The sequence below is a fragment of the Vanacampus margaritifer genome, chromosome 19, assembly GCF_051991255.1.
Source record: "Vanacampus margaritifer isolate UIUO_Vmar chromosome 19, RoL_Vmar_1.0, whole genome shotgun sequence".
NCBI lineage: Eukaryota > Metazoa > Chordata > Actinopteri > Syngnathiformes > Syngnathidae > Vanacampus > Vanacampus margaritifer.
Window position 1 is genome coordinate 16,839,414 of NC_135450.1, and position 69,928 is coordinate 16,909,341.

A 69,928-nucleotide genomic window follows, 5' to 3' on the forward strand; every position below is an offset into this window, starting at 1 on the left:
CCCTCATTTTTAAATGAGACGTTGAGATTATTTTGTGATTAAAAATTAAATAAAAATTTTATCCTAATGAATCGTTCTGTATTCAAAATGGCTCAGATCCCAAACACGCAGGGAATGTAGACTAACTAGGTCAGGTGCACCTCCATAGCAGTCAGGTAGCAGAATTGAACCTTGCGGTTCTGCACGACAAACAGCACCACATCACAGTGTGTCAATTTAAATAGCGCTGACAGTTTATTTCCATCAATATCTTACAAATATTCACATTGACTTGTTTGCTTGCATTGTAAAAAAATAGTCAAATCTCATAAATTAATTTAAAAATAAAAATAAAGACTTGTGTTGTTTTCACAGAAAACTTTCATATGTATTATAAAGTTGAGGACAGGATTTTTTTCACATTCACACAACCGGAAAACTATTGCTCCTAAAAGTGGACAGGAACACTACGACGACGATGACGCTCAGTTATGTAGCACCATTAAGAACAAACCGTATAAGAACTTGTAGATTACTTGGTGGTATTAGTTGAAACGTGCTACAATGTCAAAAGGCAGGTCAATGGATTCCTAACTGTCCATAGCCCTGTCATCTCCCACATGGAGATGTGGATGCTGTGCTCTGTTGGAAGTCTTTTTCGTTGTCCTCCTCCGAGGGGGTCTTCACGTGTCTTAAAGGGCCAGCAGCGTGGGCGAGTTGAGCGAGTCGGACGACTGCTCGTTTCCGCTGCTCCCCCGCCTGTGGGCCACGCCGCAGCCGGGGAAAGCGTCGGCCTCGGGGAAGGTGAACACGAAGGAGGACGTGAAGGTGGTGCCCGCCGGCGTGCACGTGACCACCGGCGTGCACAGCGGCGTCTCAAAGTCGCCGCTGGTCACCGACGGGTGCAGCTGCTCCCAGTCCTGAGCGCCGCCCAGCGAGGCCGACAGGTCCACCTCTGGGACCGAGCGCTCCATCTCCGTCTTGCTCAGCAGGTCGAGGGACTCCTCCAGCGCCGAGGCGTCCAGGTCGCTCAGTTTGACGTTGCCGGCCGACATGCCGGAGAAGAGAGAGTTGGATGCGGAGACGGCGGGCTCGGCCGAGACGCACGAGCGGGCCGGCGAGATGGAAGCCGGTGGGAAGTCCGAGACCAGCTCGGCGGGGACTTTGCAGACGGGCTGGTGGGCGGCGAGGATGAACTCCAAGCGTTCTTTCTCCTTCAGGAGGTTGGCGATGTCGTTCTGAAGGTTGGACTTCTCGTCCTCCAGCTGATCTGTTTCCTGACAAGACAAGAAGAGGCGAGGAATAAGCAACTTTGTTGGGAAATTGGCACTCTAGGATCCATGTCCAGAAAGTAAAAACCCTGCCACAGTTTGGCTTTAGCCCCTGATGCTAGCTAGCTAGCATCACCTCTGCCTGGGAAGTCCGAGTGATCGCAAGTGAGCGAGATACTTACAGCTTGGAGCGTGTCGGTCAGCTCCCGCCTCCTGTTGCGGCATTTAGCGGCCGCCTGCTTGTTTCTCTCCCGGCGGACTGTCCTCTTTGCTTCCTCCGCAGGCGAAATCTGAAAAAAAAAACCCATCAAAACACAAAGTTAACTCACGAGTCCAACGACGAGGAGTCGTACAACTGATTTTCGAGGAGAAAAACAAAACAAAAATAATCACCTGTTCCGTCCTGCCTCTCTTGGTGGTGCTGTGAGGTCGGGACGCCGACACCTTGACGGCCCCCCTGGGGTAGGCGGGGCTGGGCCTGAAGGCAAAGGGGTGCGCCCGGTGCGAGGGGGCCACCGAGGAGACGAGCGGCTGCACCAGCCACTGCAGGTCGGGACTGCTGGAGATGGCCGTCACCGTGGGGACGAACGAGGCACTCGAGGCGGTCAGCTCAGTGAAATCCTGCAAGAAAAAATAAATAAAAAAATCATCAGCACAATTCTATGAGGATGAATGATGACAAATTTGGGATTCAATGTAATTTTTGCATGGTGGAGTTGCATTGACCCTCATCCTGTTCCAATCCTATTATAGTGGTTGTCAAACTTATTGCACCAAAACCACATAAATAAATGATTAGCGCTCAAAGTACTACCATGATGATGATATAAAAATAAAACAGTGTTTGTCACTATTATGCACAAGTTTATCACTGCAGTTACATCAAGATTCAAAATACAATGTGTTGTGCATAAGATGATAATACTTTTAAAGACAAGATACTTAGGCAGTGGTTATTTCTAATAGAGACAGTACGTAATGCCTGATAATTACCAAACTATACATTTAAACATTTTTAACATGCTCCACGTTGTGATTATTCTTGACCAATTTATTGACTTGGCTGGCAAAGCGTACCTGAGATTGAGGCGATCCCATGCTAGAGTAGGACCCGGCCGGGGACGCTTGGTAGTAGCCGGCGTTGCTGTTGCTGTCGGCGGCCGGTGACGCGCTGCTGCACCGGGAGGAGTCGCCGCACTCCGAGTTGAACACGTTGAACATCATCGGAAAATCCCGGTTCGCAAAATCAAACGTGAGCAAATCCAAATCGCTGCCGTCAAAGGCTTGTGAGTCAAAATCGATTTTTTTTTTTAAATTATTTGAAAGACTGCAGCTCCAAAAGATCGTTTCGTTTCCCGCTGAAGCAACTGAGAGTGAACTGGCAGCCGAGTCTGCTGGCGGCCATTTTATAGTCTTGGACTGGGCCGCTCGTATGACGTCGACGAGGGCGGGGGGGGAAGACACCGTGGGGGAAAAGACACAAACCCGGAAAAATACGTCAGCTATCGTGTTATACGACGTCCTAAAATGCGTTTAACACCCAAAATAGTCGCTATTTATCGAAATTGAAAGCATAACTGCACCAAAAGTGGATATTTTAGCTTGAAGGTGCCTCCCGCTTTCGAGGAATGGAAGATTCCGCTCCGGGATCCCCAGTACGTCATTTTCCAAATATGGTGTATCCTGTAAAAAGGGGCGGGCTCTGCTGGGAAATCCGAGAGGCGGCCGGCGTGACGTTGCGTAAGACAACAAACGTTCAGATTGTTGTGAAAACTCCTCAACTACCAAAGATAATGCTCAGCACACAAAAACTCCAGTACATGATGCCACGCTCGCACAACACAGGACATTCCACACAACAAGCTACACTTTTTTTTAATTGCGTGTTCATCTATTGACCTATTTTAAGAGTCATTCAAATTGTATTATATAGTTAGACAAGCATATACAAGGAGCTCAAACAGTGAATATTTTATGATCAAATCTTTTAACGTGAATATTTGTTTCGATTTGCACTCTTTAAATATAATGAACATGTTTTCTCTTTTGTTCAACGTATGCCTGCACTTTTGAAGGGGCTCAAAAGGACTGTTTCATGGAATAGTGGTTAGCATGTTTTCCTAAATGTCAGTAGCTCCAAGGACCACTAGTGATGGAAATGAATATATTAATGTAAGGCATGAAATAACATCAATAAAGAAACAAAGAGACCATATTTGAAAATCTCATTAAATAAAAACAAAAAACAACATTTGTTTATTGTTATACTGGTCTGCAATAAAGTTTAACAAATATTAAAAAGATTCTGGTGAATGTATTTGACAAGAAATGTAAATATGTAAATAGAGAACATATTTAATTTGTTCCGTGACTTACATCATAAATAAAAAAATATATATTTCAAATCATATTTAGTTACTCATTAAAATGAAGGGAAGTGAAATCTGAATAACAATGAAATAAAATGTCAAAAATTGATCTTGCGGAGCAGCATTAATTCAATTCATTGCACTGCTCCTTCTGCTGTACCTGCTTTGACCACTGGGGAGCAGTATAACAGAGTTCTACAGACAAATACGAAGAGTAGTCATCACTAATAGTGGTCATTTTCTGCAGAGGATAAAGAATTTATGCGTGGGAGTATTGCTACATTATCTGTCATGCTAATCTTTAGCCTGCCCATGGCACTTTTGATGATGTGTTAGCATTAAGCTAGCAGAGAACAGCCAAGGCAAATTTGTTTGGCGTCGCAAATCAATCGTGTCTGTTGAATTGTACATGCTGGGATTTAAGAGCAAAGGTCGGCATGCAAATCACGCCATCCGTTTACGTACGTGGTGTGTTCTAGGGCCCCAGGCGGTGCTCGTACCTTTCTCTTCAACAGGCGTGTCACGCTTGCAGAACAAGGCGGTCATTGCGTGCGAGAGTACTTTTCCAGTCCGGCCTGCTTTCACAAAATGTGTTTCTCCGAGAGAGGGCGGGAGGGAATCCTCTGACCTCTTGCCTTCTAACCTGCTTCCAGGGCAGGTAGGAACAAGGACATTGTGCTCTTGACAACCAACCGCAATTGTTTGAAGGAATTGACGTTGCGTCATCGCGCCGTTCATTCTCAGGAACTCCCTCAGTTAGTCGAGTCTTGCGCAATCATTAAGTTATACAACGCTTCCAGCGTGAATGCGGAGATCTGTGCAGACACAGTTTGACAAGTGACAGCATAAAAATATGAATTTATTTATTCTCTATTTGCTAAGTTTATATTATTGAATTCACAGATAGTGATCACTATAAATTAAAACAAAATATACTTATTTTAGTTGTAGCATTGGTATACTTTTAGTCCTTCTATTACTGCAAAATTTATAAATTGATAATAAATTATTAAATTACATTATTTTTGATACATTTGAATTTTATTAGTAGTAAACAAATACATCATATGAGAACTGATTATTTTTTCTTCAATTATCATTATCAGTGTTGGTATAGTATTGCTACTAGCTTAAAAAATAAGACATACTAAAAAAATTTTTTTTACTAGTCATATAGTAGTACTGTATTAGTATTATACATTTACAAGAATTGAAAAATCACATTAAATAATTTACATTTTATTTATTTATATGTACTGCTATACTGTAACAATATTACTAATATAATAAACACAAATGTTAGATTAGAAATATTTGTTTAAACTCATTAATATTATTAATATTAGTGTTACTATTATTAGAAGGCTATAGTAGTAGCAGTATTAAAAAAAATGTTTTTTTTAATGATTGTAACATCTTCATTAGCAGTATATCTATAGCCATACATAAGATAATCACATTACAATTACTTTATGTAGTTTTAATATATAATCCTAACATTATTAACATTACTATAATTAGAAAGAAAGAATACAACTCTAGAATATAATACAACAACAAAAAAAACATGAAAATCGATTGTGATTGTTTTGTAATCTGCCTCCATTTTGTCGTGTATAAACATTGAGAAAGATTCAAATCTGCCACGAGGCAAACCCCGAACAAGTCAACATCTGCTGTGCGTGTGAATTGTTGACGATTTCACGTTAAAACTTGAAGGCTTTTTCTGTTGTTTGTTTTCTAACCTGTTTTCTTTCCCGCGCTGGTTGTTGTTGTCGAATGTTGCCGGTCGCCGTGGCAACACCCCGCCCCTTTCGCGGCAGTGACGTGCTGCGTTTCGTGGGGCGACTGAGATTGTTTATATCAATAGCGACGGCTCACTCGACGGGAGAAAAAAAAAAAAACACCGAGCCAGCCTCCTTGTGGCTCCGGCGGGGTTTCGGGCTTGGTGACGTCATCTCGAAGCTTCGAGAAAGGCGACGGAGTGAGACATCGCGCGCGGAAGGCTGTGTTTGCTTGTTGCGGGCGAACTGAAATGGGACACCTCAGCAGACCGGCAGAGCGTACCATCCTCTATTTTGTTTTGGGGAGCTTGGTTGGCAAGAATGCATGCATAATTGTAGCCACATTACACACGCGACGTCACCTTATCGTCTTATGGCATTTATTTGTTTGGATTTTCAACTTGTACGTACATCAAAGAAACGTTCTGACGTTCAAAACGGCCTTCTTTCTCGTGCTAAGGCTCATTGTCACACTACTTTAGGAGACGCTGAACTTTGACCCCCAAGCTGATGATGTGCCAGTAAACAGGCACCACCACCGCTACCCCTCCCTTCCCCTCCTTTCCCCTTCCCGCCCAATCCCTCCCTGGCAGAGAGGCAGCGGCTGCCGGGAAGCCTGAGAGGCCCCCTTTCTATTCTTTTCCATTCACACAACAGCCATCCGAACCCTGTCCGCTTCACTTCAATGTCTCTGTGACGTCACCAGTGGCCTAAAAATAGCCCGTAGAAATCACATTAGTGAAGTCAGGGGAACACTTTCACATGCAGGCCGGGGCGGGACACAAGCGGGAAGACACTTTTCACTTTTTCACCTTCGCTTTTTTAGAGGAAGGGCAGGAAGAAAAGGAAGACAGAACATCTAAGGAAGGAAATGGATTGTATGAAAGGAGGAAAGAGGCAGGCAGGCACGCGAGATGAGAGTTGATGGAAGGAAACAAGGATGGACAGAAGGGGAAAAAGAATGAAAGGAAAGGAAAGGAAGAAGGATGGATGACAGACGGGAAAAGGGCAACAAGGAAGGAAGTAGGAAGGACAGAAAAACAGATGATGGAAGGAAGAAAATGGATTGTATGAAATGAAGTAAAAAGGAAGGAAGGAAAACAGAAGACATAAGGAAGGAGACAGATTGTACGGAAGGAGGGACGGAAGAAAATTAGTAGGAAGGAAGGATGAGAGAAGAGAGAAAAGTAGCAAAGATGAAAGGATGGTTGATGGAAGGAGGGAAACAAGGACCATTTAAGTCACGTGGGGGCAGTTGGACGTCAGTTTGAGTTGACAGCAGAGGGCAGTATTGTCCAAAATGGCCGCCTCCTGAGATTGATCAAAACAGATGAATTCTGGCGCCATTTTATCGTTTTTACACGCCAAGTGGCGTTGGGGGCGTGGTTTTGGCGCATAGAGTGGACACGCCCACAGCATTTGAGAACTGAAAGCCTCATTTTATACATCGGGCTTTTCATTTATTTTTTTTTATGATTCAAATTGAACAGGGTTGTTTTGTCAAACTTCGATGCATTTACTTTCATGTTTCATAAATAATTCTAACGCCTAATTTTGGGACACCCAGTTTTTATCTTGAAATATTTTTGTATTACATTTTCAACATTCTGTGTATTTTGCCTAAATTATTTGTATTCTGCCTTTTGATAATGTGGGTCACGTGGCGAGGTTTAGATCAGCAGTGCCAATAATAATAATAATAGTAAATAATAATGAGGTCAATTAAAGACGCCAATTGTTCTATTATTAAACCCCGGAGGTCTTTTGTTGCGTCTGAAAGCGTCTCAAGCGCCCCCTGCCTGCGCGCCCCTATTTACCGGAAGTGCCATATATGGTGCGAAGGGTCCATTCTCTCTTTTGTTGCTTTTTTTTTTTTTTTTTTTTTGGTGGAGCTCATTTCCCCTCACATGTGTAAGACGTAAATAACACGAATTGTGTTTAATTTAGCACCTTGCATTTGAAATGAAGTAAAAAAAATAATAAACCAATCATGAGCACGTGACATTGCTGTGCGTCGTTGCATAAGCATAAAACGATTGCGCAAACTGACAAGAGCAAAAATTAAGAGTTACTTCAAAGAAAGGGCTCGTTGCTATATATATATATATATATTGATCATATGTATTTATTTATGCTGCTGCATTTTGGAGACTGGTCACGTTGCAAGTGCGATGCCGAAGCCGCATGCATTAAGTGACGTCGTTCGTTCGGACGGGAGGGGGCACCGTTTTCACGTGCTGGTGCGGGGGTGCCACCTCAAAACAAACCTACTCTAGTGCCATTATGCGCATTTGAAAAAGACATTTTAATTGCAAGGATTGCGAATGGATGCTCGTTCCATTCATGTGCCAGCTTGACAAAAAAAACAAAAGCCCCGCATCGCTACGTTTGTCCCCACCGACGAATGGTTCGCTCTCGTACGTTTCATTCATAAAAATCCAGCTCACTATAAAAGGCGGGTCCTCCTCGCCACTCGCTGCACTTCATTCATCCAGGCTGGCAAATGGAAGATAAGTGAGCCCTTTTCTGCAGGATTCTCGCTTCCTTTCTCTTTCAAACGCCAGCTAAATTTGTATTTGTATTTGCTTACCTTTCTGTTGATAGATTCTGTAAAAAAAAAAGAAAAGAAAAAAAAAGTGAAAATAAATCATGCACCCGGATTATTCCTCGGACTCGTCGTCATCCAGCTGCAGATCAGCATCGCCTGGCGGGGACAGTCTTGGCTGCAGCCTGCATCCTCCAACACCGGCAGCTGACAACGAACAGGTGAACAGAACCCAAACCAGGCATTGTCATATGATCGGTACGATGACACGTTGTACACGTTGACACATAATGCGTCCGTCCCCCCTTTTGTTGTTGTTCAGGATGTGGACAGCGGCGCGTCGGACTGCCTGGTCCCCATCTCGCCGGATCGCCGGCGCGCGCCGCATCCGAGCCTGGTGGCCCTCGTCGTCTCGCCCTCCAAAGGCAGGGGCCAGACGCCTTCCAACAAGAAGGCCAAGACCCCCGGCTGCAGGAAAGGCCACAAAGACAAGGTATATCATGTGGACGTTGCAATCTGTCGTGCGTGAGTTTTATATATATATATATATATATATTTAAATATATTTTTTTATAGGACAGCGTGTGCACGCAAATGCACGTCCTGCATGCATGCATGATCCTCGTCTGGGTCTGCAGCGTCTCCACATTAGCATTCACAGCATGGATTTAAATGTAGCCGCTCTTATTCTCATCGCCAAAACAATTTCCCCACCACTGGAAATCATGAAAATGATAATAATCTGCTCCCGGGTTACATAGTATTGCAATAAAAAAAAAAACGGGTTTGAACATTTTCAAGTGTACAAAAAAAAAAGGTTAAATAAAGTACAAGTTATCGCTCTTAATGTGATAATAATTGTAATACTACTAATAATAAGATATGAGCCGAGCTGACTTTCTGTGTTGAGATACAAGCCTGATTTGAATTGAGTGCACTTCAGAGCCTTATCGCTAGATGGCGACAAGTCACATTAGTTTCCATTCGTGGAAGAACAACATCAGTTGGTGGCGCTAATGCGCAATTAAGCTGATTTGCCGACGGCCAAATATTGACACGGAAGAAGGGAGGACACAACATTAGGTACGGTGCGTTTTGTGCTCTCGTTTGCTGGTTACCTTGAGAGCAAACGTGACGGTTTTGTTTTGGTTATATTGTTAAAAATCTATGATAGAGTCAGGGGGAACTATTTTTTTTTAAGTCTTACAAACCTGTGGAGTTTTAACTTTGAAAGCATATTTTTTCTTCATCAAATTTGAGCTGAAATGTGATTACTTTCCACATGGCAATACAGATGCACATTTTTCTTCGAATGTAAGCATTTGTTCATTTGTTGTTGTTGTTGTTGTTGTTGTGTGCAGCCTTCCAAAGAAGAGGACGAGAGGAGGAAGATTCGCCGGGAGAGGAACAAAATTGCTGCGGCAAAGTGCCGGAACCGGCGGCGGGAGCTGATCGACACCCTGCAAGCCGTACGTGAGAGGACGCAGCCAAAATCATCTGCTTTATCTCCAAAGAGCACACGAGCATGGCTGGTTTTTCTCCCCCTCTATTAGGAAACGGACCAACTGGAAGACGAGAAGTCGAACCTCCAGTCAGAGATCGACGAGCTCCTGAAGGAGAAGGAGCGACTGGAGCAGGTTTTGTCTTCCCACGAGTCCTCCTGTAATCTGGACAAGGAGGACGGCGGGGATGACGTCACGATGCTGTCACCCGAAAGCGCCGCCATGGCCGAAGTCCCCAGCATCCCCGCCGCCGCCGCCGCCATCTTCGGCAACTCCAACATCCTCCTGTGCGCCAGCGTGGAAGAAGACGAAAACGAGAGCTTGGGGGACGACCTGGACGATTTGGTCCCCAGCCTGGAGATGGAGGCGGCGCCGTCCGAGGATGGGGAGGCAGCGGGCGGGGCCTTCGTACCCGACATCGCAGACCTGAGCGGGCCGCTGTGTCTGCCCGACTGGGAAACCTTGTACAAGTCGGTGGCCGACGACCTGGAATGTCTGACCGGGCCGCTCGCCGCGTCTTCCGGCCATTCGTGTGGCGCCAACTACCGCACCGCCGTCTTCTCCTTCAACATGGCCGACATGGATGCCTTGGCGGAGGGCGGCCTGGAAGACAGTCTCAACTCGCCGACGCTCCTGGCGTTGTGAATGCAAAAAACAACAACAAAAGGTTATGCAATGATCCCTCCAGCGTGATACTCTCCAATACAGTCAACCTCCGTTTATCACGGGGAATATAATAATAATAATAATAATAATAAAATTATCCAACCCACCCAAATATATATCATAGAAAAAAATGGTTAAAAAAAAACAAACCCTAAAAATCCGTTTGACAAACTCATTCAAACATACTTAAGCTTAAAACTGACCCATGAAACAAAAGAAAATTCAACCAAACGATATCAGCTAGCTTGCGCATGTGAAACGGCAATCGGAAATTAGCATTAGCTTCTTTGGCACACACACAGGGCAGCAACACAAATACGAACAGAGTACACAAGCATCTCTGGCCGCCATATTGTCGTTGGCGGTAGCTCACAAAATAAACGACCGCGGTTTCCAAAATCTCTCAAAAGGGTCTTTCATCTTTGAGTGATACGATAAATAAAACTATAACCAGCTAATGAGGTGTAAGAGAATCGGCGTGCACTTTCATGGCTTTTGCACCGAAGCATTCATGAGGCATTTTGGACTTACCCAAATGTAGCGAACCTATTTCCACTTGTTGCCATCTACAAAACGACTTTCCAATCTTGAGGTGACATAATGCCGCACGGCTCCCGCCGAGCAGGGAAGAGGCGGAGCTTGACGTTTTGTTCTCAAGCCTTCCAACTGGTTAGTAATGCTTGAAACAGAACAGAAGACGTGAGGACAGATCAATAGTATTGATTTGTGAAAAAATATATTGTAGTTAACATATATTATACAATACGTACTATATAATAGACAGTATATATAAAAAAAAAAAAGATCTACTGTGATATAGCGGGGGTTCACTGTCCTTTTGTTCCTTTTGTAGCGTGTTTGTGTTGATGATGACAATGTTGAATATCTATCAATATGTACTCGATATGGCAAAGCTGAATTCTTCCATTCCGGTGGTGCTGTTCTCCGAAATGATATGCATGCAAATATATCACTTTTAACGAGCGTGTTTGATCCCCGTCACTGTAACGTCAAGCTGGGTCGATCCGTGTCCTCGCCGTAGACAAACTTGTGTTGTAACAAAAAAAACGTGAACAGGGTTACTTATGTGTAGCATTTGACGTGAAACGTGTTTTATCTTGCCGTGCAAATGTCGCATTTCCATGTGAATGTCGCGCCATCTCTATTTTATCGGGACATATTTTATGACATAGTTTATTTTTGTACGTATGAAAAATATCCAACACAAAGGGCAAGAAATAAAAAAAAAAAAAGTGACATGTTATTGAAGCGTTTCATTCTTGTGCCTGTCACGATACGTCGCTGGCATGGATAGATGAAAATACATTATTTGGAATACACGTCGTCATTTTTAGACCAATTTCTAGCTTATGTTATCTTAAATAGCAAATTATATGTTAGTTTATATTTTTCTATCTTTATTAGATATATATTTTTATTGACTATATAAAAAATGGATAATTTGTGGCCAAAGTTAGACAAAAAAAAAAGAAGCCTATGTAAAATAGTTCATTTTAGTAATAAAATAATTATTTAGATTTTTTTTATTGCATCATTCAGAACTAATTAACCAATCATTTAACAAAAAATATCAATGTAAGGTAATATTAACTCATAAATGCTATGCAAGTTTTTGTATATTTAGATATATATTTTATTGCATATGTTAAAATAGGTCATTTTTGGATTAAATAAAACCAAACAAACACAGTTAAAATGTGGTGATTAACTATTTCAAATAGTTTCATAAAATAACTCACTCATTTTTTATTGTATGATTTAATGAAGGTTAAAATTACTGGAACCAAATAAAAAAAAATACCATAAGGTTAAATGTTTAGGTAACTGTAAAATTGGTTATTTGTTCATAACTAACCAATTATTTAATGGAATAAACTAATACATAACACAGTACCATCGATTTTCACCCTAACTTGAAGCTCCACAAATAAAACCTTTGTCGTCATATTCATATTTAGAAACTGGATTATATAAAATTTATTTCTGAGTAGGAGCAAGATGTAATGACTTATTCATCGCTTTTTCGGCGCTTCACAAACGCAACCTCAGCAATGTGCTGACGTCACGGAGCGAACGTCGTAACGCGTCACTTCCGTTGACTAAATTTGGAACGGGGAGGGGAAGGGAGGGCTGGGGCTGTTTTGTTCCCATGGCGACGGCTGTGTCGTTGCCGCATGGGAAAAAAAACAGGGAGAGTTTCACTCTCTCTCTCTCTCTCTCTCTCTTTTTTTTAACCGAACGATAACAACAAACAACCGCGAGTTTCGACGATCATTTCAAGTGTCATTTTCCGTAACAACTTGACGCACGTTACGGTATATCGGGTTTTGATGCTAGCAAAGACAGGGGAACAAAATGGGGTCACGACGCCGCGTGAATGGTGCGTTCAAGGTTACTGTGTGATCAAGAGCTTTCAATTCCTGCGCCAACCGAGAGTTGAGCTGAGTAACGCAGTAGGTCGTACACACGTTAGGGGGCGCTACAACCTTCACGGGTAGCCACATACTAACCACACTGTCTGTACTGTATCAAAATCTTGCTACCAAATATTACAAATGAGTACAAAAACAGAGCGCTTTTTAAACGTAATTACATTTTTTAAGCATTAGTACTTCTGCTTGAGCACAGAATGTGGGTGCTTTGTCACCAAGGATTGAATACATCCGTGGCATTGTACAGGTGTCCCTAATGTTATGGCTGGTGGGTGCACATTTATACAATTGACAGTTTCCCATTTTTAGCAAAGATGGACAGAGCTTGTCAGCGTGTATGTTGCCTGACTCACTTGCTATCTTCGCTCCATATAGCTTCTTTTTTCTTTTTTTTCTCTCCATTCCAAGCCCCCACCCTCTCCCCCCCCCCAGTCCTGGAGCAAGAAGCTTCTCACCTCCGCTTGGCATCAGCAGCAAAACATCACACAGCTGTTGAGGCCGCAAACATCACAACATGACAGTACAAGACAGAGACCAAGACAGAGACACACAGTGGGTTTGTTTCACTAAATCGGCAGGCAGGCATGTACATACAGCAGATATAAAAAGTCTACACACCCCTACTCTTAAAAAATGGTGGCTGTGGCTGTTATAAGACGGGACAATAAAAATGTGAGGGAAAAGCCTACTAGAACAGCTGAACTCTGTGGGGGTAAATGGAACAATGGCAGGTGAGTGCACACTTGCACAACCACATGATCTCAGTTCTTTTTTTTACCCCCCCCCCCCCCGCCCCCCAAAAAAATCACAAAAAATGACATTAATGGCGGAAAATGTTTTGAAATTATATATATCGGGAGTACTTGGCATTTGAACAGGGGTGTGTAGACTTTTTATATCCCTTGTAAGAAGTGAGCCAAAATTCCCACATCGGGATGCTGACATTTAAGGCAGCAGCTTAGTGGAGCCTATCGTTAATCCTTACGGTAATTGCATTGCTACATCGCTTTTTATTTTAGCTGCATTTTAATTGGAAGTGGAAGAAGAAGTCAATCAATTTTAATGGTGATGTCATGATGTGATGAAATTGGCACACAGAATGTGTTTGGCTGTAAACAGTTGCCAAGTACAGTTTTAGCTCACGTCGCAGAGAAAACGATTGCGCTTCAGGGCCACGTTTGGTTTTCAAACTGGACGGATGCGCCATCTCAACCCACACCTCATTTCATCTCAACGTCTGTTAGCATAATGCTAACATATTATGTCAAATGTCATAGATGAGCTAACGGAAACTAGCATAGCAGCGAACTACGGGTGCGGCAATGATGAACCGCGATTCCGGGGTTTGACTGCACGACCGGTACGAGGTCACGCACACGCCAAACGCCATCCGTTTGAGGCGGGCGTGACGTTGGCATTAGTGGCCTCGTCAGGTGACCCCGCCCCGCCATGTTTGCAAAGTCTTCCCGTGGCCTCGTGACATTGATTAATCCGTGTAAATATAGCACTTCCCTGGGAATGTAAGAGCAAGCAGGAAGCGGGCGCGCTCGGCGAGGTGCATCACGATGACATCATGAGATGTGGAAAAAGTCAGCAGACGAGGATGGACACCATTTCTTCAAATAACAACCATTTTTGAGTGTGTTTTCACCGAGCATTTATGCTTTCAGGAGACCTAGAATATTTCTTGTGTGACTTTTTCCTAAAACTACAATTCATTCATGAAAATGTGTATTTTTAAAATGACCTAATTGGTTCATTGATTTTTATAAATAAATAAATAAGAGTTAATAAAAGAAAAAAATACCTTTAGACTACATTTTTATTATTTGACTTTCTTTTTAAATGTGATTCTGAATAATACAATCTAAACAGTTTGAGAACTCCAAACTCTCCATTTTAATGTACAGTACTTAATTTTATCGTTTTACATCGGAACAAAAAAATATGAAAGCAAGCCTTTTGTTTTTGGTCCCGTTTGTCATGAACTAAAAATGGAAGACATATTTCTCTTCAATATTGTTATGAAATGCAACACCTGTGCAATAGTCTAATTCAGTCTAATCGGTGTCTTGATATGCCACAACTGTGAAGTGGATGGAATGTCTCGGCAAAGGAGAAGTGTTCACTAACACAAATGATAACAAAGAACATTTGAGAGAAGTTGGCCTTTTTTTAGAAAAAGTTTGGCTTGTGTTATATATATTTTTTCAGTGTACATAAAAGTAAACTTGAAATGAATTGTTATCAGTTGGAATTGAAGCATTTGTTTTGTTTCTGTCATTAGAATTTCCTTCTTGCTCAACATCCAATCTTGGCAAGCTTACGTTTGTAAGTCTGGCAAAGCTGGCAGTCGGTCATTTCAAGGCTGCCTGCCAACTTCCCATTCTGCCGTCCGTCGCCGCTCTTATGAAATATGAAAACATTTTCAAATGTGCAAACGGCAGGACGCGCGTCTGAGACGATCCCGAAAGGAGAACAACAAGAAGGAAGGAAGGAAATTAAACGGGCCGCTTGCCTTATTGTGTCTGCGGTGAAGAATGAGGGATGAGTCAGGTCGGGTCGGGACGGGTCGGGACGGGACGGGGCAGGACGGTTGTCTGGCGCGACGGGTATTTCCCGGCGAGGTGAGAGCGGACCGTTCTGCAGAAAAGACATTCAAAATCATCGTAATCGCCGGCCGGCGGACGGACCAGACGAGAAGCAAATATGACGGACCTGCTCGTAAGGCCGACACTCACGTGACGAGGATCACGTGGCAAACGCCACACACAAAACACACACAGGAAAAAAAAACAAATTACATGAAAGACTATTGAGAAAAAAATACACAAAGCATAAAAAATTATTAAAAAATATAATAAAAAAAAAAGAGATACAATGAAATAATAAAAAATACAAATGTTCCGAAAAATAATTTGGGTTAAGCACTAAGAATGGGTTAAAAAAAGGTTAAGAATGAGTAGAACTTATTTTTTCACTCCAAAACAGCTTCGTCGGCTGGCATGACCCCTTTAGAGCGCCTCGTAGTCAGCCATGAGTGCACGCACGGCACGGTGAGAAAGGCGGAAGCGCCAGAAAGTGGGTGGGAAAGTCGCATTTGAAAGCCAGCACATGGACCTGCCAGACGGCCCGGCGTGGCTGCTTTAGAGCGCCTCGTTGTCGCGGCGCGGAAGAGCCCCGCGACAACTTGTCGGTATGTCCTAAAGCCAACGGAGGCTTTTGGCCAATTTCATGTAAAAAAAAAAAAAAACATCTTGTCCTCACTAAGAGAGAACACGAGGCCGGTTTGATGATCACTTGTGCTTTCTTAAGGCCGCTGGCTTGCACCTCTGAAATGTGTTCCACGTCTATGTTTGGAGTGACTGTGACGCACGCACACGACCCCCTCCCCCGCAGATGGGAGACATAAATCACAGCAGAGCCAAATTAGAAGCTGAAAAAAAAAAGGGGAAGAGAGTGGGATTTTTTTTATTTTTTTTTTTTTGGAATAACCCGGTGGCATGACATGGCTGGAACAATTGAGCACAGATGCAAAGAATGACAAAATTGTTGATTCAAATGTGAGATTAGTGAAGACAATCAAATGAAAAAAATCGCAATTAATGGTCTGAAATAGAAATGAATGCCCCCCCCCCCACTTCTGCTTTACATGTTTTGAAATGGTGAGCGTTTTTCATCTCTGACGTGGAAATCTGGTATCGCCAAACATGCTCAATTTAAATTGTTTTGTAATAATGTTATATTTCCGCACGTTTCGAAAGTAGCATTAGAGCAAATTTAGGAATTGTCTTGAATCCGAGCAACGGGTTCAAGACATTTTATTAATAACAGCAGCACAATAAATTGGCAATTTTTAAAAACATGAAATTAGCGAGTTGTTGTCGCGATGTTGGTGTTGGTGACGAGCAAAATGGTGTCGTTTTGACTTGATAAAAATTGTATTTTTGGAGATTTAAGAATTCCGCCTGGCATTAACTCTTTGACTGCCAAAAACGTTAAACAACGTTTAGTAAAATCCTATGGAGGAGTGCCAAAGACGTTAAAAGACGTTTGTTTCAAAACGGAGGTGAAACTAACCATTTTCTATTGTTGATTACTGAAAAACGGAATAAGGTAGAAACAAACTTTTTTTTCTGATGAAAGATGAGAGTCCAATCTTTCATTTGGTAGCATGTGTGTTTCCATAGTCCAAACACATAATTTTCTGTGGACCTTGAAAGATCAGTCAAAAATGCTTAAATCGGCTGGCACCCACAGCATCCCTTTTCTGAAAACATCTGGCAGTCAAAGAGTTAATAAAATGTTCAGTTAAGTCGTCAATATGAGGAGGTGGGGCAAAATGTGCCTTTTGCGACACAAATTGACAAAGCGTAATTCCGCTTGGAAATGAAGTGCTGCTTCCGTGAGTGAAAAAATACAATCGAATCTCTACGGGGGCTCGATGAGATTCAATAAATCCGCGGTTGCTCTTGCAACAGCTCAGCCTGCAGGAGCTTCTGGCAAGTCCAGAAAAGTCACTCGATTTGTTGCTAGCGTTTTCGTTTTTTTTTTTTTTTTTTGGAAGTCGCTGGAGGGATGGGAAGAGTTTCCAAGTTGGCAATGTACGCCATACTGTGCATTTGCTGCCCCAAACCCGAGTGATTTAAACCAGAGAGCTTTAATGAAGACACATGGGAAGTGTTTTAAATTGCGAAAAGTGCCGAATACCGAATGTCTTCGTCGTGATGAATCACAGCAGTGCGGCGATATTTTCTTTGCCGGCTCTCAACGCTAGAGGAAAGCAGAGAGGCCGAAAGTTGCACTCATGGAATGTTCCTCAAGCCACTTGGAAGTACATGCGAGGTATACGTTAGATCAGGTTTTCTCGAACGACACCCAATTGTGACTCAAGCAAAATACTACTGAAGGAGAGTTTAAGTCGAAAAGCAAACAAAGACGGCGGGTTTTGCCTCAAGTGCAAAAATGCCCCTCGCGAGATTTATAGCATCGGAGTCGGCGGGCCAGCTGCAATAACAGGATTTCAAGCCGCATGTGAGGTCGTCGTCTGTGCCAGTCAATGGAAGGAGGCGCGCCACCAATATCGGCGTGGGGGACTCGGCCCATGAGGGGGGCAAACGCGGGTTAAACAAAGCATATAAAAAAAAAAAAGCCAGTCAAATAACTCTTGTGTAACCTCTCAAATGCGACATAAAAGCCACGAATGAAAGAGGAAGTAACAATCAACACTTCTCATGCCGGCAATAATATAACCATACATTTGACTTGACCCAACGGAGCCTGCATTTTACCCACTGAAGAGCAAAGTGAAGGGAGAAACCCCTAGAAAAAAAGCAAAAAAAAAAAAGGAGGTTTATTTAATAATGTTTGTTGTAATAGTTTTGCCCACTTAACTAGTGTTTTCTCATATTCGTCTTTTGATCTGAAACCCAAATCAACATCTTCAACATACAACAAAAAGCAAAGGAATTGACATTGCCGTTCCAATACTTTTGAAGGGATCTGCTAACATGCTAGGCTACTGTTTTGTTGCGCTCTCATTTAGCTCATCTGATAGCGCCGCTTGTCTTGTCATGTAGGCTGCAATGCGCATGCGCAGCAGGAATGTCCCCGCGTCGAAAGTTTTCCTCTCCGGCTTGTGTATGTTTTGGGTTGCTAGGGGGCGGGTCCGGCCGAGCTCAGCCCCGCCCCTCCGCCCTCCGGCATTATTCTCATGCACGCACGCTTACGTCTGGCTCGGCCACTTCCGCATTCCTGAGCTCTCCCAGACCTGGCCCACTACTTAAGCGGGCTGATGCAACCAGCCGGGCTAGTCCCCGAACCCGACGCCTACTCCTAAAAAAAAAAAAAAAAAAAAAAAAAAAGAGAGAGAGAGAGAGAGGGAGCAAGAATCCCATATTTCGCTCATCCCGTCTGGATTGTTTTGATTTTTGTTTGTTTTGTTCGGACGCACAACAGGTAAGCGCGCGACCCGCCGCCGTCTTGTGTCGCTAGCGTATTATTTTTTGTTTAAATCGACATGTTGGCTTGAAGAGTAGTTAGTAGGTACGCGATGTACAGTATTTTTTATGGGCTACTTTTCTGTTAAATAATAGCCGCCATGTGCTTTGCAATGCATCGGAATGGCAAATGTTTTCCGACTAGTAAACTTTCCTGTTACACGGTCGTTACAAGTGTCACGAGGACGGCTGCCTCACACGCTCTTAACCGTTGCATGCCTTGCTCGTCTCTATGAACACGACAGCTCGCGTGGGTTTTATTCGGAATTGACGAAACACCGAGTGTGTGTGTGTCGGTTATCCCGCTCGCGAAGGCGAGTTACGTAACGTCAACACGTCGCAGGATGACGGCAAGCGAACTTCCACGCTAGCCCAGACTGCGCTCACTTTACACGCGGTTAAGATTTAAACCGACAAAACCGCGAAGTCCAATCGCAACTTTGCGATATTGGAACGCCACACCGACAGAGACAGATGCAACCTCGCGTTCGGCTGTCTCGTCTGGCCTATTACTGTTAGTACACGCGCGTTGCGGAAGGATTGTGTCTGAGAGTCTTGCATCGGTTCCTTATCGTCAAAGTCATGTTTAGTGTTCGTGCAGTTGTGCGAAGACATTTACATAACCGGGCACATTTCAATGTATTCATCGGGCAAAATATGTATTTTATTTTTGAAAGGGTTTCAAATGAAGCCATAATGCATTTCGGAGTAGCACAATCAAAACAAAAGTAAGGAAAAATAATGAGATGGTGTCCAATCAATTGGCAATATTTCACCTATTCGGCGCCGTTTACATTTATGAGCTCAAATGAGTCTCTGACCGCCGCGTTGGATTTAAATGCTAAATATTCATCCTATTTCTCCACAGTGTGCGAACACAGTTGCACCATTGACAGAAGAAGTTCTCTCTGAGTAAGTATTGTGCACTTGGCAAAGTTTTGCATTTAAGCAATCGATTGTGGACAGCGTGACTAAAAGTAACGGTTTGTGACGGACGTCTTCATCAGAAAAGTCCGGAGACGACCTCGTCGTCCATTTCAAGTCATGAATTATTATCAATGGGACGTGACGCTATTGAGGCTCGTGGCCGGTCGTGTGGTTAAGGCCAACGGCGGAATTGGGACGATGACGTCGAAAAGGTTCGACCTTTTTCCAAATTTGTGACCAGCTGCTACACGGCACGCTGGGGTTCGGGGGGGCAGCATTTGTGATGACGCGTCTACTCCCCTTTGTGTCCCAAAGCCCCCCCCCCCATAGGATAGTTTTAGCGTCAGTAAAAAAAAACAAAAAAAAAACAAGCGGGGGTGCTGAAGGTGCTGAGAGGCTGGACGTGGGCGCGCGCGCGCGGTTTATTTTCAGTCCGAATGCCTTCCAGTGCGTCTGCGGGGAGCAGGAATTGCCGAGCTGGAATTGCCGGGCTGCACCGCAGTGCACACACACTGCAGACGCATTGCAGGCCCGTCAGCCAACTATGCAACGGCAAGCTCAGCTCGCTGATACTGACGGTACTGTTGAGAGAGCCGAGACCCCCCCCCGAATATTCACCGCCGAGGGTATCACATTATCAGTGTGGCATTGTCGGCACCGTAAACCTTTCCACATGTTGTGTAAAGACAAGTTTTTTATTTATTATTATTATTATTATTGCGACGAGAGCGTGACGGTGGCCTCCAAAAGCAAAAAAAAAACAGCCTTTCATCAGACGGATGACGAAACGCAGGACAAAGTATGAAAACCGCACGAAATTGACGATCGTGCGTTACGCGATCCGCGACGACGGCTTCCATTAATCACATTTTCTGGCCCTCGCCGGGCCAAAATCTTCCCGAAGCGGATTTGTCATGGGTGCGAACCCGCCGCATGTTTGGAAGTGGCTTTTTTTTTGTCTGCCGTTGTTTAATCCACGTCTGATCCCAATTTGCGGCGCATTGGAGGGTGAAAATCGTAATCGTTATAAATCGGGCGGTATCATCAAGATGCGGAATATGAAATATGGGCGAGAATGGAGCCAAGCAATCACGCCGTAACGTCTTGATGATGGCGGAGACAATTTTCTTTTCAAATAGGGAGAGACCGATATCGGCGCCGATATCGGACATTTTAACAAATATCGGTATCGGTCTGGGTTGAGCTAAAACCATTTTAGTCTCAGGAAACTATTTAAATGTTCAGTTAACTTGATGTTGAGATGTTAGCGACCTTGGGAATCTTAAGCTTTTGTTTTTGTTGCACATTAAGTAACTTTCTCCCCAAAACGTAGAAATGTGTTCTATTTTAAATATTACCACGCTCCCAAAGACATATTTATACGTTGTTTTTTTATGCTAGAGCATACAGAAGGCCTTGATGCAGCCTCAGAACGGCAGCAATGGTCATTTTTACAAAAACGACCAGCAGGTGGCAACAAAGCCAAAAGAGCTCAATTAGGGCCACGTTGAAAAAAGCTCTTTTCTCCAGTGCAGATTTGTGAATATTGATGAAACTAGCTATATTCGAATGCTAATTGCTGCAAAACGCAAACAGATTTTTTTTTTTCTGATAAAAGAAGAGACTAATCTTTTTTTGGTAGGGTCCATGTTTTTATAGCAACAGAACACAATATTCTTGCGGGCCTTGCAAAATGAATCAAAATCCAGTAAGACAGCCGGGAGCAAAGGGGGTTGCTTCAGTCAAAATGGCTGCGAGTGAATGAGTTCAATAATTTTGCCGCCGATATTTCCTCCCAACCCCTTTTTTTACTGAAAACGAATATCGGCTTCAAATATCGGTTATCGGCCTCCTTGACTGCTAATAATCGGCGTCGGTATCGGTCCTGACAAAACCATATCGGTCTATCTCTAATTTTCGAGCCTTCACGAGTTCAGCTGACCTCCACATGCACCGAGCGTGTGATGGAGAAATGCCGCTGCCACCATCAATATCCTTTTTCGTTTTTGGTGTACGTGTGAAATTGCCGTCGGGGAGGTTTAGTCACCCCGCAGCCTTCTAAAAGTGGCGGCTGGTTCGAGCCAAGCCCGGACTCAAAAGGTGAAATTAAGAGCATTGCAATTTTCCGCTTGGACGCCCACACGCAAATCTCGGCGCATTAGGCCTAACGTCGGCACAAGACGTTTGCCGCGTCAGACGCCAACCAAAACAGGCCGAGTGCCGGCAGGAATGTCCGCCGTTGTATATTTGGACTCTTGCTGTCCTCAAGACAAATTCTCCGCTTTCCTGGAGTTATTGCGAAAGGCCGCAAGTCAACACGGCTCACGGTGCAGATGGTAATGATGATGGCTGAGACCTTGGCCGCAGATTGGGAGCGAGCGTGCCTTGGCCGCCGGCTGTCGGCCGCCGTCCGCCGCTCAACACAACATTTGATCCAAACGAGGTGCTGCTGTGCGCCCTTCGCGAGGCCTGACGGCTTCAAAATGAGATTTTTTTTGGGGGGTGTTTTTGTAACACTGGCCAAACAAGTGGCGGATTCCATTTTGGAAAAAGGGTTTTGCTTTTCCCATAAATGGCCCGCTTTTAAAACAAGCGTCTTTGTGTCAAGGTCAAGCCAAGAAAAGACATTTTGTTACCATCGCAGTGGAGGTCGTTTCAGGACACTTTTTTTTTTTTTCTTTCATTGTCGCCACATAGCTGAAGATGTAGCGGAGTGCTGATTAGTCCATAGATTTGTCACTTACATATGACAAGAAAAATAAACAAAAGCAGCATTTAACTCATTCGCCCGCAGCCATTTTGACCGAAGCAACCCCCTTTGCTCCCGGCTGTTTTACTGGATTTTGACAGATTTTGCCAGGCCCACACAATATTGTGTTCTATTGCTATCAAAACATGGAAGCTAGCAAAAGAAAGATTAGAGTCTCTTCTTTTATCAGGGAAAAAATATATATTTGTATCTGTTTGCGTTTTGTAGCAATTGGCATTAGAATATAGTTAAGTTTCATCATTATTCTCAAATCTGTCGGGAAAGAGCTTTTTGCAACATGGCCCTGGTTGATCTCACACTCTGCTGCCACCTGCTGGTTGTTGTTTTTTTTAAAAACTACCGTTCTTCATCCGTTCTCTTGAGTTCAGAGGCTGCGTCAAAGTCTTCTGTATGCTCTAGCATAAAAAAAAAAAAGTATGAATACGTCTTTGGGAGCATGGTAATATTTAAGAAAAGAAAAAAGGAAGCTACCCGGATAAAAGCACAGTCAAGGATCAACATTGGTCCGGCTTTCGCTCGCCTGCGTGGGCTAAAAAAAAAAAAACGACGCAATGCGTGTGTCCTCATGGGAAATGTGGTCTTCCTTCAGGCGTAACATTACCGCTTTTGTCCATATGGCGCCGCCATAATCAATGTAAACTGAAAGTTCCTTAGTGTTGCTTTAAACCTTCACTGCAGTGGGCCTCCTTTCTGAAAAAAAACAACAAAAAAAAAAAAGCAAAAGGTATATCAAAGTCATGAGAGGCCTTTGCAAGCGCCTCATTGGTCGCCGTCTCGTCCAGCGAGCCTGCAGAGGCTGCGGGTGAAAGTCGCTCCTGCCGCCTTTTGGCAAGGAATTCCACAGCGCTGCTAATTGTTCTCAGGAATGAGTCCGGAAACGGAGCCAGCCCAAAGTCAGACGAGGCTTGGCCGGCGGGATCCAAGGTATATACAGGACGCAGTGTGCGTCAAGACCGATCGCTTCTTGGGCCGGCGCCAGAAAGGACACGGAGCGGGCTCCCATATTTCACGGCCAATACGTGACATTTCTGGGCCGGGCCCGCTGGCGTGGGCCACGGCGGCCCGCCCGCGCCAGCGTTCGGCCTGTGTAGGTGTCTTTGTTTGAGGCGAGCGAGCGTGCGGCCAAGAGGCAACGGCGCGGCCCCTTTTTCTGTTTTTTTTCTGCTCGGCTGCAAAAGCACAGTGGCAAGCGCCGTTGCATCATCAAACGCTAAGCGCTAATCGGCGCCCGCTGCCGGCAGGACATCTTTCAGCTTCATTCCGTCGCCGTGTGCGTTTTATACCGCAAAGAGGTTTTTCTCTTGATAAGTCGAAAGGGGAAATTCGTTCGGGGACTCGGACAGAGACCAAAAAAGGCTCATTATCGGCGCCGATATCGGGCATTTTGACAAAAATCGGTATCCGCCTTTTTTTAAATTTTATCGGATATAAAGTCAATCTAAAACCATTTTCATCTCAGGGAACTATTTATTTAATTTTTCTGTTAACTTTATAAGAGATGCTGCTGACATTTTTTTTTTGTTTGTCATTAAAACAAAAAAAAATTGAATGTTTAAGATTTCAGGTATTTTCAAATGGAGATCGGTGGATGCTTTCTCCAGGGCCGATACCAATACCGACTATTGCTAGTCCAAGAGACCGATAACCGATATTTGGAGCCGATGTTCAATTTAAGTAAAAGGGAAAAATATTGGTGTACATTTTTATTTCAAACACAAATTCCAACTCTTTAATTTTGTTGGCTTAAAGCTTACGTTTATTGAACAACTTATCAGATTTGCAAAATGTCGATTTTTAAATTTTATGTTACATTTTATTTTTATATCTATGTTTTAAAATTCTAACAAAAAACTTCAAGGAGCTCCCGACGGGTCCTTTTTGGATCTTGACATAATGTTTGTAGGGTTGAAATCAAATTGCTGGGATTCCTCCATCCGGCTCGGCCCGCTTTCGAGTAGCACTCGTCCCCTTCTGCCTTTGCTAGCACCCGCGCCGCGTCTTGCCGGGTGCGCAAAATGAAAAGTCCTCGGCATTCCCCATTCCGACATCCCTCGCGGGACTTTCAACTGGGAGGCAATTTTGTCTGAAGAAAGATCTTTACCAGAACTGTCTTGTTCTTTTTCCTCTCCAGCAAAAACAACAGGCGGCGGCCAAGTGGCGTGTAAATGGGAGTTCTACGTGAAGTGGGGCGAGAGGGGGGGAAAAAAAAAGAGGGAGGGAGGAATGAAATCATGAAACGCCTCATTTGACACTGTTGCTGCACTCCACTTCGTCCTTGGAGCGATGAAGTCATGCAGCCCGAACGCGCCGAAAGCCGGAGAGGTCGCGAAGAACGCGCACTCGTCGAGCTTGCCGGCACAGGTGGACCGTTAAGTGGCTCCCTTAACTCAGTTGCTCCCAAAAATGTCCAAAAAAAAAAAAAAAAAACAGGCTGGGAATCTTTGACTGACCCGCGATTCGATTCCGATTTTTGGGCCTGCGATTCGATGCAGAAACGATTTCCGATTGAAAAAGGATTTGATTGACAACGATTTCTGCTTCAATTGATAAATGAGCAAAGAATCGTCACTCCAGTCGGACTCGCTAATGCTAATGAGCATGCTAACGCGACACTTTTCGCACTCCCAAAAAACGGCTGTTCATTCAAAACGCTTCAGGGATGTATAAAAAGAAGCCAGAATGACTCTTGGCATTTGTTCTTCCTACGCTGCAAAAAAAAAAACAACTTTTGTTGGCATAACTTCATTGTGACTTTTTCCTTCTACTCTTTACAACTTAACCGTGTATCAGAACGTGCGGACCCAAACTGCCCCCAAGTGGACAAATTGGGTACAGCATGAACAGTGTTCCCAGTTAAGGCACACACAAACAAGGGCAGGACAGTATAAAATAATTGAAATAAAATCGATTTTGGGACATTTAAATTCGATCCTGAATCGTACTGAATGAGAATTGCGATTTTTATGGGAATCGATTTTTCGGCGCACTCCTAATAAAAACATTGTCATGGTATTTAATGTTTTTTTTTGCTAGCGCATACAGAACTTAGGAGGTTGCTTAAAACATTGATAGTTATTAGAAAAAACGGTCAGCGGATGACAGCAGAGTATAAGAGATCAACCAGGGCCATGTTGCAAAAAGCTCTTTCACCCATAGTTTTCTCCAGATTGGTGTATAATGATGACACTTAGCTATATTTTAATGCTAACTGCTGCAAAATGGAAATAGAAATATACTTTTTTTCCCTGATGAATGAAGAGACTCAACTTTATTTTGGTAGTTTCCATGTTTTGATAGCAATAGAACACGATATTCTTTGGGCCTTGCATAATCAGTCAAAATACAGTAAAACGGCCTGGAGCGAAGGGGGTTGCTTCAGTCAAAATCTCTGCCAGCAAATGAGTTAATAACACAAGTTGATATTCAAGTGAAAATCTGTGCGTTTTTTTTTCTTCCATTAGACATTTTTTGGACTGCTTACGAGCCTGGATCAAATTCTTTGCTTCTCTTGCAGTGCAACTGCAAAAACACGTTGTCGCGTTCCATACATTAGAATCGAGTTGCATAACATTCCTCTATAGCTTATTGGCTTTTGTGATGGATCAAGCCTTGCAGTGCGGCAGGAAGGAAGAAGAAAGAAAGAAAGAGAAAAAAAAACGGGTCTAACTTACCATCCATCCTCGTCTGTCAGCTCGTCAGCCGCCGCACAGTCAGCGGTTAGAGAGCGCCGTCGCACAATGGCGCTCTCTGTTGCTTCCATCTGAGGGGGGCTTTGTTCGGCTCCCGTCCAACCTGTCCGGCCGGCCGGGCAGGGAAAGCGCTCGCCAAAAAAGCGGAGCAGAGGGACAATTGGGAATAGAAGTGGCAATGGGGTCGAGTCGTACCGGCGGCCTCCTCGCGGATGGGCCTTCGCTGCCCCATCTCGCAAATCAAACGTCATGATTTGGGACACGCCACGGAGACGCACAACACCGCAATTCAGTTGGCAGCTATCGGATATTTTCAGAACCGTCATCTTTTTCGTCCCGTACACCAAATTGGACTGACTGGATTTTGCACTTACAAAAAAATGTTATTCATTCATTAGATACTAAAAATGTTATTTCTTTAGGTAAATGTTAAACGTCGCAATAATATCAATATCGCAATATTGAACTCTATCGCATATCACGTTTTCCAATATCATGCAGCCCTTACCGATTTTAAATCCATTTTAATGTTAACAACATTCATAACTTATTATATTTATATATATATTTTAAAAATTATTATGTTTAATATATTTTAATGTATATATAATTTACACTATTTATATGCACCTCGATGTCACGATTTAAATAATTTCCATTCAACAATTAAATTTTTTAAAATGACGATCAAATCGAATGAATTTGATTTATTGCCCAGCCCGAACCGTCAACATGAGGAATGTCCCGTGTTTTGTTGTTTTTGTACATCCGTTACTTTGATGGGAACCATTTCAAGTATTTGCTACAGCAAAGTCACATGGCGACCCTCAACAAGATAAGCAGCCGGGAAAATGGGACAAATCCAATTGAGAAAAGATAAGTGGTGGGAAATTCTTGTGTCTTAAGACTTAAGACTTTTTCGAGCCTCACACAAAAGAAGGCAGCAAAGACAAAAAAGAGGGTTCGCTGCATGTTTGGCTTCAAAGTGCGTTGAAATCATCTCTTGGAAAAAACAACAAGCTGTTGTCGTGGAGATGTTGGACGACAAGGACAGGAGACGCTTACGTAGCCGGCAGAAAGCATGATGTCACTGTCAGCTGGCCGCAATATGATAACGGACTCGGGTCAGACACGGGACGCCTTGAAAACAAATCAAAGCATTCCCCAAAAAAGTTCATCTCTCTTCTGGCAACAACAACAGCAGCGGCGGCGGCGGCCGGGCGGGACATGATGCCGGGACAGATACCGGACCCTTCGCTGGCGGCGGGCTCCCTGCCCTGCCTGGGCCCGCTGGCGGGCATCTCGGCCACCACGCTCACCGACCAGCTCAAGCTGGCCGACTTCCACCAGCTGGGCGCCATCTTCTCGCCGCTGCACTTCCTCGGGAGGCTGGGAAAGCGGCCGCTGACCATCAAGACGGAGGTAAGCGGACGACGAAAGGGGAAGCGCCGAAGACAGAAAGCGGCGTGAGCTAGCAGACGCTATGGGAAAAAAAAAAAAAAACGGCGAAAATGAGGATTGTTGTTCAGTTGCTCCGCTTTATTTAGGCCGCGCGATCAATTGAAATTCAATTTCAATGATTACACTCCACAATTACAAAATTGGCGTAATCATAAACAAAAGATAATTAATAATAATTTTGAGTTGTCTAAATCTATATATTTGCACCTTATTATTTTAAAATGACTTCTTAAAAAATATTGTAAAATGTCATATTTTTTACGTTATTACACTACACAATTACAAAATTGACATAATCGTAAACAAAAATAAAAGATAACTAATACAAATTTTGAGGTGTTTAAATCTATATATTTGCACCTTATTTTAAAATGACTTCTTAAAAAACATTTTAAAATTTGTCATATTTTTTTACGTTATTACACTACACAATTACAAAATTGGCATAATCGTAAACAAAAATAAAAGATTACTAATACAAATTTTGAGGTGTTTAAATCTATATATTTCACCTTTTATATTTTAAAGTGACTTCTTTAAAAATAATAATTTGTCGGTTTTTTTTATGTGCCAAAAAACAAATGATTGTCCTAATTGAGATGTCAATTATTACCAAATTAATCGCAATTAATATTTCCTTCATAATCGAGCAGCCCTAACTTTATTTTTAGCGCACTGCAACAACCGCAACCGTAACAAAGTTCCGTCCAAAAACCGCATGAATCAAAATATGTCAATAAAATATTCTAAATATGTTGTTAGTAGATGAGAGTGAAGATCAAGAGGATAGAAATTAGAAATAAAGAAAAATGTTAAAGTTATTGCAAGCAGACAACGAGGCACCAATATTCTCAGCCAAATACGTCACGGCTAAAATGCTGTAAATAGTGCGAAACCGCTTAGCATGACACACCAAAAATGCTAAATGGCAAAAAAAAAAAAAAAAAAGGTGGAAAAGTACAAATAAAGCAGAACGTCCTGAAATGACCGTGACAAACGTGAAATTTGAAGTTCACTGAAAGGACTCAACTGACCAGTCCTGTGTGGAGGCACATGGACAAGCGCCCTAGAAAATGAGTGATTTGACGCTCTCGAGTCAAACTTGAAAATGCGAATGGTTTGCAGATGGATGAAGACGAAGAGCGGCGGAAACGAAGGCGAGAGAAAAACAAAGTGGCGGCGGCGCGATGCCGAAACAAGAAGAAGGAACGAACCGACTTCCTCCAGAGGGTGAGTGAGTTCGTGACACAGCACCGAGCGAGCGAGCGATCACATGACCGCAGTCAACATATCAAGGGTGTTGCGCGCCATCAGGAATCGGAGCGTCTGGAGATGGTCAACTCGGACCTGAAGGCTCAGATCGAGGAGCTGCGGCTGGAGCGGCAGCAGCTGATGGTGATGCTCAACCTGCACCGGCCCACCTGCATCGTCAGGACCGACAGCGTCAAAACCCCCGAGGGCGAGGCCAACCCCCTGCTGGAGCAGCTGTCCGCCGACGCCAAGTGAAAGCGGCGGCGGCAACGACGGCGGGGGGGAAGGACGCCCACTCGGCCCGGCGCACGTCCCTCCTGCCAATTTGACTTTTCTAAGTAAGCACTTGAGCTCCAAGCTGGACACTTTTGGAGACTCTGGCCACAGACCCGCGCGGGTCCCGCTAACAGGAGTTGGCTCTGTCCACGGCAAGACTGGAATTTGTTTCATCTCCAGTTTCTGGATGACACCTGCTGTGCCTCGTCACCAGTTACCAGCTTCGCATCCAAATGCAAAACACACACACACACACACAAAAAGGGACCAACGGAAAAAAGGACGGCAAAGACGGATGGCAGCGCGCGCTGCCGCTTTTTCTTGGTATGCATTGCTGGCCCAATATAAAGTGCAGGTGTGGACTTTTGGCATTCTATACTTCGGTGCAAGTCCACTTTTGTTTTTGTAACGATTTGCATTTGCTGCCCGCCAACGACGGCAGTTACCGGTTGATCCGACTCGTGGTGACGCTGGCGTCATGAAATAGCACATAAGGCAAAACAAAATAATGTTTACACCCACGACTGTCCATTTCTTTGTACTTATTTTTTACGCCTTTGTACACTTTTTTTTGTCATGTTGCGCTGTTAAACAGCTGTGAAAACAAGCCTTCCGTTGATTTGTTTTTGTTTCTTCCTCAGCTGAGCAGTATTTCGATGTCTGGACATGTATCTGCCATGTATGACTCTTGTTACCCCAAATAGATTAAAGTCTATTTTCTAACGACGGGAGCCGGTCTTTCTCGAGTCCGCCATTTTCATGACCGTATTACGTCAGAATCGGTACAAAAAAAAAGACTAAACGTGAATAAAATAAAACAATTATGGGAACGCTGACCTGCATTGCTTCTCATAGTAATATTGATGGTGTGTGGCGCCATCTGCTGGCCACTTTGTGAACCAACATCAAGTTGGTTTCAAGCCCTTGTCATCTATTCATCCATTTTCTAGATCGCTGGTCCTCGTAAGCAAGAGGCAGGGTACGCCGCCCTGGACTGGTCGCCAGCCAATCATCCAGCACATTTTGACAAACAAGCGTGACGGTGGCGAAACTCTTCTTTGATGGCCGACGCCGGACTCCGTGACACCCACACAAGCTGCATCCTTCTCCACCCGAGTGCTCATTCTCTCATCCCAAAATCAAACAAGGGGCAGTAAGAAAGTTGAAGAAATGTGACAACTGCCGATTGGTAACAAAAAGGACGCGGATGAAACTTGCCCGTGAGGACACAACACAAACAGCAGTTTTCAGTCAAATGATTACGAATTTTGTCCACTGGGGGGCACACCGACAACCACCTCAATGACATTTTTGACAGCTACCAAAAATAAAAAATAGCACATTTTTAAAAACGAAATTTCAGACTACTCAGCAATAATAATAAAATGAAAATATTTTCAGAATGTATGTGTAACTATTTACACCAAAAAATAAAAAGGAAATATTTTTGACCTGTGACCTTATTTATAGGTTAGTCATACTGCAATCAAATGAAGGCCCCTGAATTTAACTAAGTTTGGACTAAGTCTCGGTTCCACCTCACTCGATGCCCGGATGAGGACAAAGCGCTATAAAAATAATAAATAACGGATGGATAAATCCTATCATAAAAAAAAAACAGAAACTCAAGCAGCATCCAGAATGCTGACGTTCCACTTTTGAAAAAGACGACCGTGCCTGCGTTTCTTTCAACCAACGTGGATCGTTTTGTTTTTTTTTGGAGCCTGAAATGAAGCTTGTGTGGCCTCGCATCGTTTCATCTCCACCGTCTCATTTTTTTCTCGCGCCACGCGCAGGTCTTACATCCGCCGTGCCAAATTTCCACAATACGACTTTGTTGAACCTAAAAAGGCAAGCGTCCTCATCAGACATTTGAGGGTGTCCTTGCTTCGACTAACATTGGCCTAATTGTCTGATTTCATAAAAAGAAGACATGCGTGAAGGGGGGAATAATTTAGGTAAATGATGCCTCTGATGTGGATTCATGAAAACAAACAGTTTCCTTTTCATGTGAATCAACACAAAGACGTCACGGCAGATTTGGCCCCGTTTTGAAAGCGTGGCCAAGAACCCTTCAGATTTCTGCGCTCCCGCTGGGCGCACGCCGCCAATTAACGGCATCTCCGCAGCGCTAATGGAATCTTGAAGCGGCGCTGCAAGTAAATTATTAAATTAAAAGGAAAGCTCGAGCCATTGTTTCCCGCCTTCGGCCTGCGATATTCTCATGCTAATCTCGCATTCGGCCTTTTGAATGAATCGGGTGGTTTTTTTTTTGCCCGCGCAGACGTTTGTGTTAAGGCGCTGGCACACAAACAAAGACGTACATTAGCGCCTCATTGTCCAGCCCCAAAATGGCGTCCCCGTCATTATGAAAGTAAACACAAACACTGGAGGGACGCTCAGTCGCAGCTGCACGCACTCAAAGGCCACGTTTTGTACAGTGGCAGAAAGGACCCTCAAGACTTTGTCCCCCCCCCCCCCCCCCCCCCAAAAAAAAAGATCTCATTATTTGGGGCTTGTCAAGAGCGGACCGCCGGCTAATATTCGCTTTGAAGACTCCGGATGCATTTGCTTTGGGGAGAGAATTTGGCACGAGATTAAATGTGCTGCGAGGGCCAACAACAGGGCCGGGAAAACCTGGGGCCGGCGGGCCATTCGTTTCGCTTCAACAATCGCTATTAGCCGAAAAAAAAAAAAAAAAAGGAGATACAGTTACAGTTATGATTACAAAAAAATCATAAATCTTGAGGCAACCAAAAATATTTTATGGACATAAAAACATTGTCTGCACTCAGCTGGCAATGTTTTTTTTTATTTTTTATTTTTAAGCCAAAACGATTTATATCCTGGACTTACAACAAATTGAAATTCTGTTGCTCTCTTAAGTAACAAATTCAAAATGGCGGTCTTATAAAGGAAGCTCTCCGCTCATATATGCGGGGAAAAAAAAAGTTAGTAGTGTAGTTTAATGTTGTAAATGCGAACAGCTGTTTCGTTAGTAGTTTTTTTTTTAACCATAAATATTTTACAAGTGTATATTTAATGGACATTATGTTATTAATAAAATGGCAGCTGGTCTTAAACTGCTATTCACATTTGTTTGGGAATTGTTTAATTAATTTGGCCTGGCACTTAACATGACCTTTATCCTTTTTTGTTTGCTTTTTATTGTGTCAGCAGCTTTCCATTGTTCATGAAAACGCTAAAATCGGCTTTGCTAGCAATTAACCCGTTAGCCTCCTTTTCACCTGACAAACCAGCTATCGTGCTAGCTAACGGCTACTGACAGGAAAAGCAAACTAAAAAAAGAGTTCAATAAATTAAGAATAAGAAAGAAAATGTACAAGTCTGTGTGCTGGTTCGACTTACCCGCTCAACCCCACATTGGTTTTGAGTCCGGTAGATTGCAAAGCATCAAATTCCGATGGTGGCGGAAGGGAATGACCAAGAACGGCGTTCATAAAGTTTCTGGTGATAAACTAGACAAAAACATATTAACAAACGGGGGGGAAATACAACACGTATGACAGAAATGAATTAGAAACAGAACTAGGAATGGTTGGGTGTGTTGGTTGATGTGCGGTAAAAAAGGGGGCGGTCCAAACCGTTAGCCGCACCCCTTCCTTTTTAAACCAGCCCGCACGGGAAAGCTTTGGACTCGCAGATCTTTTCCTTCATCCTTCAGAGTGGTCTTCTTAAAGACAACAGGTGGACATCAGGTAGGAGTCATTTTTAAAATAACATTCAAATGTTTATCATAATGTTTAATATTGCTCAGTGTATTATATTTTTTTCCACATCAAGCTGCATTACTCAAGGTTGTATGGAATGTTGCAAATTTTTTCTATTTTGTGTCTTTCGAGACGCCTTTTACTCTGCCGTCGTAGCCCAGCACGAATCTGGGCATGCGGAGCGCAGACGCAAACGACGGCGCCGGCCCGGATGAACGGACCTACGCTCAGCAACTCCTTCCTTTTCAGCAGCATCCCGCCCCGGCAAAAACCCAAGACACCTTCTTGGAAAACGGCAGCGAGACCGCCAGGATGCCGCTGGCCGGTCTTTATTATAGCGGCGGCGGCGAAGCGCGGCCGTCTCCTGCTGCCGAACGCAGCGGCCGTCAAGCCAAGCGCGCGCGGGTGGAGAATATCGTAAGAGGTATGAGCGGCTGGCCTGGTGGGGGGACGGAACAAGATCCGGTCCAAAGACCCCAAGGAAGCCAGAAACCAAATCTCTTGGAAGCTCTTCCAGAGGAGCGACAGCCGATGTGGGACGCGACTCCGAGGCTCGCCGACTCTTACCGGGAAGACGAAAACATCACAAGTGGCGGACACCCGAGGAGCAAGAAGACAAAGTTGGACAACTTTTCACTCAAGCCGGAAAAAGTCATGGCCGATGTTTTAAAGGATGAAATATCCAGAGCTGTGAGCAACAGCGTCGACTCCATTTTCAAAAGAATTCCGCTCATACAAAGAGAAACCGCAGAGTCTTTTCTAAACGCTCGTGGGAAGTCGTTAGGTTGCAATGAGGTGAAGATGATTGACGTTCAAACGGAGGCGCTTTCTCTCGTGGTACGAAACCCTCAAGCGGAAGGACTGGACCGCTTGGGACCAACGCGTCAAACCACCCGGCAAGATTCCACCGACTGGTCTCCAAATGCCGTACGTCGCCACACAAATGGAGGCAGCTCAGAGTTCGAACCCGGGCGAGCAAAGTTCTCATCTCAGGTTGAGTCCAGATGTCTGGGGAGCCCGTTGACCCGCGGGACCGCCATGGGGCCGACCACTCTTTTGGAAACCGTTTGCTTCCCCCGCGTCAAGATCCCGTCCAGTGGCCTTCTCAAAAGTCCTCTTTACTTTCTGAACGTATCCTTCCATCTTCAACTTCACCCGTGTTGAGTCATGGAATCGGGTTCATGATCTTGAACCTTCTCCACTTTTGTTAGCACTGCAAGACAAAAAAAAAATAGTTGATGAATCTTCCCAAATTCCCAAAACACATTCACTGTGATCATGAAAGACTCAAAATTGCCCGTAGGTGTGAAAGGTGTGAACAGTTGTTTATGTTCCCTGCGATTGGTCGACGACCAATTCAGGATGTCTCCCGTCTCCCGCCCAAAGTCAGCCAGGTTCGACTCCAGCTCACTTGTGACCCTGGTGAGGATAAAGGATTTTTAAAAGCATTCCTGAGCAGCGGTTTTCACTCTGCTTGTCTCGAACAACACTTTGCCGTAAACAAAGGCACTATTGCTTTTAACAGTTCCTCAAATAAGAAGCTGAGCTTGCTTGCTAGCTTCACATCATTTGTCATTCGCAGTCATTGTTTACTTGCAAAAAGAGAATTATGCCAAAATGCTTAAGCAAACGGCATCATTTTGTCTAACAAAAGTCTGCTCGCTTAATGTTAACATTAAAGACCAGACGGGTTTACAGAAATGAGCGTCACTCTTTCTTATCTTCTTTGCTACTTCTTCAAGCTGCACTGCTGAATTCCCCCACAGTCCAGCTCAGTGCTGCCACCGCATGCTGTGGCACAACATGGTACTACACTGAAGGCAACTAAAATCAAAATTCAATTTTGCGTACTGTAAACCCCCCCCAAAAAAAAAAAAAAAGATTGTTTCAAACACTGCAGCGTGTTGTCCTTACCTGGCGTCCACTTCAGGAGGGTCTGACCACCAACCATCTGAAAAAAGCCAAGCTGATGTTCTTCTACACGCGTTATCCGAGCTCGCTAGTGCTGAAGACGTGTTTCCGCGACGTGCAGGTGAGACAATAAATGACACCCAACGAGGCCGCACGAATCCTTCATATTGATTCCTTTTTATTAGAACATACATTGTTTACAAGATGAACACAGCCAATACTTTTGATGATGTCACTTACCTTTCACCCCCCCTCGCCCCTCGCTGCAGTTCACCCGCTGCATCGCCTCCCAGCTCATCAAGTGGTTCAGCAACTTCCGCGAGTTCTACTACATCCAGACGGAGCGGTGCGCACGCCACGCCGTCGCGGAGGGGCCGGCCCACGCGGGGGCGCTGTCTGTGGGGAGAGAATCGCAACTTTTCAGAGCCCTCAATGTGCACTACAACAAAGGCGGCGACTTCCAGGTGAGCTGCTGCTTTAAAAAAAAAATAATAATAATAATATTTTTGTTTTTTTACGTCATCCCAGACAAATAATATTTCCCTGTCAACGGAAAATACAACTAACATAAAAACTCATCACAAAGTTCTTGACAACTCAGTCTGGAGTGTGTGGATTGGCCACCAGGGGCAGTATAATACAGTCATGCAGTTAAAAACAAAGACGACGTTCTCACCTACTAAGAGTGAGACTGTAAGTGCAGCAATCTTTTTCACAGAGGGATAAAGAATCTATGCCTGTATTATATATTAACTGTATTATAAATATATACAGTTTAATAATATTGTGGCAAGCATGACATTTTGTTTTTTAAATCTCATGTTAAATTTGGATACTTTTTCCAAACATACACACAAGAGAAAATAAACAACTCATTAATATTCATACATTGGCATTCAATGGAAAAGTTTTTCACAAATATAGAAAAATATTGAAAAAAACTCACTTTTTAAACATTTACACATCCAATTGTGTTATTTTTTTTTAGTACGAGGTAAATAAAAATCACTGCAACAATGTAGTTGCACAAGTGTGCACACCCTCTTAAGTGGGGAAGTGGCTGTGCTCAGAATGAACAAATCACATTGCACCGCACGTCGTCAAATGTGAGTGGCCACACACGTGCCACCAAATGAAGTTACACGGGTTGACAGCAAATACATTTCAGCAGTTCTCGTCGGATTTCCCAGACATTTCTTTTGCTCGAAGGTTTTGGGCTAAAACTGGAATTTGGAAAGTGTTCATAATACCTACAGCGCCGTCAATGTTGGCAGCTAGTTTTCTTCTCATTTTTTAAACAATTTTAGAGGGACATCCAGTCTTAACATGTGACTTTGCGTTTCATGCTATATTTAATGCCTTTGAAATTCTTTTGTACCCTTCTGATACTTTTTTTTTTTATACCAATGACCTCCCTCTGATCATGATGCTGTGGAATCTGTCTGCGATGTGACTCCCAAAATAGCAGGACAAGCCAACTAGACCAACTGAACTTCATTCAGGGTTAATCTGACCCTAAATGGTGGCAGGTGTGTGCTAACTTTCATTTAAAATGAGTTTAAATTTCAGTCACATCCATAGATACGAAGAGGGTGTGCACACTTGTGCAACTACGGGTTTTTACTTCCATTCTCAGATTTCATTGAGATATCAAAGTTACATAATTGGTGCAAATGTTTTCAATTTAATTCTCTTGGTCTCATTTTTCCACATCACAAAAATCTGGTATTTGAAAATCTGGAAACTTCTGATATCTACTGGGTTTAAATTTTTATTTTATTTTTTTTTATAGAGGAAATGGATATTTTGCAGTCACGTTTTAGTGATCACTGTCAAAACCAGTAAAAAAAAATAAAAATACACATTAATGACTTTTTTTCTTAAATACAAGGCGCTAATAAAACATACAAGTGATCAACTTATTGATTAACAATTTACAGCACATTTTTCATTTGTGACCAATTAATTAGCATATTTCTTTTTTTAATTCTTAACACATTGCTGAGAAATTTTTGTTCCAAAATGTCCACTGATTATCAGTAATACAGTGAAAATTTGTGATTCACGCGTGCCCTAAAATGGTTTCAGGTTCAGGGTCACTGTGTATTAAAAAATAAAAAAAATCAAAGTCTGGAGCACTGCTAAAGCTTCCCTATTTAAGATTTATGCACATTGCAGTTAACTGTGGGGAAAACGTGATTATTTTGTGGTCCCAAAATTGACATTTTCATGACATTGCATGCAAGTCAGACGTGTGAGAATGAATATAACGAAGCTAAACAGGTTTGTATGAAAATTGTTAAGTGTATTTTGATGTCAAATCAAACATTGTTATTGTGACCAACACATGCGAAGATTGATGCTCAACATTGCGAAATACGTGAACAAGCTAACTACAGATTGGATATGACTTACCTTGACATCGGCCGCTGTAGAATATCAAAAACATGTCACAGAATATTAACAGTACGTCACAGATCTCGACGCCACGACAGATCTCTTGTTCTAATCGACCGGACCTTTGAAAACAGGTCCCCGATTGCTTCCTTCGCGTGGCTGAGATTACACTGCGGGAATTCTACACTGCCATTTCCAGCGGCAAGGACCGAGATCCGTCCTGGAAGAAGGCCATCTACAAGGTGATCTGCAAGATGGACGCCGACGTTCCAGCTCAATTCAAGACTTGCGGATGAGGGCCGACTACGGACACTCGCGTCTTTATGAGCATCGTTGCTCGTTGCTCAAGATTGACCGTCGAGCGCCAGTGGTGACAAAGTCCGGTCCTCGAGGGCCTGCGCGTGTGTTGGAGGTTTCCCCCCGTTCAACACAGCTGAGTCACATTTAAGACCATCAGCGAGCTCTGCGGGAGCCTGATAATGATCCTGATCATCGCATCAGGTGTGTTGGGAGTAGAGGAACCTCCAAAACATGCAGGACTCGGGCCCCCGAGGACCGGATTGTGACACCTGCGGTTCTAGACTTTTCTTTTGTCGACAATAATGAGGAAAGCATTTGCGTTTCGTTAATCACGTTGTCATGGTTAAGTGCAGAAAGAACTGGTTAGTCAGTCACAAGGATAAGAGCATATGCATTCATTTCATTCTGTTAAACTGCTTCGTCAGCTGGTGGTTTTATTTATTGCATCGCTCATGGCTCTACGACCTTTGGAAAAGTTTGGGAAGATGACGTAAAGCGGATTTGTGTGTTTTTGGGAAGTATTAAAAGCTTTTCGTTATGCCAGCACAATACATTTGCTATGTTTGTCTCATTGCGGTATCTGTATTACCAAAATGGCGGCAAAACTACACCTACGATTATATATAAAAAAAAAAGGCATATTGATGTGATAGAACATTTTAAAGGGGAAGTCAACCCTCCAAAATTTCTCGACAATACTCTCTTCTATGCAGGCCCGCGAGTCTAAATATGGTATTCTGGTTCGTATTGAGTCAATTGCAGCTGGTTTTCTCAATGTCAGAAGGCGGCCATTTTGGCGTTTGCCGTCGAGTGAAAATGACATCACAGTTGCTCGGGTCTCAGGTAACAACCAATCACAGCTCGACTTCAAAAAGTAGGCGAGCTGTGATTGGTCGTTGCCCGAGCAACTGTGATGTCATCAGTTGAGGGTGAGATGGATCAGAACGCCCCGCTCAGACGAGTGGCGTCACATTTAAGATATTAGCATGAAATTAAGGTGGACTTCGCATTTAATAGTGGCTTTTAAAAATGAATAAAGATTGGAAAAAAAATATCTACCCACTGCTTTATGTCGTTTATTTCTTGAAAAGCAGCGACTTTGGGGATGCGACAAATCTGCCCAACGGCGACGATATGTAGCTGACTCGTTCGTTGCTAAACTTAGAAAAGAAAGCTGAATAATAAACCGGAACTGGCGAATACGCAATACGTTGTCGTGAAGAAAAGACAAAAGACAAGACAAAAAAAGGCATTTCTTGTAAGTGGACTGGACTTATGAAGGCAGATCCAATGTTTGATTATACAGTGTTCCCTCACGAGAACGCGGTTCACTTTTCACGGTCCCGCAATTTTTTTTTCATGCAATTTTGCGTTTTTTTTTTTTTTTTTTTTACAGTAATGTACCTATTTTATAAAATCCATCAAGGTTTGAACATTGAGAAAGTTTAAACAAGAGAAACGGCAGAAAAAGTAAATGCCTCGATTAAGTGTGTGGCGAGAGGTTTTAGAGCCTTAAAACATTTATAATAAATGTAAAACATAAAGCTAGCGGAAAATGAGGGAACACTATATATACATATACATACATAAGAGAGAGAGATTAAATGTTCAATAGATTAAAGTACACAGCAGCAGCAAAAAAAAAAAAAAAAGTGACAAAGTTGGGTTTAAGTTCCCCTTCAAGAGATCGTAGCTAAAACACGACAGCATCAATCTCCCAAACTTGCGGCAGACTGGCAAGAAAACAGAAAATGTTCATCATAAACATCCCATCAGCAGCGTGCTTTTTTTTTTTTTTGCACTACGACAGGAACGCACATTTTGAAAACATATTTCAGCCGACCCGATTGCGGCTCCTCAGACAGACGCAAAATGTTTGTTATTCAACAATCCAGTCTGGAGGCGCGTCGGCATTGCTAAAGAGAAGCCGTTCTCAATTGCCTTGCCGGGATACATTAAGGATAAAAAAAAAAAAAACATTTGTATGTTTTTTTAAAATCTGGAGCAAAGTTTATGAAATAATTTGAGGAAAACAAAACGAAGACATAACTCAGTGCTTGTTGAACATTTAATGACAATTGAAAGAAATGGCAGCTGTTGCGGTTTCTTGGTTGGCCCACGCACACACTTGCACGTCGCTTTGAGAAAATCCAGCATTGTTGACCCCATCGACTGGTCATTACAAATATTCTCGGGGTCTGAGGTCAACGTCGACTTTACCATAATTGTATTGAAGCTGTTCTGGTAGCTGACTGAGGTCCACACGTACGTTACGAAAGTTCATCTTGACAATTACGAAACAAAAAACGTTTGCAATTTGAATGTTGCTAGATCAAAAGAGAAGCAGGCTTTCCAACGCTTCCAAATTTATTGGACGGGCTTCATTGTGACAACAGCAAAATCTAACAAAAACAATCAACAACAGTTACTATGTCATACTCACCACCAGGCCTCATCAATTGCAGCCGTTTCTTCTTCTGCGTTTTGGTCTTAACAGACAATCCTCGGGTTAACTTCAAAACGACATTCCAATAAAAGGCTGATGCGTATTCAAGACAGAAAATTCCGAAAAAGTTCCTCTGGATTTTGGGGACGGAAATGTTCTCATGCTCATAAAAAGTGAGTCTTGGTGAGGGGGGGGACTTCGGCTTTCCAACTCCCGAGTACAACTTCAATGTTCAAGCGTGAAGACGACGGGCGTGCCCTAGAATAACACGCTAGATTAAAGTCACCAGCATCATCAGCTCATGTCAGAACATTTGCAACAAAACGGCGAGAGCACCACAAGTCGGAGGCGTCAAGAGACCACCAGCAAATCCTTCATCGCCATTTAACTCATTCACTGCCAGCCCCGCAAAAAGGCATCTTTGACGTCTGTAGCCGTGAATGGCAGCGAATGAAGACGATTTTGCAATTTGGTAAACGGAAGGCGTCCATTTGGTTGGAGTTATTACCTCCATCACTTGCAGTTCAGTTCATTCTCTACTGAGGCCTCGAAAAATGATCAGGTCGACTTTTCCCATGATCAGATTTCAAGAGAAGTGGGAAAAATCTTTTTAACAGCATTAAGACATTGAGGTGGTTAACTTTGCTTAAAGTTGGTTGTCGCAGCTCAAAAATGGCCAAACTCATGATCAAGATTCTTCACATTTCTGTTCAAATAATTCATCCCGAGGCAGACTTGAATAACAGAAAAGATTTGTAGCTTGTGGATATCTAATAATACACAGACATGAATTGCTCAGAGTATCAAATCAAGGAAAATACGACAGAAGTTTAGACCCAAGAGTGAACACAGAGTGAAATCAAGTCATGTTCAAACATTAGCGCTTTTGCCATTTTCTGGAATCAGTGATGAACTGCAGCTCAATCCACAACTTGAAGCAACGCAAGAAAACAACTGATGTGTGACTGCAGATCGGCCTTTTAAAGTGTGTCAACTTTTATTGTTTTCTTACAGTGGACATGGTTCAGGAAACAAACAGTTACAGATATAAAACATCAAGGACTCCTTTGAATACACAATAACTACGAGAATGTTGACCAAAACTTAGAAAAAAAGCATTGAACTATCCTTGTCAAGGAAAAACAAACAAACTTATTGAAGAGTCTCGTACTTGACGGCCCAAACATCTGCAAAACAAAATATCGGAGATGTTGTCACGACAGTCCACGTCTTTGTGATGCTTAAACTCAAATGAAGCAAAACGCTGAATTCATCATTTCAAGTGTTACTTTATCGCCACCTGGTGGAATCGTAATTCCTTAAGAGTTTTACAGTAACTAACGGCCTCTTTAGATTCCCCAACATTCACGCTGCGTGTGAGCTGACTGGCATGCTATCTAGGCTAGCATGCTAGCTAATGCCATTAACGCGACGATGGTTTAGCAGTGCTCGCGTCTTATCCTACGGCAAAAGTGGCATTTGACGGCACTGCGGCGCCGCAGTCACAAATGAGCGCATGGCGACAAGTTAGAAGAGCGGCGTCCACACGTACCTTCAAGTAGAACAAACAAGTTGATGATCTTTTAGAAATATTTTGTCCGGTTGAGCGCCTTCTGTGCAAGCCGGCCGCTATCGTCTGTGATTTTCTCCCAATCCGTTTGGCCCACCACGAAGCCGATCGCGCGCTTGCGATCGGCGTCCTTTTGCTCTTCCAGATCGGCCCAACGCACCTAAAATAGACGATGAAATTAAAAAAAGAAATAAAGGATAATAAAATATTTTAAAAAAAAAATGTCGACCAGGGTTTGTGAGCAGGAATTGGATGGATCTCGATTTTATCATTACAACACAATGACTAGCACAAAAACACGGACCTTTTTTTTTTTGGTCTATTTGAGGTGAGGCATTGAATGGCATATTAGGATGCAACTATATTGGAGGAAATGTAATGAGCCGGGGACGACCCGTCCGTAAGCAAGTCCAAGTGGCCGTTTATTTACCCTCTTCTTTCCCGGCTGGGACTTGCGGGTGGCGTAGTCGTCCGGCAGCTGAAGGTAGTCCTCCATGCCTGCCATGTGATCGCCGTCACGCTTCCTCTTGCTGCCGCTCCCCAAACCGTCCAGCTTGTCTGAAGAAACGGACCATCGCTATTCAGGTTACTACTGACTAAATCCTCTTGGCATTTATTGGTGAAAAGCAGCAGTTGTCTGTCTTGCTAAGGTTCATCATCATGTAATCATAACGTTATGTAATAATCATAAACTACAATAATATCAGCCGCAGTTTATCAATGAAAACGTCATCAATAATTTAATTGGAAACTTGACTGCTCACTCAGATTCTCAGCAGTTTCCCCCAAATGATGTTGACACAGTAAAAATGCTTTAGTCATGTACGCTAAGGCCAAAGGTCATGTACAAATCAAAATGTTGACATCAAAGGTAGAGAAATAAGAAAGTAAAAAAGTCTCAGTTCAACATTGGCGCCTCTGCTATGCAGATTTTTTTTTTAGCATTCTTTTTTACAGTACGTACTTAATGTAATGCCCTGTCATGTGGGAAAGGAAAGCAACGGTCGCTGTTGCACTCTCCCATGCATTTATTGAAGGCCAGGAGAACCGTCAAGCAAATACGGGAAGGACGCGGTAGCTGCTAACAGCCACAGCTCACTGAGACGCGCCGCTTCGTCGTCGTGCCCCGCCTCTTAAAGGCACATGCACGCATCGAACGCTGACGCTACAACATGTACAGTATTTCCCACAAATGATATGCTTGTAACGTTATGTAGGTTGTCCAATACATTTACAGTGTGCTTTAATAAGTTTAAATGTCTTTAACATTTGTGGGAAGCTAGAAATAAATTTAAATAAAAAAAATCGGTGTTTCAAAAGTCACTATGCACTTGTGCTTTTCTATTATTTTTTAGTTGTGAGGCCATCAATATATGACTGCAGTTTTTATAAGCGTATCACCAGCTCAGTGGCCTGGTGGTACAGTGTCCGCCCTGAGACTGGGAGGTCGTAGGTTCAATTCCCGGCCGGGTCATACCAAAGACTATAAAAATGGGACCCATTGCCGCTCTGCTTGACACTCAGCATTAAGGGTTTGAATTGGGAGGTTAGATCACCATATGATTCCCGAGCGCGGCTGCTGCTGCTGCTGCTCACCGCTCATTCAAGGGGATGGGTCAAATGCGGAGAACGAATTTCGCCCCACTTAGGTGGGTGTGACAATCAGTGGATCTGATCTTATCTTATCTTATTCCCTTGGCCGCGTTGCAAAATGCTCAAACTCCTACAGCAGGCATCCACGCAAAGCCGGGGAGCATCCTAACCTGAAGTCGGTTGTGTTATCATTCTACAAAGCATTCACCCGATCAAGCTTTTGTTGATGCCGAGTTCAAGTCAAGGATTTTCCGTCTTTGCGCAAACGCCTGTTCTAGGAGTTCATCAGTGTTTTCGTCAAGGGTCGAAAAGTGGGTCTGTCCAGAGCGGATCCTGTTTTTTAGAAACTTGCCATAAGGTTAACTACACTATGACGGCCATAAAGCTTCTCAAACTGTCAGAAGAGAAAAAAGTGCGAATGGCCCCATGACACCTGGCAAAAAAGTCGATCATGACTCGCTACACTCTATATACACACATTTGAATTTTTTTTGTGGTTGGGTAGGAGCACATGCCCTGCTACAAAATGGTGGTTGGTTTCACTGTACTACAACATCACATATCAAGCAAAGTCATGTCAGAGGTGAATGCAACTCGTGTACATGTGAGGTCATGCGGGTCAACCTACCGAGTTTTGCTTCCGATGTGTCCATCTCCCATTTGCTTTTCGGAATGTAGCCCTAGATTATGTAAAGAGACACTGCAGACGTTAAACATCTTGGCAATACCAGGCACACAGTAGAGAGAAAGAAAAGGATTAGATGAAAAAAAAGAAAGAAACAAGAGAAACTGGTTGATGGGGTCAAGTCAAATGGAAGAACTCAAAAGTAGAAATGAGCTAAAAAAAAAAAAAAAAAAAAAAGCAAATTGAAGACTGGCATGCAAACACAATGTCAACTCAGGGAAACGTCTACAAAAATAATTTGCTGCATTTTGACACTAGCGCAGACAAATCCATGCTAATATCAAATACCAAATGAACAGTCTTATTTGTACATTAATATTTTTTTTCTACTGGTTTGATGTCATTCATTCCTGAGTATTACAAGTAAAGCTGATTTCAGCAACATACAAAAAAAAAAAAAACAACAACATACAAATCACTCGCTCGTTACTATTTACGTTTGTAAAACAGTACAAGTCAATTTGAATGCCAAGTGCTCTGGTTATTTTCCACCAAATTGCAACTGTTGTGGTTGCAAGCGAGGAAGAGTGGTGACTAAAAACGCAAAACGCGTTGGCGAAGTGTGGAGAAAAGAGTGCGTTCAAACACTGACAATGTTTCTGAGGAGGATTAGGCAGATCCGTTCAACACAAAAAAGTCTGTGACTCAATCTGTGCAAGAGTGCCGTTGTGAAATAACGCAACGGTCAAAATACAATCAAATGCTCTTTACAACTGACACAGAAAAATGGACATTTCTTATTGGTTGAAGATCCTGCGAGAGCCAAGACGCTCTCTATCAATATTTTTGCTTTTTCAACAAAGTTATACAATAGATGAGAGAAATTGTTGGTATATTAAATGACATATATTATTGCCAGAAAATATTTAGACCTGATTTTAATGCAGAGATGATCAGAGTATGTGTTTTTTTTTTTTTTGCTGGGTGTTGTACAAAGCAATGTGATAATTATTTGACTGAGGTAAAAGCATTTGATCACTCATTGCTTCCGCGGAAATGGGAACAATATGGCATGTCAACTGTTGCATTTCAATGCTTGAATAGTTATTTAAAGAATAGGTTTCAATATGTAAAAATAAAGGACACTCGAGAAGAGCAACCCTGTGGTATTCCACAGGGTTCTGTATTGGGGCCTAAGATATTTATAATTTTTTTTAAATAATATCTGCACTGCTTCAAAACAAGTTTTACTTCTTTCTGTCCCCTTTCGTTTATTTTTTTTTTTTAAATATTCGCTGGTGATACAAATTTATGTTTCTCAGAGAATAACACGAAACAACTAATAAAAAGTGTAGCAAGGGAATTGATCATATTAAAAAATGGTTTGATTCCAATAAGTTATCATTTAATGTGAAAACAATACATTTATGGTGTTTGTTGGTATGCATCTTAACCGTGATGTCAAAGTTCATTTAAATGTTATTGAAATTGAATGAGTTGCTGGAACAAAACGTTTGGGAGTGATTACTGATCATAAAGTGTGTTGGAAGCCACATATAGAATACACTAAACGTAAATTAGCTAAATCAGTGGCTGCGCTATAAAATAAAGAATTCCTAAAGAAGAAAGGTATTCAAATTATTGTACTCGTCTCATGTCATTATAATGCTCAAGTTTATGGAAACGATTAAATTGCAGAAAAAATGCAATAAACAATTGCCTACCTGTTGATATACAGAATTTCTTTAAATTAAGAGAAGGAAACTATAAAACAAAGTGAGGCTCTAAATTCAGATTTGTTTCAGTTTTGGGTGTCAAATAGTGGAATGGACTTGATGATGCTGTGTACTTCTCTGTTGGGACTTAAGGAAAAAAATAAAATGTAAAATAATTCATGCTTTTAGTGCCTTTCAACTTGATAAAATGTAAAACATTTAGGAATTATAATGTGAATGTAGTATTTATTTATTTTTTGTTTTGTTGTAATTCAGTGTGATTGATGGGACTGTATAGGATATGCGAAAAACAAGCCTGGTGCGTCCGTTAAGTGATTTGTTTGTTTGTGTTGTCTTTTCTGTGTCACATATGGAGCCTAAATAAACTATTCATTCATTCATAACTACAAATGAAGCATTTGAGATACATGACATGGAATGCAAAGAATGAATAAGATCCCACATGGGAAATTTTGGTGAAAGAAAAATAAAACAAGGAAACATTGTCTTCATCTATCTCGAGACAAGATTACATGCAAGTACATTTTAGTACTTTTCTTTTTTTTTTTTTACAGAACAGAGCTGTTAATATACGGATGGTTAAAAGCTTGGTGCCTGTATTTGTCATTGACACAGATAGCCTTAATACTGCAAACGATTGCAATGATATAGAAGACAGATATTAACACAGAAGTCAAGTTTTTTTTTGTAAGGCTAAGCGATAAAAGCCTTAAAAATAATTGGTTTTAAAAGTAGAGTTTCAAATGGTCTGCATGTCCTGACAGTATTAGTAAAATCTACTTTTGAATAAAAAAAATAAAAATAAAAAATAAATCAACCCTCTTTGGCTAATTGTATTTATTAATTCTAAACTTGTCACGCTGGGACAAAACTGTCCAACCAGAAACTGTAGACAGAAGGCGTGACCAAATAACGTGCACTCTCGGGCACAGCAACACTGGTCCCGTTGCACTGATTGTTTTCTTGGGCGGATTATTGAATGCCGGTAAGCAACAAAAAGTAAACGGAAGGAATTGGGCAGCCCTCAGGACAAATGAAGGGTTAATAAAACATAATGCACCATTAAAGTCATTGTTCCCAACGGATCATCAGATAAGGTCATCACGTCTCTATTTTTCATTGATTATACATTAGGAAAAAACAAACAAACATCAAACCGGTAACATTTCATGTATGGCAAAAGTTTCCAACAGAAATAAGCCATGCTAACAACATAGCAGCCTTGGCTAACGTCTGCTTGTACACACTGCATATCGTACGTACAGCTACATGTACATTTTCCAGCCATTAGACATACTGTGCTGTTGCACATTGTCTAATGCTACAAACCAGACACAGTTACAAATGACTGACAAAACCATAAACTAGCTGCATTCACCAGCGTATCAAAAACGTAAACTGTGCTCGTCAGGCTGCGGAAGCCGCTACGGGATAAATCTATTTTTTTTTGAGAAAAAAAATAGATTTGTATAACTTAACTCATTCCCATTGTCACTGAAGCAACCCCTTTTGCTCCCGGCTGTTTTACTGGATTTTGACGGATTTTGCAAGGCGGACAGAATATTGTTCTCTATTGCTATAAAAACATGGAAACTACCCAAAAGAAAGATAAAAGTCTCTTCTTTTATCAGGAAAAAAGTATATTTCTATCGGTTTCAAATTTTGCAGCAATTAGCATTAGAATATAGCTAAGTTTCATCATTATTCTCAAATCTGTATAGAACTGTGGGGAAAACAGCTTGTTTGCAACATGATCTTTTATACTCTGCTGCCACCTGCTGGCCAGTTCTTGTAACAACTACCATTACATCAACCGTTCTCTGCAGTTCTGAGGCTGCATCAAGGCCTTCTGTGTGCTCCAGCATAAAAAAAACATAAAAATATGTCTTTGGGACACTGGTAATATTTAAAATTGGGCAATATGCAATGTATGAAATTGTACAATCCGGTCCAGACTACACGTAAAATAGTTCAGCCTCAACAGAGGTTTTCACTCATCAATTGCTGTGTGAATGCGTTCAACACACTGCTTGGCTCAAAAACGCACATGTAGAAGAAAGTATGTGAAAGGCTTACAAAAAGTTGTACAACAGTTTTACAGGTGCTAGGCTACACACATTTTCTGCCAAAATTACTAAAACGTAAAATATTTTGGTCCAGCAGGACTTTATGACAGAGTGACAAATAGGGCTGGGTATTGATTCTAATTTCCTCAATCGATTCAATTTCTATTCACAAGAGTTCAGTTTGATTTGATTGAGATTTTCCCCCGAGATTCAATCAATATTGATTAATAATGGAACATAAATTATTCTTAAATATCAAGGACATGATAAAAAACCCCCACAAACATTAAATTCCAAATTACATTTTGCTTGTTTAACTGTTAAGTTAAATTATTTGGTTTGTTAAAGGTAACCAGTGTTATAATCACTTAAGCTTTACACAAACATTGACATCATTAAGGATGAGATGAAAATATTTTCAGAATTCTAATTCAATAATTGTAAATATGAATTAAAGAGGTTTTGAATTGTCTTAAAGTGCAGTAAGTCAGGTCATTCATCAATTTAAGAAAATACTTTTAAATTGATGTGAACAGTTACATTTCAAGAAAACAAACTAAATTCAGCCTTTAAAAATCTATTTTACTTATGAATTTATGGGAAAAAGATATTAAAATAACCGATTCATGGTTTTATAATCGATTATTCGATTTTTTTTTTAAACCCAGCCCTAGTGACAAGCAAATTAATAGATTACATAATAACAAAAATGGTTTCAATTTAAATGGTTTGCATCAAGTGTTTGGTTCTGATAAAAAGTTGATTTCATCCATTTGTTTCAATTGCTTTTATAGCTCTAAGTCCTGGATGGCTTGGATAAAAAAAACATTTCCACCTGAAATGAATAGAAAAACTAAACAGGCCACTACAAGAAGAACAGCAAACAAATATCAAAATGACAAACGTGGACACAATTGTTGGTATCCTTCTCTCAAAGAAAGAAAAGCCAAACAATGGTCACTGAAATAACTTGAAACGGACCTAAATAATAAATACGGAAAATTCCTAAAGGAACGATCAAAACTCTTGAATGTCCCGATTGCATGTTGTTTCTTTAGGAACGCTAACGAGGCTTACCTTGCGTTCATGGTAAGCGTTTCACGTTGCTCGGCAGAGAGCCGGCCGCCATTCGATGTCACTACGCACGGAAAGCGTTGCGACGTTAATTGGAATTGGTGGCGTACGTCCAAATAAAGTTTTTACAAAATGTATTAAACTGGAAATTCTTTTTGAAAAATGAATCTCATAGTTATGTTAGTCCCAACCAAATAAATCATATGGAGCAAACTTGTCATGACAGTCGGGATTGTTTTTAAGTTATTCAGTGACCAATGTGGGTTTTTTCTTTCATTCCCGGAGGAGTGCCAGCAATGTTGTCATCGATGACAATGCAACAGTGCTTCATGTCCTACCAGCTCGCCCTCTTCTTCTTCTTCTCTCTTGGCCTCCTTGGGCACCTCTTCAGGATTGAAGTCTTCCATTTCCACCTAGTGGCGGAAGCCGTTTTAGTTGCGGGTCCAATAATGAAGAACTTGGAGGAACTCACCTCCTCGATAGCGGCGTCTTGCAGCAGGGCTCGCACATCCAAGCGGACCATGTGACGAGGCGTGGACTCCCAGTTGTTGGACATCTGCATTTTGGGACAAGCCGTCAGCAACGGTCTTCCAAAACGCCACTTGAATATTTTCTCATTCTGACCTTCATTATATCCTTAAGTGTGCGCGCGTGGGCGTTTCTCTTTGCACAAGTGTGAGTGTCAGCCGTGATTTCAGCGATGTAGACCTTTTGACGCAACAGAAGCAATTATCAACAGTGAGATCGGAAGCGGACGTATTTTTCTCCTTTTCATAAATAAACGTACCTCAAAACCTTTGGTTTTGGCAGCGCTCCAAAACTGATCAAAATGGTTGACCCTGTCATTGATGGTGTCCAAAATGATGAACGGGAAGAAGCCATCGTCCAGCGTCTTCTTGAAGGTCTTCAGCATGCTGCTGCGGTAGTTGTCCTCCAAGTGCGGCTCGTACTCGTACTCCAGAACCTGCAGGACAACATGTTATTGTTTGAGTCGTTCCAATTTTCAACATTGTGCATTTTGATACATTTGAATGCTGCGTAAAACTTTCACTTTATTTCAGTAGTAATATATTTTTGCTTTTGGCAGTAGGAATTGGTTCTTATCCTGGACTGAAATAAACATTTGTACCGCAACCGCATTTATATGCACCTTTCGTTTGACCCTTTTGCCCGTGTCGGGGTCTTTCACGATCTTCTCAACCTCTGTCATGAAATAGTCATCTAAAACCAGAACTCTTGGTGGGGCGCCGCCACAGTCCACCTCTTTATCCTGAAAGTTGACATACAATCAGAGTGTTAACTTGCCGTTATAAAAACAAAAAACTAATGTGATGCTCCTCACCCGTATGAGTTTTGCAACGTGGCTCTTTCCGCTCCCCGGTAGTCCTCTCATGATGATAACAATCTGTCATGAGAACGGCTTCAAAATGAGCACACACAAAAAAAAGCGATTTAGCCCGAGGCGCAGCAGCAATAAAAAAAAAAATACCCTCTCGGGCCGCGACAGCCTTCCGGGGGGTTTGAGAATATCGTCCACGTTCTTGATCTCGGGTTTCTTCTCCACAGGCAGCACTGGCTGTGGTGGGGGCGCGAGCGGCGGTGCTGGGGGGGGGCCTCGCTCCTCTGGGTAATTTCTTCTGTCTGCAGGACAGTATTTTGAGGGAAATGAAAACTTTTAAAATCTGATTCATTGGCAGAGTAATCAATAATAAATAGCTTAATCGATTGTTAAAATAACTGATACCGGTCGGTTTTCACTTGGAGTTTGCTAAGGGGCAGCACACGATGAAAACAGCGTCCCCATGCAAGCTTCCCCATATTTGGAAGTGCTTGTGTAGCAGCCAACCGCAAAGTAACAGGGAAGGTTTTCATGCTGGCTGGTCTGGTCTCTTGCTGTTAGCATTCTGAAATCACTCGACCAGCCTCTCACCTACTGGCTCCACGACGTTGCTCTCTAATTGGATATTTATCAATTGGCTTCAGTCCTCGCGGCACATAACGTGACGAATATCTTCGTCAACAAAGCGCTGCGACTGTGCTAAGTGCAGTGTGAAAAGGCCTTTAGAAACTTACCAAAAGGTGAAGAAGTATGGCCGTAGCGCTCGGGCCCGCCGCGATCAAGTCCAGCGCGCTCATACGGAGGCCTGTCATAGCCGCCGGGCCGTCCGAAAGGATCATCCCGATCGCGGCTGCCGCTTCGATCCCTCTCTCGAAGGTCGCGCTCTCTTTCCCGGTAGCCTGGACGATGAGGGGGCCTAAGTCGACGGAAGAGGCAAACGTTTCATCCGATCATTTTTATCAAACCCATACACATCTGTGATGTAGTACCTTTCTTCAATCATCAATAGTGAGCTTGAATTTAAAAGAAAAATATATATTACGTGGATGCAGATGTTGAAAACGGAAACCGCTTGGATTACAGGGGCTGAGTCGGCAATACCTATCGTCTCGCTCTCTTGGAGGATATCGTTCCCTTCCAAAACGCTCTCTTTCGTATTCTGGTGGAGGTTTTTCTCTGTAGAATTCTCTCTCTCTGCTGTACTCCCGTCGGTCCAGGTACGGGTCTGGTCGTCTGTCATAATAGGGATCCCTGCTGTAAGGATCTCGAAGAGGTTCTGGGACCACAGCACACAAATAATCAATGCAAAAAATACATTAAAAAATCCTGCCTTCCTTACAGTATTCAGAGGTTAAACCCAAATACCTTTTTCATAGCCCCTGTCTGGGTCAGGCCTCAACACAATCCTCTCACCATAAGCAATCCTCTCCACAGTAGTACCGGGTTCTAAAAAGTTCAATGATTCAATCACAAACCACAAAACCCTTAAAAGGTGAAATGAGCTCCGGTTTGCCGCCGCATACCATGTCCGTGTCCATATTCCACAGTCTTTGGAGCAACTGCAGGCACGTGCGCGGTGGGATTTGTCTCCCAAGACTGCGTTTTAGCCATCTGGGCAGATGCGGTGGTCATGCCCTGCGACACACAATTTGAGTGTTGCCGGGAGCAGTCACGACACGACAGATACATTAGATATTAATTCAATGGTTACCTTTAGTGCATTTCTAACTTCCGGTGGGATCTCCAAACCCAGGAGCCCAGCAGGGAGGTCAGGTAAAGTGTTAGCAAGTGTATTCTGAGATACACTATCAGTCTTCACCTCCTGCAATTCCCTATTAAACAAAGTGAACAAAGGTTAAGAAACAATATAGCTATGTGGCACTAGAACTATGTCAGAAGGAACTGGTGCTGTCACTAGTGAATCTTTTAAAAAACGATTATCCTATCAATTATTCCATCGAATAACCGAAGCAGAAAATTGAAGCCGACCTATTTTTAAAGTCTACTCATCAAACATTTTTCCCATCCCCCGATGGAACCTACCTCATCCGTTTTAACTCCTGGGCAGCCTTCAAGATTATTTCATGTTGCTGCTGGGAAAGTGCGAGCAAATTCCCTCCCTGCTGGTCGGCGGAACTCTCTGGCAGGTTTTTGCCAGGCTCATCTTGGAGTGGAGGTCTATCCAAAGGAGGTTCGTCTCGATAGGGGGGGAAAACTCTCTCTGTTGGTGGGTCAAATCTTGAAGGCCGATCCCATTCTGATGGACCTGCCCCATCTTCCCGCCGGGGTGGCGGCTCGTCCATGTAATTGCGTTCTCGGATCTCGCCTCTTCTATAGTCATACTCATTGAATGGACGCGGGGGACCTCGCTCCCTTTCTTCAAGCCACCGATCATCCCGGTAGTGCTTTGGGGGAGGTGGTTGATATTCCCTGTCGGGTGGAGAACGCTCCCTATCCCATTCAGGGTCAAATAACCTGCCCTCATGTGAAGGGTCGTCAAAAGGAGGCGGCCTCCGGGGATAGTCATCTACTCTGTGGCCGTATTCCTCAACAAAACCAAACCCGTATTCTTCTTCCTGTTCGTGTGGTACGCCTGGCCGCATCCCGCCTCGTGCCATTCCTCGACCCATGGGTCGTCTTCTCATTTCGCCGTCTCTTTCAATGATCTCGTGCGGCATTGGAGGACATCGGCCATAGGGCGGATGCCAATCGTGTTCACGCTCCATCTCTTTGTGATAAAATGGTTCCTCTTCAGAACCCATTACTGCGTGAGGTGGTGGCCACCTGCCTCTTCCTGCTCCTGGGTGCATCATGTTATGTGGATCATCACCTTGGTACATGTAATGTTCTGGCTCGTTCATGCCCATATCACCAGACGCCATACCATAACCAAATGACTCTTCATCAACTGGCCCATGCGCTAGGTGTGGCGGGGGTCCTCGCCCCCGCATGAAACCAGGATGGCCGCGTGGCGGACGACCTCGGCCAGGCGGAAATGGAGGTCGCATCCCTCTCATTGGAGGCCGCCCATCTCCCCAACAAAGTTCCTCTTCCTCATAGTACTCAGCTGGTTCAGCTTCTGCCCATTCACTGTCCATAGGTTCCCCTCCTTCCATGGGCGGACCGCCTCTACCCATGGGCGCACCGCCTCTGCCCACGGGCGGTCCTCCTCTACCCACGGGCGGTCCTCCTCTACCCATGGGCGGTCCTCCTCTACCCATGGGCGGTCCTCCTCTGCCCATGGGCGGTCCTCCTCTGCCCATGGGCGGACCTCCTGTATCAATATCCGGTCCTTCACGGCCCATTGGCGGCCCCCCTCGGCCCATTGGCGGCCCCCCTCGGCCCATTGGCGGTCCCCCGCGCCCCATTGGCGGTCCCCCGCGCCCCATTGGCGGTCCCCCAGGCCCCATTGGCGGTCCCCCAGGCCCCATTGGCGGCCCCCCGCGCCCCATTGGCGGCCCCCCGCGCCCCATTGGCGGCCCCCCGCGCCCCATTGGCGGCCCCCCTCGGCCAATTGGTGGCCCCCCTTGGCCCAATGGCGGGCCTCCTCTCCCCATGTGTGGGCCTCCTCTCCCCATGTGTGGTCCTCCTCTTCCCATGTGTGGTCCTCCTAAACCTTGTGGGACACCTCCTCGGGCCATAGGAGGATGTCCTCTCATCATTGGCCCACCTCTACCCATAGAAGGTCCATGCATTGGTTCTTCATAATACTCTTCTTCTGACTCGAAGTGATGGTCCTCTGGCATCCAAATTTCTTCACCTTGTTCCTCAGACGCCTCGCCACCAAACTCTTCATATGGAGGCTCCTGCCACTCACCCTGCCAGCCCTCCTGCTCTTGTTCCTCATAAATTTCTTCCTGGGAAGACGTAAATTCATGAGGCATTTCGACCGATTCCCCCAATGGCGGTCCTGTGTTTTGTCCCCTAAAGTCACCACGTCCCCTCTGCCCCAGTCCTCGGCCTCTTCCTTGCACAGGCCCAAGGGGTTGACCTCGTCCTCCACCCAGGGGAGGACCTACAGGTTCCGGTCTTGGCTGGAGCTGTGCAGGTGGTTGCTTCTCCTGTTGTTCTTGGGAAGCCTCTGAAAAAACAGAGGGAGGGGTGCTGGTTTTCGATGGACCATTTGGTTTAGGGTAATTCTGTAAATGGGCTTGTTGTGGTTCCTTGGGAGTAGCAGCAGGCTGGGCTGGATCACTGTCAACTTGTTTGGGTGAGTTGCAAATGTCCATAGAATCATCTTCCCCTATGCTTGGAATTTTGGTTTGGGGTATTGGTTCACTGGGAATAAAAAATCCAACACTTTCAATCGAGTCATCAGTCATGTCTTTGTCAGCAGTCGAATTACTAGATTTAGTTTGACACTTGTGTTCATCAGCTGGAGGCACTTCAACTGATTTTAATGACGAATCCACACTGGAAGGTTTTTTGGGGTCTTGTGCGGGTTGAGGTGGGGGTCCTTCCTGTTTTTGTGGAGGCAATGGCTGGGCTTCGCTGGGAGGCGGTGGATCAGTGTGTCTTGGGGGCTGGTCAAATCTAGACTGCTTGCCGAATGGGGGCGGTGGCGGATGCTCAAATCTGGGGGGACCGTCAAAGCGTTGGGGGGGCTGGTCAAATCTGGGAGGCACATCAAAACGTGACCCAGGTTGGTTAAAACGAGGCGGACCGTCAAAGTGCTGTGGGGGTTGACCAAACCGAGCCGACCCGTCAAACCGCATCCCTGGCTGGTTAAACCTAGGTGGACCGTCAAAGCACTGCTGAGGTGGCTGAAATGGAGGGGGATGCTCAAAACGCTGATCAAATCTTGGGGGTCCGTCAAACTGCATTGGCTGGTTGAATCTGGGGTTGTTTGCTCTAAGAAGAATAAGAAAATATATATTTCAATGATAATAAGAATTTAGTTATAAACATTGAAATGAATGTTCGAATTCTGTTTGTCCCTGATCACAAACAGATACGGGTACTGACCTTGGACCCCCAATGTTGAAATTTGGTGGCGGAACATTGACAGGGCATGTGGGTCTGATTCCAGCGGGTGCACCTACTCTGGGTGGGGGTCCAGAAGTTGGAGTGTGCGGAGGAGTTGGTGGAGGACCAGGTGGTGGACCGGGTGGAGGACCAGGTGGAGGACCAGGTGGAGGACCAGCCAGTGGACCGGGTGGTGGACATTGGGATGTGGGAGCGGCAGCAACCGCTGGAGGTGGAGGTGGCGGCTGATTCATTGGTGGCTGAGTCACTGGCGGATGAGTCATCGGCGGTGGCGGCGGCGGCATTTGCATGTCTTGGCCAGGGTAAGCGCCGTACTGCCCCATAGCTACATTGTTATATTGCATTGCAGCATACGGCACCATCGCAGAGAGGGTGGTGATGGTCTCCTGAAGGTGGTTATTGGTGGCATTCATCTGATCCTGCCACTGCTTCCACTGGTTCTCGTAGTCGAGCAGCTGGTCCTTGTGCGGGTACGTTTGGAACTGCTCGAACCACAGCCGAAAGGTAAGCTCCCACTCTTGGAAAAGCGGGGTGAACTGCTGCTTTTGCATTTGGTAATGCCTCAGCTGCATCTCGGCTGACATTGACTGCAAAGAAAGCATTACAGGCCTGATTTGCAACGATGCCAAATAGTGGCGATGACATTGCGTGTCCTCTTATACTAAGGTCGGAAGTAGTGTGTTGACCCAACAGATTGCACCAATGTTGGCAACAGGCCTAACTAGTGCTGCAAATTAAACAGTGGATATGAGAAAACTGCAACAGCACAACATTGTCAGTTTCGGGTTAAAGTACATAAAATGCTTCAGAAATTGAGCCAATTCTCCTGAGATCGCCGTTCTACATCTGTAAGGATTTCCGCATGGGAATTGTCGGCGAGGAGCACCGCAGCCCAGCTCCTTAATGGCTTTATATATCAAACGCGCTGACTGCTTAAGTGTCAGATTTAAACAAGGATTAACCGTTACGTTGTCATTGTCTACCGTAGGTGATATGGCACGACTTTGTGACTGGCTACAAGTCCCTTATATTTTAAAGACATATTACCTAACCAAATGCAACGGCGAAACACAGTAAGGTTGGCATCAGGCTTTTCCACCGACCTGTAGGTTAGCAGGTTGCTGAATGAGTGGCTGATACTTTTCGAGTATCTGCTGAAGCTTCTCGTGCTGCTGCATTAGAGCCTGATAATGTAAGCTGACTCTCTGCTGCTGAACCTGCTGCCACTGAGCCGCCGCGGCCTGTAGTTGTTTGAGTCGGGCTGTCTCCTCCGGGTCTTGCTTGTTGTCAGGCTGAAAACGGGAACACAGCAAGATTGGAGCTTGGCGCTGCTATTAGGACAAGTGTTGCCGTCAAGCAGAACTAGAAAAGCATCGCAAAGAAGCTCACCTCAGGAGGTGGAGGCGGCGCGGGCTGTTCCTCCTTCGGTGGGGGCGGAGGCGGCGCACCTTTGAGCGGCTCGGATGGAGGAGGAGGCTGTGTCGCGTGGCTGTTGGGGGGCTCGGCATTATTTTGATTCTGCTTGGCTTTCTCTTGCCTCAGCTTCTGCAGATTCTCGAGATGCTGCTTGTACCAAAGTTGCTGCTGATCCTGTGAGAAAATTTTTAGGAGATTAACTCAGCTTTAGGGGGGGGGGGGGGGGGGCAAGGAAAGCCTGGTGGGCCGACGGGTTAATAAAACTCTGGGGAAAGCCTGCACTCCTAAAAAAAAAAATTATGTAGAAAATACCTGAAACTATTACTTGAAAAACACACCTCGTAACTATTTTCATATTTTTGAACTCTTCTGTAACATCCCAAGATGGCACCCAAAGGCCTTGCTTAATCTAAGGTGCGATGCGAGCCGAGAAGTCGCTAGCATTGACCACCGGCTGATAGCTGACCTGCTTGATAGCGAACAGCAACGTAATGGAAGATTCCTGTAAAGGTCTGATGGGCAAGTGTGGCGCCTTGTGGGGTCGATGTAGGACAAAGGAGGGTGATAAACGTCTCAAGATAATGCAGCGAAAGGTCTTGACAGTGGTGGATGCTGACAGCTGGTAACTGCTCGCTGCTCAACATAAGGCACATTTAACCGGCCAACTAAATATAGTCCTTTGTCAGTTTCATAACCTTTTTGCATCGACGCTTCACAGAAACAAAAACGGAATCAAACACCTCGTATAAAAGTAATCTTTATTCAAAGCAGAATCCTTTTTCAAAATGAAATCATCTAGAAGTCATTTATTTTTATGGGTAATGTTGGAAAATGAGGTTAATATTATTCTAAACGTTTTGGGGAACATAATTATGAGCATATTTATTATACGCAATTAAAAACATTTATTTTGGTGGTTTCCATACTGATGATTGATTCATATATAATTCATTCATATATAATAATAATCAAATAACGCTAGGTGACAGGTCCGTTTGATTCTGTTCAATACTATTGTACAAATAATGCGTATTTGTTTGATTAAGAATGGGAATGGATAGAGATTAGCTACCTGCAAATTGGAGCCGTCGTTTTCTTTACCGACCGCGTCCTTTGCCTTCGCATCGTTCGCTTTGGGAGCCGCGCTTGCGTCCTGAGGTTTCGCCGTTTGGGGCTCGGGCGGTGGAAGAGCCGGATTGGGTTCAATCTTGTGCGGCTGTACAGCAGGAAGCGGAGGCGGCGGAGGCTGCGAGTGGTCCGGCTGATTCGCCACCGAGTCTCCTTTAATGTGAGACTGCATCCCTGCGCTGCGGTCCAAATGGGCCGCTTCCGTCGACTGCCACGCCGGCGCAGAATATCCACCCGGTGGTCCGCCACCGCCGTAGACCGGCGGCGCGCTGCCGTGGTGGAGCACGTTCTGAAGCTGCTTCTGGTGCAGCATCTGGAGCTGCTGCATCTGCTGGCGGTGCTGCTCCTGGAGGCTCGAGAACATGGAGCCGCTCGACGAGGCCTGTAAGCCGCCGAAACTCGTCGGCGGCGGCGGTCCCGTGTGGCCTCCGACCGGCAGCTTTCGCGGGCCGGGCCCCCCGTAGTTTTGCGGCGGGGGCGCACCGAAGTTGCCCCAGGACGGGTACATTGTTCCGAAAAGAGGCGTGCGGGCTGCTGCCTTTGTGCTCACATTCAGCCGTGTCGTCGATGCGCACGATGCTAACGCTCGCTAGCTAGCTCTCGCCAAAACATGAGCTGCTACATCTTATTACACAAACGAACCACGTCCCGTCAAAAACGGGTTCCTCGCGCCAGTATCGCGTTGAATTATCACTTGGAAGAAAAAAGGTGTACTTTTATCTTTAGAATTGTTTTACGTCCGTCGGTTGGAGTGGTGGTGAATGTGGAGGCGGCCAGTTCGACCGGATGTGATGTCACGTATATGATGGGACGACTTCCGGTAATCCATAACATTCGCTGATGCACAAGTGATTACTAGAGACAATTTTACTTTTATTTTTTTTATCTACTTTTAAATGTGATGGTATGAGATTAGTGGTGAGAGTATGTTCTATTCATTTTTTGGTCAATGATAATCAATAGCAGACAACATACGAGTACGGAGCTCCAAATGGGACAAAATAATACACAAAAACGTGAAATGCAACAAACGTAATGTTATATCAGGTCGAAACACACTAGCTTGCTTTTAGGTTAAATTTCCTTTTTGTTATTGCCAACCTAAAGAAATAAAGCAGGTGTTAGATGATTTTGACCACTTGAGGGCGTCATTTACAAGAACATTTCTTCTCAAGGAGCAGTCATGGCTTGTCTATTTTTTTTATTTACTGAGTACAACATAAATAGTAATAACAATATTTATGATAATAATATGATAGTAATTGTCTTCATCATTACAACCATGCACATAATTGCACTAACTGTAGTAGATGAGCTGACGATTTATTAATTTATGTGAAGTCACTAATCACGTTCATTTGTCACAATTAGCAAACAGATATAACACTATGCAGCGTTTTATCTCAATAAATCTCTGCTAGTGTTTACTTTCTCTTCACTACTACAACATTCCGAGAATATCACAATGTCCCATCAGCCATCACTAGCGACCTATTTTTAGAACAGGCCCTTGGGCTCCTCGTGTGGTCTTTGGGTGCTACCTGGTGCCACCACATCGGTGACCCCTGCTCTGAAATGTCTGTCGGTGAATATGAGTGTTGGCGACCAGTCGTAGCGATTAACCAGATCGACCTCATACTTGCTCAGAAGACCTTCATGATGTTGAAATGCGGATGTAGTGATTTGTCATTCAACACCTTTGGACGTACATGATGTCATGGAAAACATTTCAAGTTGCTGTCAGAGACTGCGTGACTTCTGCTTAAGTGCAAAGACCCCCAAAAAACGACTTGCGGGAGAACATTTGGAGGTAAAAGAGGACCAGCGACTTTGGCTTGCCCTTGAGGTCCGATACACAGCGGAGTATTTTTTTCTAACTTAAGATCACCAGTAAATGTGTGTTCATTTTTGAAAAAGAAATCGTTAAAGCGGATTAATCAAGGCCGCCCTGTTTAATGTCCCCCGTTAATTAGTTTGTCAGCAGTGTTTTAATATCGCCTAATGACTTCATATTTCACCGATGACATTAAAGGGGTGTTAAAAGACGGCCTATTCACGACTGGGCTTCTTTGGCTTAAGACGACCTCGGTGAATAAGACAAGGTCGCGGAGGCCCGGCCTTGAGGGAGCCGTGATACATTATCAGCGGCTGTGGAGGAAATCCCTGAGAGGAAGCTGGCCGCGCTGGAAAAAGCGCATGACGGGCACAATGTGATACACTTGAACAATACGCTGCATGCGCTGATCATACAGCTGAAGGCCGCCACAGGACACAATATGCTGTGGACGGGCTGGGAGGAACGCGTTATGTGGCCAACGTGAAAAGCACACAGTGACGAGGAGATTGAAAAAAAATCAACCACCAGAGAAGCAGGCAGAAGAAGAAATAAAGCTAAAATCATGATCATGACGAGATATGCTGTGATTAACCGATAACTAATCATAGGGCTGAAAATATTCATCCCAATTATTTTAGAAATAAATTTAAATCACATTTAGGACGATCATTTATTTTTTGGTACAAAACAAGAAAATGTTTAAACGTAAAAAAAATATTAAGAAAAATAAAATTATTTAAAACACTATAATTATGTAAATTCCTTTTGGATGAAACAATTTTTTAAAATTAAGTTATTTTAAAATATAAAAAGTGCAAATACATTTAAACAACTCAAAATTGTTATAATATTTTTTTCTTTTAACAATAATGCTGAGTTTGTAATTGTGGAATGTAATAATTGAATTTGGATTAACTGCCCTCATTTATCAAAAGGGTTTATGCATATATATAAAATATTCTCAATTTTCTGAAGTCCTCCAAAAAAGAGGATCGGTTAGCCAATTTGTTTGTTTTGAACCAAAATAAAAACAATTGCTTTTAACATTTTCTTCACATTACAGACCAAACCAGTAACTTAACTCTAATTCATTTGTTTGTGAACTTGAAAAAAAGGGTTGGGAACATAAATGTAAAAAAAAAAAATAATAATACAACTTGCTTTTCATAGTTGTACAGATAAAAAAACAAAAAAACTCATGTCCAGCCATTCTGAAATTTTTATTTTTTTTTAGGATTTAGACCAAATCATCTTAAGTTTGTTCAACCCTAAAATAAACTTTAAACAGGGCCGTAACAATTAGAACTCTTCACGTGCTGACCCCCCCCCCCCCGCCCTAATATTTTCCAAGGGATTGAAAGTGACCCCCCCCCCCCCTTCCCGCAATGTCAATCAGCACTTTTAGGAAAGCTTTCCAAGCAAGAACAAAGAAATGAGAAATGGTAAAGCCCCGGCTCACCGTATTGAGGACGCTGCATTTTCTCTGTGATGAAAATCCGATGTTAAACAAAATGCTCAATGGAGGCTAATGGATCCCCAACACGTCCATGCGCGCCTTCCAAAATGCTTTGTTTGGCAAATCAATTTTCCCATAACCCGGTGAGGAGAAAAGTGATGCGGATTGATCGGCACCTCCACCCCCCCCGCCCCCCTCCCCCTCGTTCTCACTTGACTTTGGTTCCAGAATATTGTTTGATGGCTGGATAGATTCATTGCGATGACACTTTCAAGCCTCGACGTCAGCGGGGCATCCACGCCAAATGACCTCAATGGTCTGAGGTCGGGACGGACGCCGGCGGGCCTCCGTCAGACCGCGGCCAGTTAAAGACCCAAAACGGAATCATGCGGCTAAATCAGACTTTGTTTGGAGCAGAGGTGATGGCGGCCTGATAAGATAGAGCGCACGAAAGAAAGGGCATCGCTCAAAGTGCTGCGTCAGCGTGTTCGCGCGCTTGCAAATACACAAATCACGCGGCGGCAAATGTCCCTCCCGCACCCACACCCGACTTCGACATCACTTCAAGCAGCAAACAAATTGCAGGACGATCGCAGGAGGTGCAAAATGCTTTTGATGCAAAGTTGTCTTGTTGAAAATGACAAAACTATTCCATTTATTTGTTTTTTTCTTTTCTCCAGAGCTCAGTATTATTCGTTCAGCAGCCTTCGACAATCAACATCTCGTCATCGTCGTCACGCTCTTTTGTGTTTGTGTGTATGCCAGTTTGTGTTCTTTAATTCACCTGTTATAAATCCAAGACCCGTCACCTTAACCGGATACTTCAGAGTCCCGCCAAAACCGTGACGTTGTCAGGGGACCAGAGGAAGGACCAAAGGAAGGAAAGATGAAACAAAGTGAGATCCAACAGCAACAAAAATATTTCATTTACTTTTCTATGTTTATCAACAGACTTGTCTTTGAAATGGCTGCCAGCTTTCTGTGGAAGCATCACACAAAAAGCCAAAGAAAAAGCAAAACACACTCGTGGAAGCAGCAGCGTTACAGTCGTAGGTAGATTTGAGTTCTTTTTGACTTTTGCTTTTTAATTTTAGTTAGTTTTATTTTTTTAGTAGTTGCAGTTTTCTCGAAAATGCTTTGTTGAAGTTTAGTTTATTAGTTTCCGTTTTTTTATTTAAATGTTGTGTTTCTTGTGTGCAAAACCCCCCACAAGTATTGTGTTGTACAATTCTATAAAAATATTATTTTGAAATAGGGGTGTGAAAATTAGTGTGTTCATTTTAAGTTCCTTTAACGCCACAATTTTTTTCAATGCGCAATTTAATGCAATTGTTTAACTTGTTCTCCACTTAACAAATTAACAAGAGTATGAAAAAAAAAAAATAATATTTTTTTTTACAATTAATACCTTTAAAAGCACATTTTGCCACTTGCTGTCGATTAAAAATGACAACACGTGTTGCTCAGGTAATAATCAATCACGGCTTACTTGTTTCCTGAGCACACGTGATGTCATCATCAGTCGACGGCAAGTGGCAAAATGTATTTTTTAAAGATATTAATTGTTATTTTACAGGAAGAATAATTAACTTTGAGTCGCGCATCCTTCAAGACAAACGGCAGAATTGACTCCAACACAGGCGACGCTGGCGAACGTCTCCCGATCACCGACTTGGGCAAGCCCAGTCGCCTTTGAAAGTCTAATTGAATGAATTGGGGTGCTGGTCAGATTGATTAATCATCCTAATTGGTACAAATTAACATGGCGGTGACAATCGGATTAATGAAACCAGTCGGTTGTCTGCTAACGCTAAGAAACCAAAAGAAGGAGAAGAATGCGCTGAATGGGCGCGTTATGACCAAATTGCCAATCAAGATTTGCCTGCTAATTGAATGTCTGCTTTTATTAATGACAAGCTTTGCAAAAGAAAAAAAGAAAAAAAAGACCTTGAGCGCGGAGAGGAATATTAATTGATTAATCAAAGTGCTCCAAATGAAAGGAGGGAGCACCCGAGACGCAAAGGTCTTCAATTTCATCCGGCCGCGGCTTTTGATAAACCGCAGGCCGAATCGGCCACTTGGAACCAGTCAAGTCCAAAATTTTCTTTGCAATGATAATAATAATAATAATAATAACATCCAGTTTCCCATCATTTTGCACTGTGAGCCATCGGTCAGTGTTAAGCCAAGAAGGTTGCAAGTTGACAGAACTGCAATCGAGTGGCTGGACCACATCTGACCGCAACTCCAAATCCCGGACTGACTCTGAAGGCATCGCCGGGGTAGAAAATCCTCCTGACACATTTCAAATTGCTGACGTGCCGCCGACGTATTGGCAGGCGGCAACGGGAGACTTGATCAAATGCTGCCGCACCAGGCAGAGGCCATCGGTGGTCAAGAGATCCTCACGGGCAGGATCTATCGTCTCTATTTACACTCTTTAAACTGGCCTATTGATCTTGGCCTGGGTCATAGAGGTTTGCCATCAAGCTGGAGGTGGGGGCGGGGGGGGTTCAATAAGGACAATAACAGCAGCAGGCGGCTTTCCCCTCAGCTGGTCACTTCCTCGACATAACGTCTATGGACTGCTTTCTTGTCATCACCTTCTGGATGAACTAGAACACGAAATTTGGGGGTTAAGGCCAACATCAGCGATGTCTGATGTTCACTTCCTGGTTGGTGTCCCACAGAGGTGGCAAATCCAGGTCCAGAAAGTAAAAACCCTGCCACAGTTTGGCTTTAGCCCCTTGTGCTAGCTAGCTAGCTCCCTAGCAGGTAACTGAGCACACGGGGAGCTAGCTAGGGAGCTCGCTAGCTAGCACCTTGGGCTAAAACCAAACTGTGGCAATTTTTTACTTTCTGGACCAGGATTTGCCACCTCTGATGTCCTAATATTTGTGTCTGATGCTACTATATCTTGAATCTTTTAACTACTAAAAATACAGAAAATCCGCTTAAAGCTTCAGGTGACTGGAATAGAATCCACCGGATTTTAACGTGCTGCAACAACTAGGCACTCTAAAGCAGCCACAGTAGTGCAAAGACCCTGTCCACATGCTGGCTGTCACATTTGGCTCTCCACTCTGCTCTTCCACTTCCTCTCCGTGATGTGCATGCACTCATGGCACACAATGAGGCGCTCTAAAACAGCCATGTCAGCTCGATGCCCTTGTCCACACACTGGTTCTCAGGCCAAATGTTTTTTTTCGTCTCACGCTCTTCTGATTTCTTTCTGCACACACTCATGGCATACAACGAGGCACTCCAAAGCAGCCACGTGACCGTGAGGCCCTGGCCGGTCCACATGCTGGCTTTCAAGTTGATCTTTTGAATAACAAATCCCACCCGCCCTCCTTGCTCTTCTGTGCTTCTCGCCGTGACATGCGAACAGTCACAGCAGACAACGAGGCGCTCTGAAGCGGCCACGCCAGAAAAGAAAGGTGCCTGGAAAAGTGTGGCTAAAAAAACGAAATGGTTAAAAAGGCAAAATCTCTGCAATCCAGTGCTACACGCTTGTCAGTTCTTCCACATTTTCGGCAATTATCTTCAAACCCGCCTAATGTGTTTGGAAGCGCATCTGAATTGACTTTGAAATCCCTGCTCTGATGTGTTTAGCAGCTGCTGAAGGTCTCGGAAACGTGACAACGGTGTCACGACCTCCCTCACTTTCAGCTCTTCGTCTTTGAGTGGCTTTCCAAACTTCAAAAACCGCAGCGTCCCTCAAGAGCCCCCCCCCCATCCCCCGTCACCCTCAAAAGACAAAGACGATCCTCTCGGATGTGAACCAGCATCGTTGCCGTAATTGTTTTCTTTTCCGCGTATTTAATAAAAGGCCAGCAAAAGCTCTTTGGCTTGTTGCGGTTTAATTGCGCTCAGTTCCGCTAATTAGCTGCTGTTAATATGTTTGCAACTCATTAACTCTTCAGGCGGCGACTCCGCTCCTAATTGGATAAAAGATTGGAGGTCACATTTGTTGCTTTCTTCCCTGACGACGACTCTTTGCAACTTTGGCGGCTTGCTCTTTAAGACCACACGCTTCTGCGGCTTTAATAAGGATCAGAGCGGACCTCCCAAATGTCACACGCTGCGGCGTCATCGCTCACTCTCGGGGAAGGAATTGACATTGAACGTTTGTACAAATGCAAGCGACAACATTTTTGTGCATTTTTGGGGTTGTCAGAAGACACACACAGGATTAATTGGAGGATTAATTGGGCAACACAACGGGAAAAAAAAGAACCTTTGACCTGGTGGCCGGTGGAAAAACTGCACTTATTTTCTCTCACAGAGCGGCAAAGGCTTGTGAGAGTTTGCGAATGTAGCGAATGTTGGTTTTTCATCAACGTTCGGTAAAGCTTGCAAACATTTGCAGACGTTCGCCACACATTTGCAAACAGTTCTAACGGTTTTTGTTACGAAGAAATTTTGAAGATGTTGAAAATTTGCGGCAAGAAATTTTGAACATATTGAAAATTTTTTACGACAACATTTTGTGAACTTGTCCAAAATTTGCAGCAAGAAATTTTGAACTTGTTCAAAATTGCCATCAATACATTTTTCATCATGCTCATAATTTGTGGCAAAATTTCTTGGTGGAAACAAAAATAGTTTGAGACCACCAAAAGTCAGCAAAATTTGAGCACGCTGAAAATTTGCGGCAAGAAATTTTGAACATATTGAAAATTTGCGGCAAGAAATTTTGAAGATGTTGAAAATTTGCGGCAAGAAATTTTAAACATATTGCAAATTTGCGGGATTTTTTTTCGGTATGCTCTAAATTTGTGGCAAAATTTTCTTGGTGGAAACAAAAACAGTTTGAGACCATCAAAAGTCAACAAAATTTGAGCCAAGAAATTTTGAAAATGTTGAAAATTTCTTGGTATGAACACGTTGATAATTTCCCTAGCTATAAAACTGTTTGCGACCAAAATGGGAACGTCTGATGAACGTCTCTGCAACTGTTTGCAACCTTTAACAAACCCTGACAAAAAACAAACAAACATCCGCTACGTACATAAAACACTTGCAAGCCAAAGTGAGCTCGCACCTTCAATAAAAAACTGCTGACGATACTATGACGGCTTAAGCGTCTTATTCAAGTGAATGTTATTGAGAGTTATTGTACGGAAATATGTACGGCACACGCCCGTCCTGACAATAGCGCCTAAGCAAGGCTTCCCACCCCCAGGCCCGCCCCCCCCCCACTCTCGTTGGTTCCCACACCCACACATGCCCCCAATTACCCCGCGAGCTCCGCATGTGCAACATCATTAATAAGCGGCGCTAATAATGCTGGCCAGCGAGCTCCATTGGCCGTGAGTGAGCTTTGACTAATTACACTAATTGTATCGGAGTCGCGCTCATTAAATATGAAAATGGTGTCCACGCAAAAATGAATGGCTTTCCACGATCCCGCTTGTATGGGCAGGCGGCAAATAAATGAGGGCGCCGTTTCTCGCCGTGCAATTAAGCGCGCGGCGCCTCCCCACACGTGTGTGCGTGCGCTTGTTTGTTATCACTTGCCGGCTGACCTGCTCGCCCGTGAAACGTGGGAATGCAGCAAATTGCCTTCCTTCCTGCGGCCATTCGACATTTTTCAATGGGGGGGGGGGGGGGGGGGTTAACGAGGTCCGCAACATTTACACAAATACAAACACTTAACCTCAGAACTGCAACGGCTCAAAAGATGACTCCAGATATCCGCAGTCGTACCATCAATACGGTTTCCTAATTATCATGAGAGATCATTAACATGATCAGTGAATCACATTAATTGCTAATTAGAACAAATAATTACAGCCTGACTGATATGGATTTTTTTTTATCCTGATGCTAATTCCAATATTTGACAGAATAAAATTCCAATAATCGGACGATTATAAAAAAAAAAAAAAGAACAAATAAAGTAACGTCTTTTGAATTCTTACATAAATAAAGATTTGAGGTACAGACAGAACACTTGACTGATGTCCAACTTTGTCCTTCAGTATTTGTTTAAATTTACAACAGAGGAAAATCAGCAAAAATGTACCAATTTCCTGCATATTTTGGGGGGTGTTTTGAACATCGTATGCACACAAATAAAAATCTGACTTTTTTTTTTTCTTCCTGATTTTTGACCATTTTAAATGAGCTTATTAAATTGGTCAGGCTTTTAAAGTGATACGTGACTCATTGAGCTCATTTTCAGCAGTGGAAAAAGTAATATTTTGTCCAGAATGAATTTGATGATTACGTTCATTATTTTTCATGTACAATTAATACCCTTAAAAACGAATTTTTCTTCTTGCTGTCGACTGAAGATGAAGCTCACCTGTTTTATGGGTTTGGTCAGTAAACTGAGCCATGGATTGGTCGTTCCCTACTTTTTCAGCACAGGTGATGTCATCTTCAGTCGACAGCAAGAAGAAAAATAGTTTTGAAAGGTATTAATTGTACATGAAAAATAATGACGTTACTACATTAATTATAGACAAAATATGAACTTTTTACTGCTGAAAATGGCCCAAGAGTAAAAGTAACACCATTTTGAAAGATTATTTGAAGACTTATTTCAGAAGTGAGGATCAAACCAGGCCCAGAAATGAAAAACCCTGCCACAGTTTGGCTTTAGCCCCTGATGCTAGCTAGCTAGCTCCCTAGCAGGTAAACGAGCACCATGGGAGCTAGCTAGCTAGCTAGCTGTGGCAGGCTGTTTACTTTCTGGACCGGGATTTGCCACCTCTGCTGGTAGCCCCTGATGCTAGCTAGCTAGCTCCCTAGCAGGTAAACGAGCACCATGGGAGCTAGCTAGCTAGCTAGCTGTGGCAGGCTGTTTACTTTCTGGACCTGGATTTGCCACCTCTGCTGGTAGCCCTTCGCATGAATCAGTTCCTAAGAAGCAGCCCTTAGCTTCAAAAAGGGTCAGCGACCCCTGGTTTATGACGACAGTAAGACGATAGCATTGTCGATAGCATTTCGAATTTTGTATGTCCTTTGTCATGTAATTGCTGAAGTGCGAACGTGCACACTCGACTAAAATCCAAAATACAGGATTTGTCTCACCACTTCTGGCTTCTCAAAGATTAAAAACGCCGACTTTTCGCTCGTTTCTTCCACTTGTTCCATATTTTCCGGAGTCTCGCCGGCTGCCTTAACGCCACCAAATATTGGTTGTTCCCACGGTCTCCTGTGGTTTAGGCAGCTGTCGGGACTCCCGAGCCGAGATGAGGCGAGCCTTATCCCAGAGGACACCCCCCCCCCCCCCCCCTCCACAGCCCCACCCCACCCCGTCCTCCACTGCTAAGAAAGCCCACCCCTCCCCATTTGCAAAACCCTCCAATGCAAATGTGACACTTCGCTTTCTTCAGCGCAGCGGCTGCAAAACTGTGCCACGCTCTTGTTTTGCCAAACTCCTGCTTTTCCTCTAAAGCGAGACACGCAGAAGTGAGGAGAAGCGGGCAAACAACACGCCGTGTGGCGGTCAAATGCTAATGAAGGCGGCGTTTATTATGTCTGGCTCCGAGGAACTAAATCGGCTCGGACAGACATAATAAATCACGCTAATAAATCATAAACGCACAACACAAGACTTCAATCGGCTCCCCGAGAGGAATTCTCGCCTGGTTTTATTTGGCAAAAAGCTGCGCTGCCAATTCAATTTGCACTCTTGAGCTCCAAAATGAAGGAGCGTCACTCCATGCTGCAAAGAGGCCCGACGTGGTCACGTGACGCGGCGAGAGGCTCGCAGCTGTCGGCGCCGCCTCCTGCCGCAAAACCTTCAGCTGTCCTCAAAAGCGCCGCTAAAGCCAGAAGGAGCTCACGAGGTGTTGGATGACAAAGATCGCAGGTATCGGACGCCTGCAAGCGCGGGAAATACGGTAAATTCTCGGCACGGTGGGTGAGCGCTTGGCACGTCCGCCTCGCAGTGCAAAGGCAGTGAGATCGAGTCCGGGCGGAGTTTGCATGTTCTGCCCGTGCCTGCGTTGGTTTTCTCCGGGTTCTCCGGTTTCCTCGCACATTCCAAAGACATGCACAGCAGTTACTCTAAATTGTCCCCAGGTGTGCTTGTGAGACTGCTGGGATCGACTCCAGCACCCCCGCAACCCTTGTGAGGAATAAGCGGTTAAGAAAATGGATGGATGGATATATAAACACTAACTATTCTTTTGATTTTGGCAATGATTTTTAGATGAATTTCCAGATTGAATAATAGGGGCCCCAAGATTGACCCATGGGGAACGCCACAGAGTCACAGTCTGAGGGTTTTCGTGGCATTGGAGGCAAAAGGTGGACCCGATTGCAGGAAGTAGAATAATCTGAGTGCTGAATCAACAAAGCCATAAAACAAAAGTACAAGAATCAAAGTAACAAACAAACAAAGAGAATGGAGGCCGTTTACTTGCTCCTTGTTGGTCGCCATTCCTTCCTTCATTCCGCCACTCACTCTTCGGCTGTGTAACTCGGGACCACACTAAGGAAATAAAAAGAGAGGGTTCGGCAGAGTGTGCTTCAAAGCGGTAGGAGTTTGTAACTGTGCACATCTCTGTCCGTTCTCCTGGCGAGCAAAACGAATCCAAGTCTCTTGTCTTCCTTCCTTGTCTGCATATTAAATGTTGTAGGTTGACTGAACCTGACACTTCCCACCTACAGTGGGCGCTCTCTTCCCTGTGAAAAGTCTTTCCCGCCAGGCCTGTCCATCACACATCCGAGGAAAGGGCACCCTTACCTGCCCTTGAGCCTCACAGGAGCGGAAAAAAAAGAAGTAGATTCAGCATGTGTGTAGCGGGGCTGTGAAAGCCATAAATCATGCGCTCCTTCAATTTCCACTGGAGGCATATTGATGGTTCGCTATCTCCTCCGCTCACGTCCAGCCGCTCGCACCGCTCGTGACAACGCCACCCCGCGTAAGCGTGACTGACGCTTTACAAGCGATTCTCGGAGGACGGGCCCGCTGAATAATGTCCGCCGGAGACAAAAGGGAGCAGAAGCGCCCGACAGCCGGGCTGAACTCCATCTTGACAGCGCGAGGTTGTCGCGCGATCATAGATTTTCTTTTTTTTTGGTGGAAGGCAGCAGAGCGACGAGACGACCGTGTGACGATGGCGGGTCAATGCGCAGACAACTAAAACTCACCTTCCATTGACATCACACACACGAGACGTTTTGGGACTCTGTGGACGTGCGTGGTGTTATTCAAGTTGGGTTTTCTGGCGAGTCATCAAATTTCCCTTCATGCTGTGCCCACACACAAAGACAAACACGGAAATTCTTTGCAGGTGTCTCAAGTATAAAAGAACCTGGTAATGATTTGGATAAGGCAGCGTTGAATCAGGACGTAAACGGCGAAAAAAAAAATTTAAACCCCAAAGGAACGAACTGCCAAAATCGGAAAAA

At 43.8% G+C, this 69,928-nt stretch overlaps 5 protein-coding genes across 8 annotated transcripts; 3 read left to right on the top strand and 2 right to left on the bottom strand.

Moving 5' to 3' along the window:
- Nucleotides 1-211: 211 nt before the first annotated feature.
- fosab (v-fos FBJ murine osteosarcoma viral oncogene homolog Ab) lies at nt 212-3,507 on the bottom strand. The gene is made up of 4 exons (XM_077552265.1): nt 2,328-3,507; nt 1,644-1,871; nt 1,433-1,540; nt 212-1,256 (listed from the first exon to the last, which is right to left on the bottom strand). The coding sequence occupies exons 1-4, from the start codon at nt 2,472-2,474 to the stop codon at nt 672-674; spliced, it is 1,068 nt and encodes a 355-aa protein (XP_077408391.1). The 5' UTR covers nt 2,475-3,507; the 3' UTR covers nt 212-671.
- Nucleotides 3,508-7,553: 4,046 nt separating this feature from the next.
- Nucleotides 7,554-11,380, top strand: LOC144039199 (protein c-Fos). The gene is made up of 4 exons (XM_077552266.1): nt 7,554-8,169; nt 8,271-8,441; nt 9,310-9,417; nt 9,502-11,380. The coding sequence occupies exons 1-4, from the start codon at nt 8,053-8,055 to the stop codon at nt 10,093-10,095; spliced, it is 990 nt and encodes a 329-aa protein (XP_077408392.1). The 5' UTR covers nt 7,554-8,052; the 3' UTR covers nt 10,096-11,380.
- A 15,801-nt stretch (nt 11,381-27,181) lies between these two features.
- LOC144039552 (jun dimerization protein 2-like) lies at nt 27,182-29,668 on the top strand. Its single transcript, XM_077552984.1, has 3 exons — nt 27,182-27,376; nt 28,541-28,645; nt 28,730-29,668. Exons 1-3 carry the CDS (start codon nt 27,182-27,184, stop codon nt 28,919-28,921), a joined length of 492 nt encoding a protein of 163 aa, XP_077409110.1. The 3' UTR covers nt 28,922-29,668.
- Nucleotides 29,669-32,610: 2,942 nt separating this feature from the next.
- LOC144039137 (prospero homeobox protein 2-like) lies at nt 32,611-37,832 on the top strand. Of its 2 annotated transcripts, XM_077552125.1 has the most exons (5): nt 32,611-32,661; nt 32,806-33,804; nt 34,604-34,705; nt 34,854-35,048; nt 37,116-37,832. In XM_077552125.1, the coding sequence occupies exons 2-5, from the start codon at nt 32,848-32,850 to the stop codon at nt 37,275-37,277; spliced, it is 1,416 nt and encodes a 471-aa protein (XP_077408251.1). In that variant the 5' UTR covers nt 32,611-32,661; nt 32,806-32,847; the 3' UTR covers nt 37,278-37,832. The 2 variants fall into 2 exon arrangements, with proteins under 2 accessions (XP_077408251.1, XP_077408252.1); XM_077552126.1 differs by lacking the exon at nt 32,611-32,661 and having other exon boundaries at nt 32,803-33,804.
- A 1,503-nt stretch (nt 37,833-39,335) lies between these two features.
- On the bottom strand, nt 39,336-58,050 carry ylpm1 (YLP motif containing 1). 3 transcript variants are annotated; one of them, XM_077552121.1, is made up of 22 exons: nt 57,205-58,050; nt 56,106-56,306; nt 55,820-56,008; nt 54,696-55,303; nt 51,774-54,581; nt 51,442-51,562; nt 51,254-51,365; nt 51,096-51,176; nt 50,832-51,006; nt 50,720-50,743; nt 50,465-50,646; nt 49,881-50,032; nt 49,734-49,796; nt 49,542-49,661; nt 49,179-49,355; nt 49,016-49,099; nt 48,864-48,947; nt 48,730-48,804; nt 43,519-43,570; nt 41,728-41,855; nt 41,280-41,457; nt 40,702-40,914 (listed from the first exon to the last, which is right to left on the bottom strand). In XM_077552121.1, exons 1-21 carry the CDS (start codon nt 57,766-57,768, stop codon nt 41,311-41,313), a joined length of 6,147 nt encoding a protein of 2,048 aa, XP_077408247.1. In that variant the 5' UTR covers nt 57,769-58,050; the 3' UTR covers nt 40,702-40,914; nt 41,280-41,310. The 3 variants fall into 3 exon arrangements, with proteins under 3 accessions (XP_077408250.1, XP_077408247.1, XP_077408249.1); XM_077552123.1 differs by lacking the exon at nt 50,720-50,743; XM_077552124.1 differs by lacking the exons at nt 40,702-40,914; nt 41,280-41,457; nt 41,728-41,855; nt 43,519-43,570 and adding an exon at nt 39,336-39,985.
- Between the last annotated feature and the right edge of the window lie 11,878 nt (nt 58,051-69,928).

Coding starts and splice junctions, on each gene's coding strand:
- fosab (XM_077552265.1), bottom strand. CDS start 2,474: ATGATGTTCAACGTGTTCAACTCGGAGTGCGGCGACTCCTCCCGGTGC. Junction 1,872..2,327: donor TGGGATCGCCTCAATCTCAG/GTACGCTTTGCC, acceptor TTTTTCTTGCAG/GATTTCACTGAGCTGACCGC. Junction 1,257..1,432: donor TGACCGACACGCTCCAAGCT/GTAAGTATCTCG, acceptor TTGTCTTGTCAG/GAAACAGATCAGCTGGAGGA.
- LOC144039199 (XM_077552266.1), top strand. CDS start 8,053: ATGCACCCGGATTATTCCTCGGACTCGTCGTCATCCAGCTGCAGATCA. Junction 8,170..8,270: donor CGGCAGCTGACAACGAACAG/GTGAACAGAACC, acceptor GTTGTTGTTCAG/GATGTGGACAGCGGCGCGTC. Junction 9,418..9,501: donor TGATCGACACCCTGCAAGCC/GTACGTGAGAGG, acceptor CCCCTCTATTAG/GAAACGGACCAACTGGAAGA.
- LOC144039552 (XM_077552984.1), top strand. CDS start 27,182: ATGATGCCGGGACAGATACCGGACCCTTCGCTGGCGGCGGGCTCCCTG. Junction 27,377..28,540: donor CGCTGACCATCAAGACGGAG/GTAAGCGGACGA, acceptor AATGGTTTGCAG/ATGGATGAAGACGAAGAGCG. Junction 28,646..28,729: donor GAACCGACTTCCTCCAGAGG/GTGAGTGAGTTC, acceptor GCGCGCCATCAG/GAATCGGAGCGTCTGGAGAT.
- LOC144039137 (XM_077552125.1), top strand. CDS start 32,848: ATGCGGAGCGCAGACGCAAACGACGGCGCCGGCCCGGATGAACGGACC. Junction 33,805..34,603: donor GTCCTCTTTACTTTCTGAAC/GTATCCTTCCAT, acceptor CGTCCACTTCAG/GAGGGTCTGACCACCAACCA. Junction 35,049..37,115: donor ACAAAGGCGGCGACTTCCAG/GTGAGCTGCTGC, acceptor CTTTGAAAACAG/GTCCCCGATTGCTTCCTTCG.
- ylpm1 (XM_077552121.1), bottom strand. CDS start 57,768: ATGTACCCGTCCTGGGGCAACTTCGGTGCGCCCCCGCCGCAAAACTAC. Junction 49,100..49,178: donor CCAAAACCAAAGGTTTTGAG/GTACGTTTATTT, acceptor TTGCGTCAAAAG/GTCTACATCGCTGAAATCAC. Junction 43,571..48,729: donor AAGAAGAAGAGGGCGAGCTG/GTAGGACATGAA, acceptor TACATAATCTAG/GGCTACATTCCGAAAAGCAA.